General features: G+C 41.9%; 7 pseudogenes; 2 read left to right on the top strand and 5 right to left on the bottom strand.

Annotated features, from left to right (window-relative positions):
• Positions 1-15,229: 15,229 nt before the first annotated feature.
• On the top strand, positions 15,230-15,348 carry LOC127620406 (uncharacterized; annotated as a pseudogene).
• A 629-nt stretch (positions 15,349-15,977) lies between these two features.
• Positions 15,978-16,096, top strand: LOC127620441 (uncharacterized; annotated as a pseudogene).
• A 20,727-nt stretch (positions 16,097-36,823) lies between these two features.
• On the bottom strand, positions 36,824-36,941 carry LOC127620503 (uncharacterized; annotated as a pseudogene).
• A 1,373-nt stretch (positions 36,942-38,314) lies between these two features.
• LOC127620476 (uncharacterized) lies at positions 38,315-38,433 on the bottom strand (annotated as a pseudogene).
• Positions 38,434-47,096: 8,663 nt separating this feature from the next.
• LOC127620452 (uncharacterized) lies at positions 47,097-47,215 on the bottom strand (annotated as a pseudogene).
• Positions 47,216-54,045: 6,830 nt separating this feature from the next.
• Positions 54,046-54,164, bottom strand: LOC127620513 (uncharacterized; annotated as a pseudogene).
• A 577-nt stretch (positions 54,165-54,741) lies between these two features.
• LOC127620408 (uncharacterized) lies at positions 54,742-54,860 on the bottom strand (annotated as a pseudogene).
• Positions 54,861-72,089: the final 17,229 nt, after the last annotated feature.

Genomic DNA, 72,089 nt, shown 5'->3' with positions numbered 1-72,089 from the left:
GATATTGCAACGAAAGTAATGAAAATTCAGACTCTGCTCTCGCACCGTCAGGCGCGGTTCCATTCAGTTGGATATCTCTCTGAATGTGTTACACTCTGTCTCTGATTAAGAGAAAACTAAGGAGTGTTTTTTCTCATAGCCATTAGAGCGCTTACGCATCTGGTTTCTATTAGGCTGCTGCTCAGTTCTTTGTCTGCAAGACTTTGCTATATGTCCGGAGCGGCCGCAACAGTAACATTTAACAGGCTTTGACTTGTGAAGGAACGGACGTTTCTGAGCTGCAGCATCAACCTGTAACATTATCAGAGTTTTCCCTTTGGAGGAAGCAAAGGCTCCAGCAGAGGAAAACTCACATAAACGCTTGCCAAGGTCATCAATCGACATCGTTAAAAAATTATTCGTAGTGATAGCTATAACATCAGCAAAAGGCAACGGATGAACCTTAAATCCTTCTGCAGTTTCCACGAACGGAAATGCAGTCGCAGCTTTCCAATCTGGATACAGTTTATTTTTTACGGGCTCACACGCTAACGGAGCCGGAAGATATTCATAACTCGGAGGAAGAGCAGTGTGTGAGTAAGTGTCCTCTTTTTTCTCAGGCTGTGAGACTGACTGAGGAACACTCAGCACTCTGTTAGACTGTACACTGTGATCAGCTTGCGGGGTAGAAAATTTGCGATCTTTATTTATTCCAGCAGCTTTATCTATGTCAGGTCCGCGATCCCAGTACTTTTTCATCAGTTCCCAAGTTTTATAGGATTGTTTCATATAATCAAATTCCCATTCTGGATCACCCCAATTTCCATAAATCATGTCTTTCGCTGCAGTCATGTCTGTATCTTTAAACGATCCTTGACCAGCCAGCTAAATTTGATAGATAAGGTTCCGTAAAAAAGGCTTGATTATTTCTGTCCATAAAATCTTTCGTAGATTCATTAAATAAAGGTGGATTTATTTTATTTCCCATTTTTTAAACCACACAAAAATGTTCACCTCTAAACCAAATAAACAAAATTCAAATAATCAAATAGAAAACAAAGAAGAAAAATTCTGCAGTGTCAATTGTTAGTAAAGCATTTTAGTCAAGGAAGCAAAGAAAGAAGAAGAATAGAGAAAGAGGGGAAAAAAAATAAAAAAATCAAAATAAACTGTACATTGATTCACTCACAAACCCCCAAAAAAACAACAGAGGTTTTTTATGAAATATCTCGCAACAATCCTTCTTACAAAAGTAAGGAAATCACACAACGAAGAAAATTGATCACGTTTTCTTAACGTTCGTCCCGTAGTTTATCAAAAACTTACGAGGAACTCCACATAACTAAAAAGAGGGGATCCATTTCTCTTTATTTGTTCTTCCCGCATTTCATTAGAAACACGAGGATAACCTTCCCGCATTTATCAAAAATAAGAGGAGACCGTACAACCCCCAACGATAAATAAACTTGATCATATCCTTTATCGCCCTTCCCGCATTAATTAAAACACGAGGAGTCACCAATCTCTGATGACCTATACGGCCTTTCAATAACGCAATACGGCACAATCATAACATTATAATCATATACTTTAAAATTATTTCTCAGCAAACAGTAAGAATCAACCCTGAAAATTAGATTCTTACCGTTTGGAGAGTCCCGATGACGAGCCCCCAATTGTTAGAAATAAAAGTCTTCTAAACGATAGCAGTGCCTTTTCTCTCCATCTTTTATTGAGTCGTGAATGAATCAGTACAAAGCCTCCAACGTTGGGGAGCGAACAAAAATATGCAGCCCAGCTCAACTCTTCCAATATGTGGCATGCACAGATATACTACAATAGTGAAAGGAGTTCACAATTCTAACCAATCAGAGCACACATTACCTCATAGATAACAATTCCATATGGCAAAGGCTCCTATATTCCTTGAGAGCCTTCGGACCTTTGCCATACACACTATTATAATCTACACACAACACAATGTATACACAGAGAAAGAAAAGGAGGGGGCTCCTTACAACTCCAAGTTAATATGAAACAGATGTTTGATAATGCATACAGAAAGGAATGCAGCAACTCAGCATCTCTCTTGGACAGAGCTGAGATGTAGAAATAACATTTCTATTTCTTACACATTCCATACATGGAAATGAATGTTAACGGATTTAAAATGGAATTGCCTGAGTAAACAAGTGTTCTAAGGCAGAGAAATATAAAGAATGTTAACTTATTTTATGTAATATTTTTGTGAATTTGTGAAGATACTTTGTAATGTGAAGATACTTTGTTTTTCTTTGGCCACTGGATTATTATTATGTGTTAAGCATATAATTGTGCAGCTGAGTATGCCCTCTTTTAGCAAACCACATGGAAGCTATGACACAGGTATGCAGAAAAAGGTATTGTGGACAACTCCTGTGAAATTGAATGAATAGAGAGGAGGCACTTACCTTTTCAAAAAAAGAGAAATAAATAAAAATAGACAATGTCTGAGAGGAAATGGCCTGTTGTCTCTTTTTTAGAGCTGCAGTACAAGACATATTTTAATGATGGGAGAGCAGCATAAGGATGCGTGCAGTGCGCTTGCTTTAAATGGCCTGCTGGTAGCCGCAGCACTCGCTTACGGCCATACCACCCTGTGCAGGGCTGGGCCTGGTTAGAACTTGGATGGGAGACTTACTGGAAATACCAGGTGCTGTAAGATTTTGCTTTTCCTTGTTTGTTTTAACTCATACACTCCCCCCTGGCTCAACTGGGATTTATTTATTTATCCTTGGAAATTGGTTGTTTGATTGATTTTCTTTCATTTAGCTTTCTCTGTGGCAAAGGACAGCCTGCTCATTTAACTTGCCTCCTACAGAAAGCAGTAGAGGGTTTTTTTTTTTTGCTCTTTCTTGACTGCAACATACAGAGTAGGAAAGTACAAACAAAGTGCAGTGCTTCCAAAATTTGGTGGACACATCCGAAAGAAAGCGTCCTGAGGTCATTTTTTAAGTAGAGAAGAGTTTTCTTTGGCCACTGGATTATTATTATGTGTTAAGCATATAATTGTGCAGCTCAGTACAAGACATATTTTAATGATGGGAGAGCAGCATAAGGATGCGTGCAATGCGCTTGCTTTAAATGGCCTGCTGGTAGCCGCAGCACTCGCTTACGGCCATACCACCCTGTGCACCCCTGAGGGTTAGACCAGTTGGTACAGTCCAGGAAGTGTTTGGCTGCAGTAGGTGAGAGAGGCTCACCAAACTTTTTTTGTGTTTTTTTTTGCGCTTAAATAAGTCTTAAACTCTATTAGTGGTTAGTTTTTTTTTGTTTAAGTTCTTCCTCCCAGCAGCTTGTGCTGTTGGGGGGGAACTTCAGTATTTTTTTGCGCTTTTTTTTGTGTGTTTTTTTGTCTTTGTTTTCTTTTGTTTATAATGGATGGATCCATGGTGACGGACATGCCAATGGCGGAGGAAATACGGTGTGGGAATGACAATGGACTGGCTAAAAGACAACGAGATGGCAAAGAAAAGGATAATGAAAGAAGAAAAGAGAGTGTAAAAAGAGTGTACTCGAAGGAAGCGACGGTGACAGTGGAAGTAGGACAATTGAAAGATGTGAGGGCGGTAGACATTATTAATGCAGTGGCGGAGCGGATTGGTGAAGGAAGGATATTAGCGGTCAGACCCAAACAAACTAAGGAGTACGAGGTGACGCTGGAACATGAAGAAGACACAGAGATGTTAATGGATGGGCTGACAATTAATGGAATTAACTTAGAGGTAAGGAGACTGCAAAACCAAGATTACATTGTCTCCTTCATGCATCTGCCTGTCTACATGGCTGATGAGGAGATTATTGATAAATTGGAAGGATGGGGAGTCTTCCCAATATCGAAAATAAAAAGACAAGTGTATCCGGGCACCAACATTGAGGATGGAACAAGGTTTGTCAGAACACGTTTCCCAAAAGAAGTTGCCTCCCTCTCATACAGCACAAGAATGGAAACGGCAGAGGGCCCACAATATTTCCGGGTGATGCACAGCCACCAGGTGAAGACCTGTTGGCTGTGCATGAGCCCGGACTATGTGGTGAAGGATTGCCCGGAGTTCAAATGTTTTAAGTGTGAGGAGAGGGGGCACTTTGCGAGAGACTGCAATGCAGTAAGGTGCCCGGATTATAATTTGTTTTTAAATAAGTGTGAGTGTGGGATGAGAAATGAGGAGGAGGAGGAGGATAAACAGCAAGTGGACGAGCAGATGCATGTGCAACGGGAAGAAGAAACAATACAAGAGGGCGAAACAACAGCGACCAAGGACACTGAACAGCATGAAAAAGAACATAATGATCAAGAGGAACAATCACAACAGAACGAGGGAACTTGGACTCAGATGGTTTTAACGGAAAATGTGCAAAGTGCTTTGGAAGATGGGAAACAAAATGATCAAGGGAATAATGGACTGATGGATATACAACAGCATGGATTTGTAATAGATTTCGACGAACAACCGGTTAGAATGGAAAGTGAAGAGGAGGAACAAAAGGAAGACAAACAAGCAAAATCATCGAAAAGAAGAAGGCCAATAAAGGTAACACCAAATTTAGACACTGCAAGGAAAAAAGTAATTAAAAAAGACTCTATGGAGACTGGGAATAAGTTTGATGTGCTAAAGGACTTGAAGGAGATGGACTAAGATGATGGATCTTATCAAAATTCTTATATGTTTTATGCTGTTAAGAATTGTTCATTTTAATGCCAGAGGACTTTTAGATATAAGAAAATTTGAGAAAATGAAGGAAATGTGCAAAAGTGAAGATGTGATTTTATTACAAGAGACTAACTGGAGGGAAAGTTTTATGACTGAAATAATGAAAAGGTGGAATGGAGAGATCTTATATAATAATGGGGATGATAGGTATGGCAGAGGTGTAGCGGTTTTAATAAAGGAAAACAGTGGTGTAACATGTAAGAAAATATACAATGATGAAGAAGGGAAATGCATGGCTGTAGAAATGGTCTTTGAAGGAAAAGCAATAGTTGTGGTTAATGTTCATGCGCCAAATGAAGAGAATGAAAAGAAAGAGTATTTTAGTGTTTTAAGAGAATTTTTAAAGGAATACAGAGAAGTTAATATGATGGGTGATTTTAATACTGTTTTTAGCAAAATTGAAATGGGTAAGGGAATGGTTTTTAGAAATGACAAAGGAAGAAAAAAGTTGGAATTATTAATAGAAGAAAACAACATGATTGATATATGGCGAGAAAGAAATGGAAAAATTTGAGAATATTCAAGGAGGCAATTAGTGGGGAATTTTATGTGCAAAACAAGAATTGATTTTATATTATGTACAAGAAACGTGGAAGGTTTTATTGGTAGTATTAAATATGAGGAATCAAGCTTAAGTGATCACAAACCAATTTTTATACAAATAGACTGGAGTTCTGTGAAAAGAGGGCTGGGAGTTTGGATTTTAAATACAGAGATTTTAAAGAATGAAGGTTATGTTTTGAGTGTTAAAGAAATTATTGAAACGGAAAAGAAGACCGAAATGTACATTGAAGATAAAAGAATATGGTGGGAAAATACTAAATATTTAGTTAAAAAGTTTACAATAAAGTACTGCAAGTTAATACAGAAAAGCAAGAGAAACAAGGAGAGAAAAACAAGGGAAAAATTGAAAAAAGAAGTAAATGAGAATGGGGGAGATATACAAAAAATAAAAGAACTAGAGGGAATATTGAAAGAAATGGAAGAGGAAAAATATGAGGGAGCAAGACTAAGAAGTAAGGCAAAATACACAGTGGAGGGCGAAAAATGTACAAAGTTTTTCTTTAATCTAGAAAAAAGTAGAGGTAAAGCGAAAATGATAAAAGAAATAAGAGGAAATAATGGAGTAGTTGTAGAAACAAACGAGGAAATTCTAAAAGAAATAAAAGCATACTAAGAGAATTTGTTTAGTGCAGAGTGAGTGAAAGAAGAAGAGAAACTGGAGTTATTGAAACAAATAAAAACAACAGTTGGGGAACAAGACAAAAAAGAGTGTGATAGAGAGATAAGTGAAGAAGAGATAAAAAGAGCAATAAGTGATCTAAACAAAAAGAAAAGTCCAGGTATAGATGGTTTGGGGAGTGAATTTTATATAGTTTTAAAAGATTTTTTAGCTAGCATTTTAAAAGAAGTATATGCAGATATTTTTAACAAAGGAGAACTGAACCAAAGAATGGGAATGGGTTTAATGAAATTGATATACAAGCGAAAAGGAGAGAAGATAGATTTGAAGAATTACAGACCAATTACGATGTTGAATACTGATTTAAAGGTTTTGTCGAAAATTTTAGCCAACTGATTGAGGAAAGTAATGCCGAATATAGTAAAAACCAACCAAGTGTATGGAGTGAAAGGAAGAGACATAGCAGATACAACAATAAGTATAAAAGATACGATAAGATACATACATGACAAGAACAAAGAAGGGTATATAATTAGTTTAGATTTCGAAAAAGCGTTTGACAGAGTGGAACATGATTTTTTATTTGGTATTTTAAAAAGTTTTGGTTTTGGAGGAAATTTTATTAAATGGATAAAAATTTTATACAAAGGAGCAGTAACAAAAATTAAATGTAATGGCTTTTTAACACAGTGTTTTAAAGTTACTAGATCAATAAGGCAAGGATGTCCACTCTCAGCTCTTTTATATTCTTTAGTTTCTGAACCACTAGGTCTGGCCATAAAACAAGAAAAGGGAATTAAGGGAATAAGTGTTGAGGGAGAAAAGAACAAAATATTTCAGTATGCAGATGATACTACAGTGATAGTAAAGGATCTAGAGAGTGTTAAAAAAGCAATGAGAATCGTGGAGATGTTTTGTAAGGGATCAGGAGCTAAAGTAAATGGAGAAAAAACAGTGTATATGAGATTTGGAGGGCAAAAGATTTAACAAATAGCTTTGCTTTTAAGGAAACAAAAGAAATAAAGATTTTAGGTGTTTTAATGGGAATGGATGAAAAGAAGGTAGGAGAAACAATGTGGGAAGAATTATTAGGGGGTATTGAAAGAAGGATGAATTTTTGGAAACTGAGAACTTTAACTTTGAAAGGGAAGGTCTTAATTCTGAATGTTTTAATGGTTTCAAAATTATGGTGTGTTTTATATGTGTCACCTATGCCATTGTGGGCAGAAAAAAGGCTGAAAAAATGTTTTTTAGATTTTTTATGGGAAGGGAAGCCAGCAAGAATTGCATACAACACACTAATAGGAGCAGTGGAGAAGGGAGGTTTGGGCTTAATGGATTTTGAACAAAGGTCAAAATCCATTAAACAAAACAGTCTAAGAGTAAAAATAATACAAAAGTACTTAGACGAAGAAAAAAAAACGGCATGGAAAAAGACGATGGAATATTTTTTAAGTAAATGTGGGGTTTTTAGTCTAGGGGATAATATACTATGGATGAGAACAAAGAAATGGATGACAGAGGGGTTGCCAGATTTTTACAAGGAACTGATGAGCGCCTGGGGTAAATTTTTATGTAATGTACATTTTAATCCACAAGGTAGAGAGAACATCTTAAATCAGCCTTTATTCTTAAACAACGGCATATTAAATCAAGGAAAGGAGATATTTTTTAAGAAGTGGTGGGAGCTGGGAATTAAAAAAGTAAGAGATGTGTTATATGAGTTTAAAGAGGGTTTTTTGCCAGTGCAATATATTGTAGATGTAATGGAGGAGGCAAAGGAGGATTTTAGCAGACAGGAGATAATAAACAAATATGAAATAATCCAAAAGGCAATACCCAAAGACTGGATAAAAAGAATTGAAAGCATGGAAGTGGGGAAAAATGGGAAAGAAGTGTATGTGAAGGTGGGAGAAAAATTGTATGGCTTTAAAACATGTACGGTGAGGATGTTTTATGTTTTTTTTAGAGATAGTGCTTTTAAAGAGCCGATTGTAAATGGATACTGGGTGCAGAAATTCAAAGATTTAAGAGAAGAGTGTATATGGAGAAACATGAGGGGGATGTGTGTGGAAACAAAATTGGGATGTTTGGAATATTTTATAAGACATAAAGTGGTTTTTACGGAGGCTATTTTAAACAAAATAGGAATTGAACAAAACGTATCGGTTACCTAAAGTAAACTCGGTTCTCTCTAGATGAGGGAACGAGTATTGCGTAAGCTAGCTTACGCTACGGGAACCCATTGTCAACGCCGTGCGTGCCAAGCATCCACTGTATGAGCCCCAGGGAATTTAGGGGGGACCCGGGGGAGCCCTTATGAGTGGGGAAATAATATTTGGCCGGCAAGAATGCGGGTCATTGATTGTGTAATACATAAGCACATAGTGGGAAGGGAACGACAGAGCCGCGGTGCCGGTCTGTGTGGAATGTGTCCCATCAGTGCAGCTCACCAGGGGAGCTGTAGCGTATTAAACCGCTAGTAGTTTTGCCTGCAGAGCGGGCACTTCCATATTGTAAAATCTGACAAAGGTGGAGGGGGAAGTCCATCCCGCTGCCACACATGTCATGAATGGAAATCCCGCTGGACCATGCCCACGAGGATGCCATGCCTCTAGTGGAGTGAGCCCTAATGCCCAACGGGCATGGCAGGTCTTTTGACGCGTATGCAGCAGCAATAGCGTCCACTATCCATCTAGATAGTGTCTGTTTCGAGGCGGCGAGACCTTTGGTGCGCCCTCCGAACGAAACGAAAAGCTGCTCAGAGCGTCTGAAAGCGGCGGAGCGTGCAGTATACAATCTCAGTGCTCTGACTGGGCAAAGGAGATTGGCGTCGCGTTCGCTATCGGGTGCTGGCAGCGCCGATAGGGAAATGACCTGTGCTCTGAAAGGAGTACCGATCACCTTGGGAACATAGCCGTGTCTAGGCTTTAAAATGACCTTGGAGTCACTTGGTCCAAACTCAAGACACGCAGCGCTGACAGACAGCGCGTGAAGGTCTCCCACACGTTTGACTGATGACAGGGCAGTCAGAAAAACGGTTTTGAGTGAAAGGTATTTCAAATCCACGGATTGAAGTGGTTCGAAAGGGGGGGCTTTCATAGTTTCGAGAACTATAGAAAGATCCCAGATAGGAACCGATGGGGGGCGCGGGGGGGGGTTCATCCTTCTAGCTCCCCTGAGGAAGCGGAAGACCAGCTAGTTTTTACCCCATGACTGGCCGTGCAGGGGTTCAGCGAACGCCGCAACGGCCGCCACATACACTTTGAGCTTGGATGGGGATCTGCCCTTATCCAGCAGCTCTTGTAGAAATACGAGCAGCGACGACACCCCACATGTCCGCGGGTCCAGGTCTCGGTCGGTGCACCATTTTGAGAACACAGACCATTTTGACGCATAGAGTCTTCTCGTGGAAGGGGCTCTAGCGTGTATGATGGTGTTTATTACTCCTTCTGGCAGAGCGACGGGTAGTCGTTGATCACCCACGCATGCAGCGCCCAGCGCTCTGGGTGGGGATGCCAGATTGTGCCGCGAGCTTGAGAGAGGAAATCTGCTCTCACTGGGATGGGCCACGGCGCTGTCAGTGACAGCTGCGTAAGCTCCGGGAACCATGTCTGATTCTCCCAACGCGGGGCTATGAGGAGCACTGAGTGACGCGTTTCCCTGATCCTCTGCATTACCTGTGGCAATAGCGAGACGGGAGGGAAGGCGTAAAGCGGGCGTCTGGGCCAGTCCTGGGCCAGCGCGTCCTCGCTTTTCGAGAAAAATATTGGGCAGTGAGAGTTCTCTTTGGACGCGAAGAGGTCTATCTCCGCTCTGCCGAATAGGTGCCATAACGTCTGGATTGTTTGAGCGTGCAGGGACCATTCCCTGGGGAATATTGTCTCTGGACAGTCTGTCCGGGCCGTCGTTCAGGTGGCCTGGCACGTGCGTCGCCCTCAGCGAGCGCAGGTGGCACTGGGACCAACTCAGTATGCGTTTCGTCAGATGGAAGAGGTTCCTGGATCTGACACCGCCCTGACGGTTTAGGTAGGATACCACAGATCTGTTGTCCGAACGGACCAGGACATGGTGACCCTGAATGACCGGGAGAAAGCGCACGAGCGCGTACTCGACCGCTATCATTTCCAGACAATTTATGTGAAGGAGCTTTTCCTGAACTGACCATAGGCCGAAAACCGGAGAGCCCTCGCAGACCGCGCCCCAACCCGTGTTGGACGCGTCTGTCGAGATGACTTTTCGGCGAGATACAGCTCCCATTGTCACTCCCCGCTGATACCATTCGGCCACTGTCCAGGGCTGCAGAGCTGAAATACAGGTCTGAGTCACCTTGATGGCCTGTGGCCCAAGCCCGGCGAGACGCGCGGGTGTTTAGCCAATGCTGAAGCGGGCGCATGTGCAATAAACCCAGCTGATGTACTGCTGCAGCTGAGGCCATGTAGCCTAGCACTCTCTGAAATTTCTTCAGAGGTGTGAGGCTGTTCATCTGAAATGACGCGCGCGCTGTGTAGATAAGCGAGCCGTCATTGCCACTGAGTCTAGTTCTATTCCAAGGAAGGAAATTGCCTGACTGGGCTGTAGTGAACTCTTGGTCCAATTGACTGCAAGGCCCAAACTGTTCAGATGACTGAGGAGAACTGTCCTGTGAGACAGAAGCTCCGTATGTGATTGTGCCAAAATCAGCCAATCGTCCAAATAGTTCAGAATTCGCAAACCCTGACTCCGCAGGGGTGCGAGCGCCGCGTCCATGCACTTCGTGAAAGTACAGGGTGCTAAGGACAGGCCGAACGGAAGGACGGTGTATTGATAAACCTGGCCGTCGAAGGCGAATCTCAAGAATGGCCTGTGACTGGGATTTATCTGAATCTGAAAGTATGCATTTTTCAGATCGAGAGAAATAAACCAGTCCCCTGGCGCATCATGCGCGAGGAGTTTGCTGGTTGTAAGCATTTTGAGCGGTCTTTTGCAAGCGCTTTGTTCAAAACCCTGAGATCTAATATTGGTCTGAGGCCGCCTTCTTTCTTGGGGACAAGAAAATAACGGCTGTAAAACCCCGACTCAGCTCAGGGAGGCGGCACTCTCTCTATGGCCCTTTTGCACAGAAGGTTTGCTATTTCTGAACGAAGCATGCACGCTGCTTCCGTGTTCAAAGTAGTTTCGAGCCAGCTCTGAAGCAAGGAGGACGGCGATCGAACTGTAGCAAATAGCCCTGTTTTATTGTGCTTAACACCCATTCGGATATCCCTGGAATATCTTCCCACGCTTTGAAGTGTAATGTTAGAGGGTGAATGGCCAAATCGCTCTGATTGCCGCACACAGCAGCTGAACAGAATGTGTGAGCGCGCTTACTGTGCTTATGCTGGACTGCTTCGCAGACAGCATGGACAGGCTGTTCTGTGAGTGACTTCCGATTGAGGTGAATGGGGAAAGAGTCACGTCTGTTAAGTGATGCGCAAGCATAGCCACGAGCACGGGACTTACATACAGAGAAGTGTTTGCTGGCCGTGTGACAGAGCGGGCAGAGAATGGTCGCGCGCACGTATTCGTGAGCGCATTTATTGACTCTAACACTCGAGTGGTTCGTAACCGCTTTTGAGTGTGCTCTGATGGGGACACGGAACGTGTAATGCTTGTGTGTAGAGGTGAACACTAGATTGTGGGCACATTTTCTACACATAAGGCTGGTCATGTGACAGAGCGGCCAGAGAATGGGCAGGCTTACGGATTCGTGGGTGCGTTTATTAACCCTAACACTCGAGCGAGTCGTAACCGCTTTATGTGAGTGTGCTCTGATAGGGACACGGGACGTGTAATGCTTGTGTGTAGGGGTGAACACTGAATCGTGGGCACATTTTCTACACATAAGGCTTTATTTTGGGTCGCCGTGGAAACGGCGTTTGAGTGCAGGCAAGCGGGTAATATCACCGGCTTGTTGGCTGCTGAATCCACCACTGCAGTATCCTGAGAGAAGGGGACTGACAGGGGGAGTACGGGACTTACATACAGCTGGCCGTGTGACAGAGCGGGCAGAGGAGGGGCGTGCGCACGGGCTCGTGGGCGCGTTTATTAACTCTAACACTCCAGCGGGTCGTAACCGCTTATGTGAGTGTGCTCTGATAGGGACACGGGATGTGTAATCCAGTGCTCACCCCTACACACAAGCATTACACATCCCGTGTAATGCTTGTGTAATGCTTGTGTAATGCTTGTGTAATGCTTGTGTAATCCAGTGCTCACCCCTACACACAAGCATTACACAAGCATTACACGGGATGTGTAATGCTTGTGTGTAGGGGTGAGCACTGGATTGTGGGCACATTTTCTACACATAAGGCATGTTTACTCTTTACAAGATTTCTTTGGGTCGCCGTGAAAACGGCGTTTGAGTGCAGAGCAAGCGGGTAGTATCACCGGCTTGTTGGCTGCTGAATCCACCACTGCAGTAGCCTGAGAGAAGGGGACTGACAGGGGGCGAAGCTTTGACGGTGGTCCGGCCGTGGCGGGACTGAGCCGTCGTTTTCTCAACAATGCTAGGAGGACTTCGGTTGCTCAGGTTTCAGTACAATCTTAGGCCGAGGCCCGCAGGAGGCGGCGGTCTCGCGGCGGCTGTCTGAGCGCGATCGAGGGCGGCCGCCCTGTCGACGCTGAGAAGTCTGGCTTGTTGAGCTGGGCGCTGTAAAGAGGCTCGTGCAGGAGGCTGGTCACGTGGGCGGCCTGCAGAGGAGCTAGCGCGACGAGGCAGAAAGAGATTCATGGCTTGGGCTTCAAGAAACGGTCAACAATGCCACTCACCGCGGAACCGAAGAGACCGGCGTGTAGTGCGTTCAGCTTCTCCCAAGTCGGCTAGTCAGATCTGAAACAGCCTCTGTCTTTAAGACGGCCATGGAATGCAGAGCAGATGCGGCTTGGCCGGCGGCGGTATAGGCACGGCCAACACAGGCGGAAGTAGTTCTGCAGGCCTTAGACGGGAGCACCAGCTTAGACCGCCATCTCGCGGAGGGCGGGCAAAGGTGCGGCGTGGAGTCTGTTGGGAGCCTGCTCAGGGGGCGGTGACCACTCGAGCCCGAGGCGGTCGACGGCCTGTGTGAGGAGGCGTTAGTTCCCCTCGACTCGGCGCGGGTCCTGCTGGATTCCTGGGCCGAGGAGGAGGCGTGTGAGCCTGACCACTCCTCGCTGTCGAAGCCATGATGGAACAGCCCTTATCCTCCGCTTCTTCGTCCGAGATGGCAGCAGAGCAGTCGCTCGGCGGCAACTGCGCATCCCGGTGGGCGGGGAGGGTGAAGGCGATGCTCGAGGGAGGGGCTCCGGCGAGGCAATCGCTTCTACCACTGGTTCCGGCAGCCTTTGAGAGAGGCGCTTTTACTGCGCGGCTGAATGGAAGGCGGCGGCGGTCCTGGCGCGAGTCGAGCCGCAGGGTCGACATCGAGCTCTCGCAGAGATCGCATCCGCCTTCAGCGAGGCGAGCTCTGCATGCCCCAGTCCCAGGCAGAGAGCGCAGATGACGTGGCGGTCTCCGGTGCTGAGAGGCGCGCATGAGCGCAAGTGGAGTGAGGCATCTTTAAAAGACGCCGTACTTTTTGTGAAGTTCATAAGAACTAGCTTGCTTTAAAAGGATCGTCGCCGGATGGCGTAGCTCGCAGGACGGCTGAAGGTGGCGAAGACGGCCGGCTTCTTCGAGCGCTGTCCACGCTTGCTTGATGCCCCTCGAACGGCGACGCGGCTTCCAGTTCAGATATGCGAAGAGCTTCGCTGAAGAGATGAAAATCAGGGTTCCAGCCTACGAACTACGCTTATATGCACTCTAGTCACGCCCATTTTGGCGGGCTTTGTTGCAGTGAGCGCGCAGACGCCTCTCATTGGATGCGAGTTCGCCTAAGCTCGTCTATAGGCTGCAGCAGTTGCCGCAGAGCAACCTATGAGCTCGCTAGCTAGCCCGCTCAAGGTCTGCAGCTGCCGCACTGCGTTGACAATGGATACAAAAATTAAGGATAATTTTTTGGCTTCAATATCTCAGAAAAGATGAATCTTTCCCGTAGCGTAAGCTAGCTTACGCAATACGAGAGAACCTCTCGTAAGAGAAAGCTTTGTGTAAAGTGTGCCAGGAAAAGGAAGAGTGGATTTTACATATGTTTTTATATTGTAAAGAATTGGCGTAATTTTTAAGGAAATGTAGTTTTAATTAAAGATTTGACTGAGGAATGGGATGAAAGTGTAATGGAATGGAACAGAGTGGTGATGTTTGGTTGGGAAAAAAAGTGTCAAAACAAAAAATTTATTAATCTGTGTGTAATGTTAATGAAAAGTGCAATATGGGAGAGAAGAACTGTGGCTAAAAAAGAAAAAATCGTATTGGATGTTTGGACTGTGTTTAAAAGGAAAACAGAATTATATATTGAAAGATTGTATGTGCATTTTAAAGATGTTTTTACCCCAAATGTTTGTTGTGTTCTAAAAGATTTAATGTGGAAGCTGCCGGGAAGTGAAAGAGACTTTTAAAACTTTAAAAAAATGAAGATATGATGTAGAGATGTTTGCAGAAGAAAATCTGTTTTTTATTGTATTGTATCTTTTAAATAAAAAAGTAAATAAAAAAAATGCAGGCCCGAACTCGTCTGATCTCGGATGCCAAACAGGGCTGGGCCTGGTTAGTACTTGGATGGGAGACTTCCTGGGAATACCAGATGCTGTAAGATTTTGCTTTTCCTTGTTTTTTTAACTCATACACTCCCCCCTGGCTCAACTGGGATTTATTTATCCTTGGAAATTGGTTGTTTGATTGATTTTCTTTCATTTAGCTTTCTCTGTGGCAAAGGACAGCCTGCTCATTTATCTTGCCTCCTACAGAAAGCAGTAGAGGGTTTGTTTTTTTTGCTCTTTCTTGACTGCAACATACAGAGTAGGAAAGTACAAACAAAGTGCAGTGCTTCCAAAATTTGGTGGACACATCCGAAAGAAAGCGTCCTGAGGTCATTTTTTAAGTAGAGAAGAGTTTTCTTTGGCCACTGGATTATTATTATGTGTTAAGCATATAATTGTGCAGTTAGTATGCCCTCTTTTAGCAAACCACATGGAAGCTATGACACAGGTATGCAAAAAAAGGTATTGTGGACGACTCCTGTGAAATTGAATGAATAGAGAGGAGGCACTTACCTTTTCAAAAAGAGAAATAAATAAAAATAGACAATGTCTGAGAGGAAAGGGCCTGTTGTCTCTTTTTTAGAGCTGCAGTACAAGACATATTTTAATGATGGGAGAGCAGCATAAGGATGCATGCAATGCGCTTGCTTTAAATGGCCTGCTGGTAGCCGCAGCACTCGCTTACGGCCATACCACCCTGTGCAGGCCCAAACTCATTTGATCTCGGGAGCCAAAAAGGGCTGGTCCTGGTTAGTACTTGAATGGGAGACTTCCTGGGAATACCAGGTGCTGTAAGATTTTGCTTTTCCTTGTTTGTTTTAACTCATACACTCCCCCTGGCTCAACTGGGATTTATTTATTTATCCTTGGAAATTAGTTGTTTGATTAATTTTCTTTCATTTAGCTTTCTCTGTGGCAAAGGACAGCCTGCTCATTTATCTTGCCTCCTACAGAAAGCAGTAGAGGGTTTGTTTTTTTTTGCTCTTTCTTGACTGCAACATACAGAGTAGAAAAGTACAAACAAAGTGCAGCGCTTCCAAAATTTGGTGGACACATCCGAAAGAAAGCGTCCTGAGGTCATTTTTTAAGTAGAGAAGAGTTTTCTTTGGCCACTGGATTATTATTATGTGTTAAGCATATAATTGTGCAGCTGAGTATGCCCTCTTTTAGCAAACCACATGGAAGCTATGACACAGGTATGCAGAAAAAGGTATTGTGGACGACTCCTGTGAAATTGAATGAATAGAGAGGAGGCACTTACCTTTTCAAAAAGATAAATAAATAAAAATAGACAATGTCTAAGAGGAAAGGGCCTGTTGTCTCTTTTTTAGAGCTGCAGTACAAGACATATTTTAATGATGGGAGAGCAGCATAAGGATGCATGCAGTGCGCTTGCTTTAAATAGCCTGCTGGTAGCGGCAGCACTCGCTTACGGCCATACCATCCTGTGCAGGCCCGAGCTCGTCTGATCTCGGAAGCCAAACAGGGCTGGGCCTGATTAGTACTTGGATGGGAGACTTCCTGGGAATACCAGGTGCTGTAAGATTTTTCTTTTCCTTGTTTGTTTTAACTCATACACTCCCCCCTGGCTCAACTGGGATTTATTTATTTATCCTTGGAAATTGGTTGTTTGATTGATTTTCTTTCATTTAGCTTTCTCTGTGGCAAAGGACAGCTTGCTCATTTATCTTGCCTCCTACAGAAAGCAGTAGAGGGGTTTTTTTTTTGCTCTTTCTTGACTGCAACATACAGAGTTGGAAAGTACAAACAAAGTGCAGTGCTTCCAAAATTTAGTGGACACATCCGAAAGAAAGCGTCCTGAGGTCATTTTTTAAGTAGAGAAGCGTTTTCTTTGGCCGCTGGATTATTATTATGTGTTAAGCATATAATTGTGCAGCTGAGTATGCCCTCTTTTAGCAAACCACATGGAAGCTGTGACACAGGTATGCAGAAAAAGGTATTGTGGACGACTCCTGTGAAATTGAATGAATAGAGAGGAGGCACTTACCTTTTCAAAAAGAGAAATAAATAAAAATAGACAATGTCTGAGAGGAAAGGGCCTGTTGTCTCTTTTTTTAGAGCTGCAGTACAAGACATATTTTAATGATGGGAGAGCAGCATAAGGATGCGTGCAGTGCGCTTGCTTTAAATGGCCTGCTGGTAGCCGCAGCACTCGCTTACGGCCATACCACCCTGTGCAAGCCTGCTAGTTGGTACGTTCCAGGAAGTGAGTTGACTGCAGTTGGAGAGGAAGGCTCTCCGCCATTTTGTTTACATTTTTATTTATTTTTTTCTAATCACACGTTATAAAGCTTACCTTTGTTTATTTTTTTCCACGGGTTAACCCCAAGCAGTTTTACAACTGTTTGGGGTTGAGTTTTTTATTTTTTTTACTTTTTTGGTATTTGTGGAGAGGTGTACAAACAAGGAAGGACATAATGGATAATGGAACAGGACTGGAAAAGGACAATGAATTGGATGAAGATACTAATCTACCCAAAAGGATAATGCAAGAAACAAATGAAAATCAAAAAGAAGAAACATGGGCAACTGTGGTCTCGAGAAAGAAGAGAAATGGAGTGGAAATGGTGAAAGGAAGGACTGAACAACAGAAGATACAAAGTAAGGAAAAGGCTGATGTAAATGGTGAAAAGAGAAAAGAAGAAAATCAAAAAGATGATATGATAAATAAATTGAGAGGAAAAATGAGATATCAGAGAGAATACAAAAAAGAAACTACGCTGACAATGAATGTGAAAAACCCAGAACAGTTAACGGTTATGATGATAATTAAAGCTGTAGAGGACAAAACTGGAATGGGCAAATTATATGGACTAAGGAAAAAAATGATTGTGAATATGAACTCACATTGGAGAAAGAAGAAGACTGTGAACAATTATTGGATGGAATACAAATAAATGGACAATGTTGTGAAATAAGAAAACTTTGTGCAACGGAAAGGATGGTATCTTTTTTACAATTGCCAAACTACATAAATGATGAGGATGTTTTACAAAAACTGACAAGCTGGGGGGTTACACCAATACTTCCTCTGAGAAGGAGGTATTACCCTGGGACAACTGTGGCGGCTGGAACGAGATTTATAAGAGTTAAATTTCCAAAAGATGTGGTGTCACTACCATATAATACAAGATTTGAAACGGAGGAAGGATCACAGTTTTTCAGGGTGATTCATGATCATCAGGTGAAGACGTGCAGAGTATGTACAAGTCCTGATCATGAAAAGAAGGACCGTCCTCAACTAATATGTAGAGAATGCCTGGAGCAGGGGCATTATGCGTGGGACTGCAAAGCCCCGCGGTGCCAAGGCTGCGGAAAGGCTTTTCTCAGGTGCAGATGTGAAACGTATGAAGAGGAACATGAGGAAATGGAGACAGAGACACGAAATGACGTGGAGAATGTGGAAGAGGCTAATGAAGGAAGTGTACCACAACAAACACGTGGATTAACTATGGATATACAGAGTAGAGAAGAAGAAGGAGAAAGTAAAGACGAACAGGACGGAGAAGAAGAGACAGAAATAATGACAGAACTACAACTATTTGTAGATAAAGTTGAACAGGATGGGATGAAAAACAAAGAAGAAGACAATGATGGAGCAAAGGGCAGTACAAACATAGATAAGGTAAGAGACACTAAGAATAAAACTATTGATTTGAAGGAAAGCGTGAAGAAAAACATTTTGAGCGGGGAGTAAATTGAAAACAACAGGACAAATTAACATTGAGAAGGTGATGGAAAAACAAAGAATAAGAAGAGAATCTAAAGAAAAAAAGAAAAAAAAGCTGAAATGACTGGCTCAGGAGAGGCAGATATGAAAGAGACTTGAACAAAAGTGATGTGTGTTTTTGTTTGTTTCTATGTTTCTTTAATTTTGTATACGAGTCAAGTGAGCATAGTTTCAATCAATGCAAGGGGATTGTCAACTATGACCAAATTTGAAAATATTAATCACTTGACAAAGAAGAATGACATAATATGTATACAAGAGACAGGATGGAATGATGAAAAAATTCATGGTTTGACAAAAATATGGGATGGGGAATTTTTTTACAATAATGATCCTAATAGGAAAAAAGGAGTAGCAATTTTAATTAGAAGGGGTACAATACAAAAAGCAACAGTTATATTCACGGATAATATAGGAAGGACATTGGTGGTTAAGGTTGAAGGAAAAGAAGAAGAAATAACAATATGTAATATTCATGCACCAAATGAAGATATAGAGCGTGTTACCTTTTTAAAGAAATGGATGTTCTAATAGAGGACTATAAAAATGTGATTTTAATTGGTGATTTTAATACTGTTTTAGAAAGAATTGATGTGGAGGATTATATGGTGTATAGAGCAGATGTTGGGAGAAAAGAATTAAAGAAAGTTATGGAAAAACATAGATTTATAGATTCATGGAGGGAAAGAAACAAAGTAAAAAGAGAATATTCAAGACGACAAATGGTAAACAAGGTTTTAAAACAAAGCAGAATTGATTTGGTATTATGTAACAGACAGTTAGGAAGTTTCATTATAAAAGTATTTTACAAAATGTTTAGTGGAAGTGATCACGATTTTTTAAATGTAATTATTGATTATAGTGGTGTTGAGAGAGGACCAGGGGTGTGGGTTTTTAATACGGAACTTTTAAAAAACAACTTTTATAAAATGGAAGTAGAAAATTGCATAATAAATAGCATTAAAAATGTCCTATATGAAGAAGCAAAAAGTGTGTGGTGGGATGATTTAAAAATAGATATAAAAAAATTATCTATTGAATATTCAAGGAAAATGCAAAGAATGAAGAAAAGTAAAGAAAGATTACTAAATAAGGAATGGGAAGAAGAAATGATAAAAGTGTTAGAAGGAAGGATGGATGTGAGTAAAATAGTGATATTAGAAGAGAAACTGAAAAAAAATAGAAGAGGAAAAGTGCATGGGAGCTAAAATAAGAAGTAGAGCGAAAAATACAGTAGAAGGAGAAAGGAGTACAAAATATTTTTATGATTTGGAAAAAACAAGAAAACAAGCAGAAATGATAAAAAGTATAGCAAAAAATGGAAAGGTTGTGAAAGAAAAAGAAGGTATTTTAAATGAAGTGAAGGATTTTTATGCTATTTTATTTAAAAAAGATGTTATAAATGAGGAAGATGAAGAGTTTTTATTGAATCAAATTGGAATAAAAGTAAATGAAGATGATAAGAAAATGTGTGATAAAGAAATAAAAGAAGAAGAAATAAATGAAGCTATAAATCAGTTGAGGAATGGGAAAAGTTCAGGCCTGGATGGTTTACCATCTGAATTTTATAAAGTCTTTAAGAATGTTTTAACACCCATTTTGCATGGTTTATTTATTGATATTTTTAAACAGAAAAAATTAAGTGAAAGTATGAAGAAAGGAATAATCAAGATTATATATAAAAATAAAGGGGAAAGAGAAGAGCTTAAAAATTATAGGCCATTGAGCATGTTAAATACTGATTACAAGATACTGGCCAAGATTCTAGCAAATAGATTGAAAAAAGTGATTCCAAACATTATAAAAACAAATCAAGCATATGGTGTTTTAAATCGAGATATATCGGATATAGTAACAAGTATTAGAGACTTAATGTGGTATATGAAAGAAAAAGGGGAAGAAGGATATTTGATAAGTATAGATCTTGAAAAAGCATTTGATAGAGTAGAGCACAAATATTTATTTGATATACTGGACAAATTTGGTTTTGGGGAAAATTTTATTGCCTGGATGAAATGCTTATATAATGATATTTTAAGTTGTATTAAAGTGAATGGGTTTTTAACAGATTTTATTAGGATATCAAGGTCTATAAGGCAGGGATGTCCATTATCAGCACTACTGTACACTTTAGTTGCTGAACCATTAGGACTTGCAATAAACAAAGAAAAACAGATAAAAGGAATAGTTTTGGAAAAAGAGGATGTGCAGCAGAAAATATTTCAATATGCAGATGATACCACCTTGTTTTTAAAAGATTTTAAGAGTATTGAAAAGGCAATGTTAATATTGGGAAAATATTGTGGTGGAACAGGGGCTAAAGTCAATAATGACAAGACTGAATATATGAGAATGGGAAAGGTAGATACTTTAGGAAGACAATGGAACTTTAAAGAACAGATGAATGAACTAAAGATTTTAGGAATAACACTTGGAAGAGATGAAAATAGGACAAGAAACTTGGTTTGGGAGGAGACAATAGAAAAAATGGAAAAAAGATTAAACTTTTGGAAACAAAGACAATTATTTTTAAAAGGGAAAGTACTGGTTTTAAACTCCTTATTTTTATCTAAGATGTGGTATACTTTAAATGTGGTTAGTCTGCCAATATGGGTGTATAAAAGAATAAAAACCTTTATTTTAAAGTTTTTATGGGATGGTAAACCAGCAAAAATAGCTTATGATACAATAATTGGGGAGGTAGAAAAGGGAGGTTTGGGACTGATAGACCCAATGATAAGAAAGCAAAGTTTGAGAATAAAGACTGTAAAAAGTTTTTGATAAAGGATGATTTAATATGGAAAAAAATAATGAGTTTTTATATAAATAAGTGTGGAAAAATGGGGATGATTTTATATGGATGCAGTTTAAGGACAATATGATAGAGGGATACCGAATTTTATAAAGAAGTTTTAAAAGCATGGAAGGGTTTTAAAGAAAATGTATGTATTGAGTTTAAAGGGAGAGAACAACTATTGAAGCAACCGCTTTTTTAAATCAACATATCAGAAACAACAGTAAAACCTTTTTTACAAGAATTGGTTTTATGCAGGATTAAAACAAGTTAAAGACATTTTATATGAGGTAAAACCAGGCTTTTTACCTTTACAGGCAATCGTAGATACATTAGAAGAAAATGAAGATATAGAAAATAAGCAATTGATAAAGATGCAATATTTGAAAATAAAAGAAGCCATACCAGTAGCATGGATTAAAAGTATTGAAGATAAAGAAAAAGTGAATGAACAACTGGAAGTATATTTAAAAAGAAAAGATGAAAAATTTTCTTTTAATGATTGTATTTTAAAAATGTTTTATGGTTGTATATGTAAGTCTGTATTTGTAAGACCAAAATCAATTGAGTATTGGGAAAAACTATTTTACAATTTTGATGCATCAAACATATGGAAAAATGTGAGAATACATTTTAAGAGTCCTATATTAGAAAATTTTGATTACTTAATAAGACACAATTGCATAAAGACAGACATGATATTGTGTAAAATTGGGCTGATCCAAGATGAAAAATGTAAAGTATGCATGGAAAAAAAAGAAGGTGTGATGCATTTGTTTATAAATTGTAAAAAGTTAAATGGTTTTATGAAAATGTTAAAAAGATGATAGGTGACTTTTTATTTGATAAAAGAATAATTCTAGAAGAATGGGAAACTATGTTTTTATTTGGATTTAATGGTAAAGCAAAAAATAAGTTTGCTCTTAATTTAATGCTAACAGTTGCAAGATTTGCAATATGGAGAAGAATAAATCTAATGAAACAAAAGAAAATAGAACTTCCAATAAGTGTTTTTTATAAGCAGATCTTGAGCGATGAATTGAAAGTATTATATGATTATTTTAATATGAATGAGAAAATAGAAATTTTTGAAGAATGCATAATGAGAAATAATGTATATATTGTTAAAAAAATTAATTGTTTTGAAGTTGTATTGCCTGAAAATGTTTAAAGATTTCTTTCTATTCTTAGATGTATTTTTTTTTTTTTTTTTTGGGGTTAGTTTTAAATGAAAAGTGTTGTTTTTAATTGAAATATTTTTGAATAAATAAATTAAAAAAAAACTCATCTGATCTCGGAAGCCAAACAGGGCTGGGCCTGGTTTGTACTTGGATGGGAGGCTTCCTGGGAATACCAGGTGCTGTAAGATTTAGCTTTTCCTTGTTTGTTTTAACTCATACACTCCCCCCTGGCTCAACAGGGATTTATTTATTTATCCTTGGAAATTGGTTGTTTGATTGATTTTCTTTCATTTAGCTTTCTCTGTGGCAAAGGACAGCCTGCTCATTTAACTTGCCTCCTACAGAAAGCAGTAGAGGATTTGTTTTTTGCTCTTTCTTGACTGCAACATAAAGCGTAGGAAAGTACAAACAAAGTGCAGTGCTTCCAAAATTTGGTGGACACATCCGAAAGAAAGCGTCCTGAGGTCATTTTTTAAGTAGAGAAGAGTTTTCTTTGGCCACTGGATTATTATTATGTGTTAAGCATATAATTGTGCAGCTGAGTATGCCCTCTTTTAGCAAACCACATGGAAGCTATGACACAGGTATGCAGAAAAAGGTGTTGTGGACGACTCCTGTGAAATTGAATGAATAGAGAGGAGGCACTTACCTTTTCAAAAAGAGAAATAAATAAAAATAGACAATGTCTGAGAGGAAAGGGCCTGTTGTCTCTTTTTAGAGCTGCAGTACAAGACATATTTTAATGATGGGAGAGCAGCATAAGGATGCGTGCAGTGCGCTTGCTTTAAATGGCCTGCTGGTAGCCGCGAGCACTAAGCTACGGCCATACCACCCTGTGCACACCTGTGAGTGAGACCAGTTGGTACAATCCAGGAAGTGAGTGGTGGCAGTGGGGAGAGAGAGGCTCTCCTATACTTTTTTGTTTTTTATTGTTTGCTTTGTTAATATATTTTTGATAGTGTTTTCTTATCTTTCAAACCACCTCCCAGCAGCTTGGTGCTGACTGGGGTGGTATTTTTTTCTTTAATATTGGATTAACTGATGGATCTCAAGGAAAAAACATGGAAACGGCTGGAGAAACACGAATGGATTTTGACAAAGGATTGGACAAACGACCACGAGTTGGACAAAGAATAAATGAAGAAGGGAACATAAGCAATGAAAAAAGAAGGAATTATTCTAAAGATGCCACAGTGATTGTTTATTTGGAAGGAGTGCAAGATGGGAAAGCTGAAGATATTATCAAGATGGTGACAGAGAAAATTGGTGGAGGAAATATCTTGGCGGTATGGCCCAGGCAGGGCAAAGAATATGAAATTACTTTAAGAAATGAGGAGATGTGTGACACGCTATTGGATGGAATAACAATCAAAGGAAAGGGTTGTGGAGTAAGAAAACTGCAGTCAAGGGAATATATGGTATCTTTTATGCATCTGCCTGCTTATCTTGAGGACAAAGACATTTGTAATAAATTGCAAGCGTGGGGAGTGTGCCCAACATCACAAATTAAAAGAAGGGTATATCCTGGCACGGAAGTGGAAGATGGAACGCGATTTGTTCGAGTTGGATTCCCAGATCAAGTGGTCTCCCTACCATATAGCACAAAGTTTGAGACGGTGGAGGGAACACAGTTTTTCCGGGTAATTCATGATCGGCAGGTGAAGACCTGTCGAATGTGTATGAATCCGGGACACATCCTTAAGGACTGTCCGGACTTTAAATGTTACCAATGTGAGGAGCAAGGCCACTTTGCAAGGGACTGTGAAGCAGTAAGGTGCCCAGATTGCCACAAAGTTCTTGTCAAATGTGAATGTTGGATGGAAGATGAAGAGGAGGAACCAAATATAGAGGTTGGAACAGAGGAGGAAAGTGAACAAATGCATAAAGAAGCGGAAAAAGCAGAGTCAAACAATGCCAGGGTTGAAGAGTCTGAGGCTGAAGGGGAACTGGAGGAAGGTGGAATACCAGGTGCTGTAAGACTTTTCTTTTCCTTGTTTGTTTTAACTCATGCACTCCCCCCTGGCTCAACTGGGATATATTTATTTATCCTTGGAAATTGGTTGTTTGATTGATTTTCTTTCATTTAGCTTTCTCTGTGGCAAAGGACAGCCTGCTCATTTATCTTGCCTCCTACAGAAAGCAGTAGAGGGTTTTTTTTTTTTGCTCTTCCTTGACTGCAACATACAGAGTAGGAAAGTACAAACAAAGTGCAGTGCTTCCAAAATTTGGTGGACACATCTGAAAGAAAGCATCCTGAGGTCATTTTTTAAGTGGAGAAGAGTTTTCTTTGGCCACTGGATTATTATTATGTGTTAAGCATATAATTGTGCAGCTGAGTATGCCCTCTTTTAGCAAACCACATGGTAGCTATGACACAGGTATGCAGAAAAAGGTATTGTGGACGACTCCTGTGAAATTGAATGAATAGAGAGGAGGCACTTACCTTTTCAAAAAGAGAAATAAATAAAAATAGACAATGTCTGAGAGGAAAGGGCCTGTTGTATCTTTTTTAGAGCTGCAGTACAAGACATATTTTAATGATGGGCGAGCAGCATAAGGATGCGTGCAGTGCGCTTGCTTTAAATGGCCTGCTGGTAGCCGCAGCACTCGCTTACGGCCATACCACCCTGAGCACCCCTGTGGGTTAGACCAGTTGGTACAGTCCAGGAAGTGTTTGGCTGCAGTAGGTGAGAGAGGCTCACCAAACTTTTTTTTTTTTTTTTTTGTGCTTAAATAAGTCTTTATCTCTATTAGTGGTTAGTTTTTTTTGTTTAAGTTCTTCCTCCCAGCAGCTTGCGCTGTTGGGGGGGAACTTCAGTATTTTTTTGCGCTTTTTTTGTGTTTTTTTATTTGTCTTTGTTTTCTATTGTTTATAATGGATGGATCCACGGTGACGGACATGGCAATGGCGGAGGAAATACGGCGTTGGAATGACAATGGACTGGCTAAAAGACAACGAGATGGCAAAGATTAGGATAATGAAAGAAGAAAAGAGAGTGTGAAAAGAGTGTACTCGAAGGAAGCGACGGTGACAGTGGAAGTAGGACAATTGAAAGATGTGAGGGCGGTAGACATTATTAATGCAGTGGCGGAGCGGATTGGTGAAGGAAGGATACTAGCGGTCAGACCCAAACAAACTGTTAGGGGTATAACAGTTATGGCCCGGACCAGATATGGAGAAAGAAAACCAGGAGTCGAGAAATTCAATTAAAGAATCAAAATTTACTGAAGAATAGTTTGCAGTGAAATTGGTAGAGCCAGAGACAAAGTCTCACGAGGAGATCGAATGCTAACTCGTACCTTACACAAAATCTTACATCAATTATACCATTTGCAAGGACATACATTCCATTATTTTACTCCTGATTGGCTAAAAGAACATAAAGTCACAACATATAGATAGTTAAATGGCCTATCAACATTAATCAGCGCACTTGTCGTCCGCGCCCGAGATTTACGTCTGAAGTGACCTCGCAGATGGTCGCGGGGCGTCTTCGAGTCGGCCTGGTGTGCATCCCTGGTTCAAAACCTAGGTAGAAGGTCAAACGCACACACAAAACACTGACGAACGACAGTCCTTCTCTGGGCACAAGACAGCTAGAGCACACATTATCAGGCCATTTAAACCAAAACAGAGAGATAAAATATTCACTCCTCGGGCAGAGGAGAGGGTTGAAATAACATACATTTCTTCCCTAAAGAAATAATAATAGAAAATCACACTTCTACTATTCAGGTAGTATTGCATAGGACATTAAACCATATACTTAATCATAGAAAAGTAACGATCAAACACAGAACATATGTTTAACATTCTCCCTGCCCCTCTCATCACAGCTAAGCTTATCCCCAAAGGACCTTCAGACTATGGGCAGGACAGAGAGAAAGACTCTGGAATGTTCCTTAAAAGACACTAGTTAACATTCCAACACACATAAGATTCAAAGTATATTTTAGTTATGCATAAGAAAATAGAATTGATTATGTGATCATGCATATAGTTAATTCATCATTTTATTAAAGAAGTTAAGCAACAGAATATAGATAGATATTGATATAAAAGGATATATATATGTATTGATATATCTGAAGAGACAAGGGATTTTTGACCCTCACCCTTCAGTCCCGCGTTTTAGACCAATGTGGGGTCCAATACCGCCACGTCTGGTCTACCAAGTGAGGTCACTACGGAAGGTGGAGTGGTAACGCATGCTTCCCTGACGGGTCACACTTGTCTCTTCGCCTCATTGCGGACATGCTGGATACTAAATATTCCCAGTCCCCACGCAAAGGCTCTCTCACCTTCCACTCACAACAGGGCCTGGATGTTATCCTTCTTAAGTTTCTCTTCCAAGCGTGTCGCCAGTTTTCTCAGTCGGTTCTCCTCCTCGGAAGGGTTCAAGTTACTGCAAGCAGACCTGCATACATAAGAAAAACAGAAACGAACACACATCCACACAGACAGAGGACACCCATTCCCAAAAGCGCTCCAAAAGCATATAACACATAGTTAACAGCTCCCATGACCAAATCCTCTGATGCAGCCACAAACTCCTCCCAAGCTTCCTCCACATATTCCTCCACTGTTTCCGTCATGTCAGTAAATATTGCTCCTACCGAAAAAGCCAAAACCAATGCTACTGCTATAGCAGACGGAGGTTCCGAATCAGTATACCATGGAGTGCCCTTAGATTTAAGCCATACAGAATTCAAATACTCATAACCTGCAAATGGATCATTAGTTTTTATCTGTTCCAGAAATGCAGTGATAAATTTCTGCCGAGCTGTTTGCCCCTTCAACCGAGGAAAGTATTCAGTCTCCTGCTTCAACTCTGCAACACAAAGAGACAGCTCTGCTTCGTTAGCTTTCTTACTCTTATCAACTGGACGCCATGCAGGACCCATGGGGTGTGTCAACCTGTGTTTAGCACAGTCCTCTGATGGAGTCTTAGACTCTAGATCTCTGATTTCCTGTACTGAAGGAATTGGACTCAGAAATTGTCTAAATTGTTTTGCCCTGTCAAACCACTCATCTCCAATAGCTACATCGGACAACTGAGGCCACATCCTCACCTGAAATGATTTATAATTGTCCCACAACAGCTCCTCATACTTTAAAGGTACCAGACTAGTCTTTGCTCGAGTGTACATCATTTCAATATTCAGTTTAAACACTTGCAAATGCATCCATGCTGTCACATTATAAGCCATCGATGTAGGATTATAACATTTATCTTCAAGGTAATCATGCACTCATGTTTTCACGAGCTATGTGGTCAGGGATCCAGCTCATTGAACTGAAATCTCCTTCAAACAGGTCAACGCCTCCACTCCTCATCCACCGACCTTTTTGCATAATGAGGGTAGTATCGGGATAATTTGGGGAGTGACCAAGCCAATAGGTCACTGTCTCATTTCCGTCCAGACGATAACAACGATCATTTACCTTTTGGTACATAGTCGAATTAAATTTAGACCCTCAGTTGAATTTAGACATGGGTATTGTACCCATGATGGACGATTATCGATCTCCTCACAATCCCAATGAGTTGAAAACGCATGGAATCTCCCTGTCCAAATTGAAATTTGAATCCACATCAAAAATGATAAAGCGATCAGAATTAAAAAATACCAACGAGAGCGGAAGTACCAATCGGATGAAAGCTCGTTTCACTTTCAGTCGTCTCTCACTACGCACTTCTTCTTGAAGAATTAGCAGCTTCAGTATGTCGTCAGATTCAGCCATCTGTAATGATAAAACATTTGTTCTAGAATTCTAGAATTTTAACATACACGACAGACATTTAATGATCCCGAGGTAGTAAGTTGTTACACTTTTCAAGTGGTTTCACCTGTGACCAATGTCTCCATACGGTACCCAAAACCCCCCTGTCCAGTAGAACAGAGGTGTTAGTGGTCAATACCACCTGATAAAGCCCATCAAATTTTGGACCTAAGGGGGAAACCATCTCTCGCTGTAACATCACATTGTCACCTATTTCAGGCAAAGCAGGCATGTCTTTTTGCTCAACATTATCTCGATCTGCTTGTCGTGTGCTAACACTAACCCGTGTGTCTCGCAGACTGTCATCCAAAGCTTTCAGATAATTTTGTAAAGCGTCTTTCAAAGGCCGGATGGTCCCTCATGTTGCAAGGGGCATCCCAGGGCAGCCGCATGTAGCGACCTGTCATTACCTCAAAAGGGCTGAGCTGTGTAGTCTTGTTAGGGCTGGCTCTCATGCTTAACAAAATCGCTGGGACAGCCGCATGCCACCCTTTCCCCACTCCAACAATCTCTTTCTCAATGAAGTTTTAAGCGTACGATTAGTGCGTTCAATAGATCTGCTAGATTGGGGCCTAAATGGAATGTGAAAGTGTTGCCTCACCCCCATCAACTTCATGACATTTTTCATCACCTTCCCAGTAAAATGTGTACCCTGATCTGAATCAATTTGTAAGGGCAAACCCCATCTTGGGAAAACTTCATTCAACATAATCTTGGCGGTTGCATCTGCGGTGCAGTTTCTCAGTGGAAATGCCTCAACCCGCCTGGAAAACAGATCAACAATCATTAGAATGTATGTAAAACCTCCACTAGGGGGCAGTGGACCTATGAAATCAATTTGGAGGTGTGTCCACGGCCCTTGAGGTCGAGGGGCATGTCCTAAGGGAATTTTCAGCTTAGAAGAAGAATTAACCTTAAGGTATACTAGAGATCTCTTACAAAAATCATTGCAAGAAGCCCTCAGTCGGGGCCACCACCAGGTTTTGGAAATCACTGCATGTAGTTTTTCAGGACCCGCATGTGCCAAACCATGATACAAAGACATAAGTTCAGTTCTAGCAGAAACAGGACAAACAAAACGCTCATTAAATTTCCACAGTCCTTCTGCATTTTTCTGAGCTCCTAATTTTGTCCATTGTTCTATCTCTTCAGGGTCATCCTCATCATAGAGTTTAAAAAGGTCTCTGGGGGTCTCACTCTCCTGAGGAGCAAGAGCCATAACACTCACGCAAGACTCAGTCCGTGTTGCAGCCTCTCTGGCAGCTGTGTCAGCAGCTCGGTTTCCTGGGGCCTCAGGAGATTTGTCCGTTGCATGTCCAGTGACTGATAACTGCTCCTGTTGCAGGAAGATCACAGGCATTCATAAGTTCTTTTACCTGCTGTTGATGAGAGATCGGCAGACCGGCAGTGGTTAGAAATCCTCTGCGTCTCCACACAGGGCCGAAGTCATGAACAGCACCATATGCATAACGGCTGTCAGTGTAAACATTGACTCGTTTCCCCTGGCCATACTGCAATGCTCGTGTCAATGCAACCAGCTCGGCCACTTGAGCCCCTCCTCCTGAAAGAGAACCACAGTCAACAGTTTCACCATGTTCATATACAACAGCCCAGCCAGTGAAGCGTTTTCCCTGTTCATGAAAGCTGGAACCATCCACGAACAGCTTCATGGCATCAGAAAGTGGTTCAGATTGAAGAGGGCTCTGGCTGTCCGTCTCGATCAGTCGGGCACAGTTGTGTGCAGTTCCTTCTTCTGGAAGCAAGGAGGCAGGGTTGATAGCAGTTTCAATGTCAATATTTATATCCACATTTTTACTCAAGAGAGTGGCCTCCCATTAGCTCGTCTTTGATTAGAGATAGAGCCTAAACGAGTGTTTGTTAACAGTTTCAGAATCTGGTGTCTAGTGTGCAGTATCACCTTCTGATGAGTCACAATGTCCTCTGTAACCTTTACAGCCCACTCTGCACAGTCGCATATCAACAGGCACGGATGCTGTCCTGCCAATGAAACAGGAATAGGGGCAGAATAATATCCTACCATCCCATAGAAGTTTCTTCCTGGAACCCTTTGATCCAGGGCTGCTGAATAGGATCGAGTTCCCACCCACGTCCATAGATGGAACGGCCTGCTGGCATCGGCCACCAGAGGGTGCATTTTCTCAGACACTGAATTCAGAGAAGTGTAATCAATAGTCAAACGCCAGCTCCCATCTGGCTTTTTGACAGGCCACATGGGAGAGTTAGTGGGAGAGGCACAGGGAATCACAATCCCCCGTTTGCATAGTTCATCAACAACCGTGTCAGCCCCCTGTCGAGCTTCATTTTTCAAAGGATATTGTCTTTTGGCTTCATGCAAAGGACCTGGGATGCTCAGTGGCTGAATCTGTGCTAAACCACAATCATATTTATCTTTTGCCCATACATCAGGAAATTTGGAAATTATAAACTTCCACTCAGGGCGAGTTTCAGTTAACCTAGCAGGTTCAGCCACTGCACATCTCTGCTCATGGTGGGGGCCACTCCGAGATAAGCGAATTGTTTCATTGCAGCCAAGCACTAACTTATCTTGAGAAAGCAAAACATCAGCTTCGAGTTCTTTCAGAATGTCAACACCGATTAGAGTCCCTACAGTATTTCTCCCTACCCAAAATTCAGTCCAATAGACTTTTTCAGAGTTAGAAATGGTTAGAGGGATAGGAACAGATTTATGATATACATTTGTGCCATTTAGACCTTCTATGTACAAAGTTTCAGAAGTGATCTCAAGATTGAGATCTGTAATTGATACAGTCGCGCCCGTGTCAATCAAAATAAGGCATCCTTCACACTCATCATCGGCTAGCTGGAATACTAAATGAAATGTTAAGAAGATTTCTAGAGACTGATCACCTCAGACCACATTCATCTTCATTGTGTTTTTTTTTTTTCAATGAAAGTGAATGGTGACTGAGACTGAACGCTCTTTGGCCTGGATCACTGATAAAGTGTCTCAGTGTTCCCTGCTATCAAAATAGAACTGCATTTGTTTTTCTGTCAGGCAAGCTGAGAGCACACACACACACTTTTTCCCAGAAAATCTTATCACATTTCACAGTCTCATTTTTCACAGTATTTTCTGCTTTTTCACTAACAGCCTCGAAACCCTTACTCAAACTACACAGATCACAGCCGACTTCCTGCCCAATAATTTTTGCCACTCTATCACACTGGGCAATCAAACTAGACCATCCGTCCATCATATTTGGAATTGCCTTTTCATGGCTTAAAGGTATACCACCCAGTTTACAAATCCATGAATAGGCAAACACGGATAGATATTTGGCCCTATCAGCGTCTTTTTTGTTCTGCAGCCAGTCAATCTGCTGCATGACGTTCCAATCAGAATCAAACCCCTGACTGACCATTTTCTTAATGAGCTGTGCACATTTCTTTGATTTGAGCTCGTCAGAGCAGAGCTGTTTACAGCGTGTGCCCTCCTCGTTTTGGTCAGAACTACTCAGAAAATTCCCTTTATCAGACATTTTTCTTGGTCACAGTTGAAAATCACTACCGAAAAGATTTTAGCAGCAAATATTTTACGCGGATAAATGAACTATAGCAGCAACAATACTGGATTTCTACCAATTTCACCACAAAGTATTCTTCACAAACATCCTGGTCACATATACTGATCCATACCAATTCGGGTCACAATTTATTTATTTACTTGGGACCGCTCCTGATGCATCCCTGGCAAAACAATCCCTATTGTATTTTATTTTATTTTATAACTAATATCTGAATACCCCTATCTGAGGTGGAAGAGATTGAGCAGGTTTACGGTGCCACTGGACCTCCCGTCCAGGGACGCACTCTGCCGGGGTGGTGCTACACCAATGCCCACCTGGGCACCCCACAGAGCACGTTTCACTTGCGCTGTTTGCTGTTTTAACCCTTAACAGCTCTCTCAGCGACTTCTTATACTCTCAATAGTATCATTAAATTACTCTTCACTCGCCTCGTCTGAGTGAAGCTATCCCGCTCCCCTTCAAAATCTCTTCCAGTCAGACAACCCTAACAATTAATAAAAGCTTCCTACCTTGTTTGCTGATTTGCCAGAGATGTCACCACGGAGTGATTGCCCGCCGAATCCTCCACCAAACTGTTAGGGGTATAACAGTTATGGCCCGGACCAGATATGGAGAAAGAAAACCAGGAGTCGAGAAATTCAATTAAAGAATCAAAATTTACTGAAGAATAGTTTGCAGTGAAATTGGTAGAGCCAGAGACAAAGTCTCACGAGGAGATCGAAAGCTAACTCGTACCTTACACAAAATCTTACATCAATTATACCATTTGCAAGGACGTACATTCCATTATTTTACTCCTGATTGGCTAAAAGAACATAAAGTCACAACATATAGATAGTTAAATGGCCTATCAACATTAATCAGCGCACTTGTCGTCCGCACCCGAGATTTACGTCTGAAGTGACCTCGCAGATGGTCGCGGGACGTCTTCGAGTCAGCCTGGTGTGCATCCCTGGTTCAAAACCTAGGTAGAATGTCAAACGCACACACAAAACACTGACGAACGACAGTCCTTCTCTGGGCACAAGACAGCTAGAGCACACATTATCAGGCCATTTAAACCAAAACAGAGAGATAAAATATTCACTCCTCGGGCAGAGGAGAGGGTTGAAATAACATACATTTCTTCCCTAAAGAAATAATAATAGAAAATCACACTTCTACTATTCAGGTAGTATTGCATAGGACTTTAAACCATATACTTGATCATAGAAAAGTAACGATCAAACACAGAACATATGTTTAACATTCTCCCTGCCCCCTCTCATCACAGCTAAGCTTATCCCCAAAGGACCTTCAGACTATGGGCAGAACAGAGAGAAAGACTCTGGAATGTTCCTTAAAAGACACTAGTTAACATTCCAACACACACAAGATTCAAAGTATATTTCAGTTATGCATAAGAAAATAGAATTGATTATGTGATCATGCATATAGTTAATTCATCATTTTATTAAAGAAGTTAAGCAACAGAATATAGATAGATATTGATATAAAAGGATATATATATGTATTGATATATCTGAAGAGACAAGGGATTTTTGACCCTCACCCTTCAAAACTAAAGAGTACGAGGTGACGCTGGAACATGAAGAAGACACAGAGATGTTAATGGATGGGCTGACAATTAATGGAATTAACTTAGAGGTAAGGAGACTGCAAAACCGAGAGTACATTGTCTCCTTCATGCATCTGCCTGTCTACATGGCTGATGAGGAGATTATTGATAAATTGGAAGGATGGGGAGTCTTCCCAATATCGAAAATAAAAAGACGAGTGTATCCGGGCACCAACATTGAGGATGGAACAAGGTTTGTCAGAACACGTTTCCCAAAAGAAGTTGCCCTATACAGTACAAGAATGGAAACGGCAGAGGGCCCACAATATATCCGGGTGATGCACAGCCACCAGGTGAAGACCTGTCGGCTGTGCATGAGCCCAGACCATGTGGTGAAGGATTGCCCGGAGTTCAAATGTTTTACGTGTGAGGAGAGGGTGCACTTTGCGAGAGACTCCCATCTCCCCCATTGTCATTTAATTCTTTTTTTAATTTTTCCCTTATTTCTCTCTCCTTGTTTCTCTTGCTTTTCTGTATTAACTTGCAGTACTTTATTGTAAACTTTTTAACTAAATATTTAGTATTTTCCCACCATATTCTTTTATCTTCAATGTACATTTCGTTCTTCTTTTCCGTTTCAATAATTTCTTTAACACTCAAAACATAACCTTCATTCTTTAAAATCTCTGTATTTAAAATCCAAACTCCCGGCCCTCTTTTCACAGAACTCCAGTCTACTTGCATAAAAATTGGTTTGTGATCACTTAAGCTTGATTCCTCATATTTAATACTACCAATAAAACCTTCCACATTCCTTGTACATAATATAAAATCAATTCTTGTTTTGCACATAAAATTCCCCACTAATTGCCTCCTTGAATATTCTCTAATTTGTCCATTTCTTTCTCGCCATATATCAATCATATTGTTTTCTTCTATTAATAATTCCAACTCTTTTCTTCCTTTGTCATTTCTAAAAACCATTCCCTCACCCATTTCAATTTTGCTAAAAACAGTATTAAAATCACCCATCATAATAACTTCTTTGTATTCCTTTAAAAATTCTCTTAAAACACTAAAAAACTCTTTCTTTTCATTCTCTTCGTTTGGCGCATGAACATTAACCACAACTATTGCTTTTCCTTCAAAGACCATTTCTACAGCCATACATTTCCCTTCTTTATCATTGTATATTTTCTTACATGTTACACCACTGTTTTCCTTTATTAAAACCGCTACACCTCTGCCATACCTATCATCCCCATTATTATATAAGATCTCTCCATTCCACCTTTTCATTATTTCTGTCATAAAACTTTCCCTCCAGTTAGTCTCTTGTAATAAAATCACATCTTCACTTTTGCACATTTCCTTCATTTTCTCAAATTTTCTTATATCTAAAAGTCCTCTGGCATTAAAATGAACAATTCTTAACAGCATAAAACATATAAGAATGTTGATAAGATCCATCATCTTAGTCCATCTCCTTCAAGTCCTTTAGCACATCAAACTTGTTCCCAGTCTCAATAGAGTCTTTTTTAATTACTTTTTTCCTGGCAGTGACTTAATTTGGTGTTACCTTTATTGGCCTTCTTCTTTTCGATGATTTCGCTTGTTTGTCTTCCTTTTGTTCCTCCTCTTCTCAATCCATTCCAACCGCTTGTTCGTCGAAATCTATTACAAATCCATCCTGTTGTATATCCATCAGTCCATTATTCCCTTGATCATTTTATTCCCCATCTTCCAAAGCACTTTGCACATTTTCCGTTAAACCCATCTGAGTCCAAGTTCTGTTGTGATTGTTCCTCTTGATCATTATGTTCTTTTTCATGCTGTTCAGTGTCCTTGGTCGCTGTTGTTTCGCCCTCTTGTATTGTTTCTTCTTCCCGTTGCACATTGTCTCGTTCATGCATCTGCTCGTCCACTTGCTGTTTATCCTCCTCCTCCTCATTTCCCATCCCACACTCACACTTATTTAAAACTAAATTACAATCCGGGCACCTTACTGCATTGCAGTCTCTCGCGAAGTGCCCCCTCTCCTCACACTTAAAACATTTGAACTCCGGGCAATCCTGCACCACATGGTCCGGGCTCATGCACAGCCGACAGGTCTTCACCTGGTGGCTGTGCATCACCCGGAAATATTGTGGGCCCTCTGCCGTTTCCATTCTTGTACTGTATGGGAGGGAGGCAACTTCTTTTGGGAAACGTGTTCTGACAAACCTTGTTCCATCCTCAATGTTGGTGCCCGGATACACTCGTCTTTTTATTTTCGATATTGGGGAAACTCCCCATCCTTCCAATTTATCAATAATCTCCTCATCAGCCATGTAGGCAGGCAGATGCATGAAGGAGACAATGTAATCTCGGTTTTGCAGTCTCCTTACCTCTAAGTTAGTTCCATTAATTGTCAGCCCATCCATTAACATCTCTGTGTCTTCTTCATGTTCCAGCGTCACCTCGTACTCCTTAGTTTGTTTGGGTCTGACCGCTAGTATCCTTCCTTCACCAATCCGCTCCGTCACTGCATTAATAATGTCTACCGCCCTCACATCTTTCAATTGTCCTACTTCCACTGTCACCGTCGCTTCCTTCAAGTACACTCTTTTCACACTCTCTTTTCTTCTTTCATTATGCTTTTCTTTGCCATCTCGTTGTCTTTTAGCCAGTCCATTGTCATTCCCACGCCGTATTTCCTCCGCCATTGCCATGTCCGTCACCGTGGATCCATCCATTATAAACAAAAGGATCAAAAACAAAAAAAAACACAAAAAAAGCGCAAAAATATACTGAAGTTCCCCCCCAACAGCGCAAGCTGCAGGGAGGAAGAAACTAAACAAAAGAAAAAACTAACCACTAATAGAAATAAAGACTTATTTAAACGCAAAAAACACACAAAAAAAGGTTTGGTGAGCCTCTCTCACCTACTGTAGCCAAACACTTCCTGGACTGTACCAACTGGTCTAACCCACAGGGGTGCTCAGGGTGGTATGGCCGTAAGCGAGTGCTGTGGCTACCAGCAGGCCGTTTAAAGCAAAAGCATTGCACGCATCCTTATGCTGCTCTCCCATCATTAAAATATGTCTTGTACTGCAGCTCTAAAAAAAGAGACAACAGGCCCTTTCCTCTCAGACATTGTCTATTTTTATTTATTTCTCTTTTTGAATAGGTAAGTGCCTCCTCTCTATTCATTCAATTTCACAGGAGTCGTCCACAATACCTTTTTCTGCATACCTGTGTCATAGCTTCCATGTGGTTTGCTAACAGAGGGCATACTCAGCTGCACAATTATATGGTTAACACATAATAATAATCCAGTGGCCAAAGAAAACTCTTCTCTACTTAAAAAATGACCTCAGGACGCTTTCTTTCGGATGTGTCCTCCAAATTTTGGAAGCACTGCACTTTGTTTGTACTTTCCTACTCTGTATGTTGCAGTCAAGAAAGAGCAAAAAAAAAAAAAAACCCTCTACTGCTTTCTGTAGGAGGCAAGATAAATGAGCAGGCTGTCCTTTGCCACAGAGAAAGCTAAATGAAAGAAAATCAATCAAACAACCAATTTCCAAGGATAAATAAATAAATCCCAGTTGAGCCAGGGGGGAGTGTATGAGTTAAAACAAACAAGGAAAAGCAAAATCTTACAGCACCTGGTATTCCAGGGAGGCTCCCATCCAAGTACTAACCAGGCCCAGCCCTGTTTGGCTTCCGAGAACAGACGAGTTTGGGCCTGCACAGGGTGGTATGGCCGTAAGCGAGTGCTGCGGCTACCAGAGGGCCAATTAAAGCAAGCGCACTGCACGCATCCTTATGCTGCTCTCCCATCATTAAAATATGTCTTGTACTGCAGCTCTAAAAAAGAGTCAACAGACCCTTTCCTCTCAGACATTGTCTATTTTTATTTATTTCTCTTTTTGAAAAGGTAAGTGCCTCCTCTATATTCATTCAATTTCACAGGAGTCGTCCACAATACCTTTTTCTGCATACCTGTGTCATAGCTTCCATGTGGTTTGCTAAAAGAGGGCATACTCAGCTGCACAATTATATGCTTAACACATAATAATAATCCAGTGGCCAAAGAAAACTCTTCTCTACTTAAAAAAATGACCTCAGGACGCTTTCTTTCGGATGTGTCCACCAAATTTTCGAAGCACTGCACTTTGTACTTTCCTACTCTGTATGTTGCAGTCAAGAACGAGCAAAAAAAAACCCCTCTAATGCTTTCTGTAGCAGGCAAGATAAATGAGCAGGCTATCCTTTGCCACAGTGAAAGCTAAATGAAAGAAAATCAATCAATCAAACAACCAATTTCCAAGGATAAATAAATAAATCCCAGTTGAGCCAGGGGGAGTGTATGAGTTAAAACAAACAAGGAAAAGCAAAATCTTACAGCACCTGGTAATCCCAGGAAGTCTCCCATCCAAGTACTAACCAGACCCAGCCCTGTTTGGTTTCGGAGATCAGACGAGCTCGGGCCTGCACAGAGTGGTGTGGCCATAAGCAAGTGCTACGCCTACCAGCAGGCCATTTAAAGCAAGCGCACTGCACGCATCTTTATGCTGCTCTCCCATCATTACAATATGTCTTGTGCTGCAGCTCTAAAAAAGAGACAACAGGCCCTTTCCTCTCAGACATTGTCTATTTTTATTTATTTCTCTTTTTGAAAAGGTAAGTGCCTCCTCTCTATTCATTCAATTTCACAGGAGTCGTCCACAATACCTTTTTCTGCATACCTGTGTCATAGCTTCCATGTGGTTTGCTAAAAGAGGGCATACTCAGCTGCACAATTATATGCTTAACACATAATAATAATCCAGTGGCCAAAGAAAACTCTTCTCTAATTAAAAAATGACCTCAGGACGCTATCTTTCGGATGTGTCCACCAAATTTTGGAAGCACTGCACTTTGTTTGTACTTTCCAACTCTGTATGTTGCAGTCAAGAAAGAGCAAAAAAAAAACCCTCTACTGCTTTCTGTAGGAGGCAAGATAAATGAGCAGGCTGTCCTTTGCCACAGAGAAAGCTAAATGAAAGAAAATCAATCAAACAACCAATTTTCAAGGATAAATAAATATATCCCAGTTGAGCCAGGGGGGAGTGTATGTGTTAAAACAAACAAGGAAAAGAAAAATCTTACAGCACCTGGTATTCCCAGGAAGTCTCCCATCCAAGTACTAACCAGGACCAGCCCTGTTTGACTTCCAAGATCAGATGAGCTCGGGCCTGCACAGGGTGGTATGGCCGTAAGCAAGGGCTGCGGCTACCAGCAGGCCATTTAAAGCAAGCGCACTGTAGGGTATGGACGGAGAATCATGAAGTCATTGATTCTGAATGCAATGCACACATTCTTGCGAAGGGTCATAAAACCCCCACTCATGTGACTCGCCCCGCACCCCCCTCCTTAGATGAGTAAGGAATGTGAAAAGTTGAGAGACACACACGTTTCTCACATTTAAAGCCCAGAAGGGCTTATGTTTAAGGAAATATGTTTTTATCCCCGTAGGCTTTGGTATTTCTGCTGTATATCAAACTAGTAAGACTGTTTAGTTGTGTAGTAAAACTCTGAGGATATATATATATAGGGTCTAAGAGTGTATATTCACTTTTAAGTGTACCAAATACACGTTTCTTGATATCAAATTAAACCTTACGACTTGCCCTAACTGAATATAAATATATGGTTACGTTAAAAATGTATTCTGCTATGTTTTTACTGTTTTTTGAGTGATTAAACCCAAAATCCTGACCCAGTCATAAATTATGCAAATGACATGTAAATGAGCCTTGACAGGATAAAGAAACAATCTCGCGCCCAAAACGGAGGAGTCTCATTGGGCCAGTCCTCCCAGAGGAGGTGTGACCTCCCTGCCTTAAAAGTTAGGCTCCGGCATTGAATCTCTCTCTTGGCTTCTTCCCTCGTATCTCTTCAAGCTTTCTTTACTTTTCTTTTGTGTTACTTTCGTCAGACATGTCTTTTATTTTATTTGCCGTTTATCTCAGTCTTTTATTTGTCTTCGGACAAAGCTCAACACTTTACATTTCTAGAGCAATCCGATACCCTCCGGTGAAAGGACTCTCTCTCAGCAACAACAACCGTTCCTCCTAAGATGCTTTGAACTCCCCATGAGCGACCTACGCTCGGGGAACACCTAACAGAAATCCTCCATCTCACGGACGCTAACGAGGGCACAATAAACACGCAGTCTTGTTCAGCCACAGAAAGGTCCATTGTGCAAGTATTATTTCATCTAAATTCAAATGCGTTAAAGTGTGTAACTTCCGTAATGGCTCTTAAGGTTTAACTGTTGTAACAAGTTTGCTACCCCTCTCTTTACTTTCCTTACCGTTTTTACTTTGTTTATTTTATGTTTGTTCTATGTTAAATGTTTGTTTGTTAAGTGTAGTGATATATCCTAGTTCCTTGTATTAAACTCAATTATACGCGTGATTGCCTGTGTGTGTTGGTTACAAAACAAAGCCTCTTTAATGTGCGATTTTAAGCTACGAGCTGATATTATCAAAGTAAGTTAACGTGCTTTTGATGAGTAAGCTTATAACTAGGAATAACCCTTCTGGAGAATTGGATAAAGTAGGTTCCAAATAAAGTTGTTTGGCGGACGAACTGACTGGTTGCGGTAGCCTACGGTCAATTCCATTACGGGGTTATTAAAATTAATATAGCCTGTCTGCATAAAGTATATATTCCTAATTAATTATAATTCGTTGTGTTTAATTATCTATATATTCTTGAAGCAGAATAAAGGACTATATAAGCCTTCCTTTTAAGGTTTAAGGCGTTTTTACATGTATGGGTGTTCGGGTCACATTGTATGATTAATCATTGATTTCGATCAGTAATATTAATTGTACATTCCCCAAACCTGACCTGTTCACACGCTACATTATTAATGGTGGAGAATGCGGGCACATTTTAAGCTTTGTTTTGTGAACTAATGCATTGTCAATTTTGTGTATTTTTGTTGTTAATACTGTATGCGAGCGCGCCGAACTGAAAGGCACAAAGCCGATTCTCAGTTCAGCATTTAACAGCGGCTAAATATATGTCTAAACATTTATTTAAAAGCCACTGTTGATTGCCAAAATAAACTGCAGTCCATAATACTAAATTGCTCCGGTAAAGACGAAGAAATCTCTTTGCTGTGAGGACATTTTATTTTAGTATTATCGAAATCACCTGTCTAGAACGAGTCTCTTCTTTCAGCGTGATCTAAAACTGTTATGGGCGAGTTTCCCCAAACAGGTAAAGGCCTTATTTGTGTCGTTAAGAGTGAACGTGGTTATTTCGGTAGCCTAATAATCGACTACAACGACTACTCCCTAAAAGTTAAAGTCAGCCTAGCTAACTGATGCAAACTTTTTGCAGACCTAATCAGAAAACGCGTCTAGCCAGTATCTGATTGGGAATCGTATACGGGAGTCTTTGAACCTTGATCAAGTGATAAAACAACGGCGAAGAAACCCTGTTGTGGATATATTTATTTATTGTGTCCTGCCACACACACTTGTATGCAGGAAACTGGCACAAACGAATCCACCGAGATTTAAAACTTCATTTGTGCTGGTGCAGAAAATCAAGGCGTAACACGCGCCCAGATTTGAATCACACTGAAATATAGGGTGTAATACCGCTGACCAACACTAGAGGGCAGCCTGTAAGTGCTTGATTAGTTCTCAAGTTACTCCCACCCCATGACGTCATCTTGCGCTTGCGCAAGTACGCCATCGTGTGGACATTAGCAGACAGGGCATATATATTTATTTAATTTAGTTCTCAAATTACTCCCACCCATGACGTCATTGTGCGCGAGCACAAGTACGCCATCGTGTGGACATTCATTGTAGGTCATCTTTTTTTTTTTCTCAAACCCTTTCTCCCTGTGGAGATTTACAGGGCGGTTTTGACTGTCAATCCATGTTTGCAGTTACAACCTTTGCTTGTGCTAATATTATTGGATGTTAAACAATTCTTCTACCTCCGACTGTTACATTTAATTGGTTTCAAACAAAACTTGAATTAAAATTTAAAGTTAAGTCTCAGTCCAGTTGGTTTTATTTCAGACACCATCTTACAGCAATCTGATTATCATCGGACACAATTCTGATCTCTAACTTTTCTTACACTTATTCAGATTTGGTTTGAAACAAACAAATTTCGAATGTAAATCTGAATTAAGTCTCTCATGTCAATAATTAATAATTAATATGATTAATTATTATTAATTATTATTGATATAAAAAAAATTTTTCCAAATATTTTTTTTTTTTTTTCCTTTTTCCCCTCCCTCTTTGATACTTTATTACGACTGTATCCTTACTATCTTAGATGCTACTCGACATCTCTTTACAAGCTTATTTAAATTGAGTTTAACAAGTTGAATTCAATTTAAATTAAGTTTGTCTGTTAACCCTGCCTTGTATACTTCTGTCTTGTCTTGTGGTCAAATTGTTTGATAATTAACATCATTATCAAACTTCTCGATTTATCATCAATTGGTAAAGCTTTGCCTGTTATTTCTACACACATAATTACTCAATTTGGTTTAAACAAGAAAGCCTTGATTCACTTTAAGACTTTCACTTGCTAAATCCTGTTCTGTATTTGTATGTAGAATTCCCTAGTGTGCTGTGGTGATTCGACCGTCATCTCTGGTTGGTTCCCAGCAAACTGGTTTGTCCGACCGGCGGTACCGACGCTGGCTGTATGTGAATCTCGGACCCTTCTGTCTCTTTTCATTGGTGCGACGCGCACGACATCAGCAATTTGGCACTCCAAAGAGAGTCAACCCCGTCAGTCGACACACCACGGCAAGTTTGGAATAATTACCTAAACCAGGGCCTAAAGAGGGGCCACTCTCACGAGGGTTCTAGGGAAAATCCAAATCTTGTTGTGCCGTCTGACAGTTGACACCTTGGTGTTGCCGGTTGTGTTTAAAGTCAAGTTGTTTGAGAGGGCGCACCGTGATAGTAGCAGAGGGCCCCGGGGACACTGCTGCCCAGTGTTCGGGGCCGTTGGAAAGATTGACCACGCGCTGGTCCCCAGCAGAGTGACATCGATTCACCCCAGGCAAACTAAAAGAAGGTAAAATCCATCCACCAGTATAGGCCACATAATACTAGACATTCCCCTGGTCATTTAAGCATTTGACCCACTTCTTTTCTTTCTCTCCCCTAAGCCACACCATCTTCCTAGGGTTTATACCTCGATAGCGCCCCACCCTGTTGGTCCTATCATAAACCCTAGCAGTGGTGGTAGACTTAGGCCTTTTTTCTCCTGCCTATCTATTCCCAACATTAATTGTGGTCTATTTTATTCTGCTGTTCTGTCCTGTCGTAGTGTGTACTTCCAGTTCACAGTAAGACAGAGCCTACAAGAGCCATCAAGGAAAACTGAATAAAGAGACAAACAGGCAGCCCGCATCCTCAGATAACCCTGGTGGGCTGCCGCCTTGTCAAAGTCTTTATTTAGACCTGCACTGAGACGCGAAATTCGGCCCACTAACCGTCTAACTGTCAACCCCAGTTAGTCAAAATTACGGCTTATAATAGCCACCTCATTGTAGCTCGCTAACCCTACGCGTACTTGCATTGGCCTCTTTGTGTGTGCTGTTCTGTTCTCTCGCCTACAGTAAGCCAGTATGTCCCGTTCATCCAGTCCCGCAGCCCACTGGGATCACCTTGAGGCCTGGTTGAGCGCAATGACGGACACCGTCCTACCCAAGGACGCCAGGGACCTACAGCCCCTAGGTCAAGAGCAACTGGACGCCGAATTGGACAGCCTAATGGCCCACAATCCAACACAGAGCTACAACCACAAAGAATGGACCAAGATCATCAGAAGTCTTGCCCACAATCTCGTCGCCCAGGCATGGATAAAGGAGAAAAGCAATCTCGACCTGGAGCAAGAGGCCGCAGCACTAAAACTCCAAGCTGAGGAGGCCCGTAGGAACCAAGCAAAAACTCAGAGTCATCTAGATCAGCTACGCCTCGAAACCAAGGAACAGCGGAAGGAAGAGGATGAAACGGACCCAGAACAGAAAATGGAAGTAGAAAGACTTCAAAATGCCCTGGAAAATCTTCTCCTAGACACAGACCAAAGAGAACAGTCGGAGAAGAAAACCAGAGAGGAACTCAAAGAAAAGCTGCAACAAGGCGAGTCTCTCCTTGTAAGAGCAGAGATTGCATTTAAGGAAAGAGACGCTAAAGGAAAAGCCTGTGAAAAGCACCTGAACACGGCCCGAGCTGAAATCCATGAACTGACTCAGCACAGAGATCTCAATTATGAACTTGACACTGTTCACAGAGAACTGAAACATTCTCATAGACCGCAAAGTGAACAGAAAGGGGAAACGCACACCACAGAGTTTCCCCTGACCAGTGGGTCCAAGCTTTTCAGCCAAGAGCTCAGAGCTGGAAAGGGGGGTGAAAGCCCACTGTTCAACATGTCACCAGCCAGCCTCCAAGAACCCCCGTCGGCAACAAAAGGGTGGGAGCCCGCCCACAAAATCCTGGTCACCAACCACGGCATGGCTCCCAAACAACTTGACAAGCTGGCCAGAAACATCCCTACTTTCACCCCAAAACCTGCAGGAGGCCACGACGTGCACGCCTACCTGCAAGAAAAAAAATGGCTTTAAGACTTCGAACAGCAAGCTTGTCAAACACCAACACCTGTTCCAAGAATGGGACGACATCACAAAAAAATCCAACCCACCCACCCACCTTTAACGTTGCAGTGATAACCCGTAGCAAACGAACTTTTCCTGCAACAGTGCCACCCTCACAGTCTCTAACGCTGGCTCCGCAGATTTCCAACAACGACATAGCGGACATGCAAGCCTCTGACACATCCATACAGACTTTCCTGAACCACCTCTCAGACCCCACCAACCACCCTCTAGCACCGTCTGACCTCACTGACCAACCGTGCCTCAGACGACTGCATGACATACAGCACATGCTGCGTGTGATACAAACATTTTCTGGTATGCACCGGATGACATCACAGCACCAAGGCTTGTGGTGCCACAGTGCCTAAGGGGGGAGTCAGGCTAAGTTATGCCCACAACGCGCCATGTGCCGGATACCACGGCCAACCAGCCAGTGCCTGTAACCTCAAACGTCAGCGAGCCAGCGCCTGTAACCTCAAACGTCAGAGAGCCAGCGCTTTTAGCCTCGACCGTCCCTGAGCCAGCGCCTGTAGCCATGACCGTCCAAGGGCCAGCGCCAGTAGCCATGACCGTCCAAGAGCCAGCGCCCCTCGAGCTTTCCAGAGCTCCGTCTCTTAAGCCTCTCGAATCGGCCAGGAGACTCCAGCCTCGTCACAGCCTGCACCACTAACCAGTACCTCGACGAGCTACACTGGCACCTGAAAGCAACATTTGCTTTCGCCCAACAACAGCTAAAAGAGCAACTCACCCCACAGAGTGCATCCCTGCAGACCATCGGCAAGACCTTGAGAGGAACGTTGGTAATTCTCAAACACTCACAGCGTTCTACTGAACCAGACAGTGAACTCCATGAAACAGCTGTTTACTGTCTTCCAGAACGACTTTGCTCAAACGCAGCTGGTCACAGCCCTAATAACCACCTGCTACAAAATCCTCATGATTCACCTGCCATCCATCATTGTGATGATTGTCGTCCGATGATGTCTCCAACAGGGACTTCATCTGACGAAAAGGGGGACTGTAGGGTATGGACGGAGAATCATGAAGTCATTGATTCTGAATGCAATGCACACATTCTTGCGAAGGGTCATAAAACCCCCACTCATGTGACTCAGCCCGCACCCCCTCCTTAGATGAGTAAGGCATGTGAAAAGTTGAGAGACACACACGTTTCTCACATTTAAAGCCCAGAAGGGCTTATGTTTAAGGAAATATGTTTTTATCCCCGTAGGCTTTGGTATTTCTGCTGTATATCAAACTAGTAAGACTGTTTAGTTGTGTAGTAAAACTCTGAGGATATATATATAGAGTCTAAGAGTGTATATTCACTTTTAAGTGTACCAAATACACGTTTCTTGGTATCAAATTAAACCTTACGACTTGCCCTAGCTGAATATAAATATATGGTTACGTTAAAAATGTGTTCTGCTATGTTTTTACTGTCTTTTGAGTGATTAAACCCAAAATCCTGACCCGGTCATAAATTATGCAAATGACATGTAAATGAGCCTTGACAGGACAAAGAAACAATCTCGCGCCCAAAACGGAGGAGTCTCATTGGGCCAGTCCTCCCAGAGGAGGTGTGACCTCCCTGCCTTAACAGTTAGGCTCCGGCATTGAATCTCTCTCTTGGCTTCTTCCCTCGTATCTCTTCAAGCTTTCTTTACTTTTCTTTTGTGTTACTTTCGTCAGACATGTCTTTTATTTTATTTGCCGTTTATCTCAGTCTTTTATTTGTCTTCGGACAAAGCTCAACACTTTACATTTCTAGAGCAATCCGATACCCTCCGGGTGAAAGGACTCTCTCTCAGCAACAACAACCGTTCCTCCTAAGATGCTTTGAACTCCCATAGCGACCTACGCTCGGGAACACCCAACAGAAATCCTCCATCTCCACGGACGCTAACGAGGGCACAATCAACACGCAGTCTTGTTCAGCCACAGAAAGGTCCATTGTGCAAGTATTATTTCATCTAAATTCAAATGCGTTAAAGTGTGTAACTTCCGTAATGGCTCTTAAGGTTTAACTGTTGTAACAAGTTTGCTACCCCTCTCTTTACTTTCCTTACCGTTTTTACTTTGTTTATTTTATGTTTGTTCTATGTTAAATGTTTGTTTGTTAAGTGTAGTGATATATCCTAGTTCCTTGTATTAAACTCAATTATACAGCGTGATTGCCTGTGTGTGTTGGTTACAAAACAAAGCCTCTTTAATGTGCGATTTTAAGCTACGAGCTGATATTATCAAAGTAAGTTAACGTGCTTTTGATGAGTAAGCTTATAACTAGGAATAACCCCTCTGGAGAATTGGATAAAGTAGGTTCCAAATAAAGTTGTTCGGTGGACGAACTGACTGGTTCGTGGTAGCCTACGGTCAATTCCATTACGGGGTTATTAAAATTAATATAGCCTGTCTGCATAAAGTATATATTCCTAATTAATTATAATTCGTTGTGTTTAATTATCTATATATTCTTGAAGCAGAATAAAGGACTATATAAGCCTTCCTTTTAAGGTTTAAGGCGTTTTTACATGTATGGGTGTTCGGGTCACACTGTATGATTAATCATTGATTTCGATCAGTAATATTAATTGTACATTCCCCAAACCTGACCTGTTCACACGCTACAGCACTGCACACATCCTTATGCTGCTCTCCCATCATTAAAATATGTCTTGTACTGCAGCTCTAAAAAAAGAGACAATAGGCCCTTTCCTCTCAGACATTGTCTATTTTTATTTATTTCTCTTTTTGAAAAGGTAAGTGCCTCCTCTCTATTCATTCAATTTCACAGGAGTCGTCCACAATACCTTTTTCTGCATACCTGTGTCACAGCTTCCATGTGGTTTGCTAAAAGAGGGCATACTCAGCTGCACAATTATATGCTTAACACATAATAATAATCCAGTGGCCAAAGAAAACTCTTCTCTACTTAAAAAATGACCTCAGGACGCTTTCTTTCGGATGTGTCTACCAAATTTTGGAAGCACTGCACTTTGTTTGTACTTTCCAACTCTGTATATTGCAGTCACGAAAGAGCAAAAAAAAAACCCTCTACTGCTTTCTGTAGGAGGCAAGATAAATGAGCAAGCTGTCCTTTGCCACAGAGAAAGCTAAATGAAAGAAAATCAATCAATCAAACAACCAATTTCCAAGGATAAATAAATAAATCCCAGTTGAGCCTGAGGGGAGTGTATGAGTTAAAACAAACAAGGAAATGAAAAATCTTACAGCACCTGGTATTCCCAGGAAGTCTCCCATCCAAGTACTAACCAGGCCCAGCCCTGTTTGGCTTCCGAGATCAGACTAGTTCGGGCCTGCACAGGGTGGTATGGCCGTAAGCGAGGGCTGCGGCTACCAGCAGGCCATTTAAAGCAAGCGCACTGCACACATCCTTATGCTGCTCTCCCATCATTAAAATATGTCTTGTACTGCAGCTCTAAAAAAGAGACAACAGGCCCTTTCCTCTCAGACATTGTCTATTTTTATTTATTTCTCTTTTTGAAAAGGTGAGTGCCTCTCTATTTATTCAATTTCACAGGAGACGTCCACAATACCTTTTTCTGCATACCTGTGTCACAGCTTCCATGTGGTTTGCTAAAAGAGGGCATACTCAGCTGCACAATTATATGCTTAACACATAATAATAATCCAGTGGCCAAAGAAAACTCTTCTCTACTTAAAAAAATGACCTCAGGACGCTTTCTTTCGGATGTGTCCACCAAATTTTGGAAGCACTGCACTTTGTTTGTACTTTCCAACTCTGTATGTTGCAGTCAAGAAAGAGCAAAAAAAAAAAAAACCCTCTACTGCTTTCTGTAGGAGGCAAGATAAATGAGCAGGCTGTCCTTTGCCACAGAGAAAGCTAAATGAAAGAAAATCAATCAATCATACAACCAATTTCCAAGGATAAATAAATATATCCCAGTTGAGCCAGGGGGGAGTGTATGAGTTAAAACAAACAAGGAAAAGAAAAATCTTACAGCACCTGGTACTCCCAGGAAGTCTCCCATCCAAGTACTAACCAAGCCCAGCCCTGTTTGGCTTCCAAGATCAGACGAGTTCGGGCCTGCATTTTTTTATTTATTTTTTTTTTATTTCTCTTCACATATACATTTGATTACATTAACAACATCAATTACATGTTAAAAGTGCAATGTGGACAAAATACATATGTATCATTGGTAATTGCTTCCATGTTTAAGTTCTTGAAGCTTTTCTCATATTTACAAAACCAGTTCATCCTCTTTTGGCAGGTACAATTGCTTTTGTTTAAAAACACACATGACATTTTTGGTAAAAATTTTGTAAAATTCCCCCATCTTGTTCTCCAATTTAAAATAATTATACAACATTTTCACATAATCTTCTACCATCTGTTTAAAAAGCATCCATAGATTTAGAGTAAAATCTCTGTTTCTTGCTACATTCCTTCTTTTCCATATTGCTTTTTTCGCCAGGATTAAAAACAAATTCACAAGCTTCCTATTTTCTTTGTTCTCTGTCATTCCCAGCATAAAAAATCTATTCCATTCAGTGACATCTTCATTTTCTCTTAATTCTTTGACAATTTCTTTCAGTTCATTAAAAAATGGGTTTAGCTTTTCACAGAATAAAAACAAATGTAAAATCCCTCCATCTTCTTTTTTGCAGACTTTACACTGGGCATTTATTTCTTTCTGCATTAAACACAATCTCATTTCTGTATAAATCACATTTTGTCTAATAAAATAATCTAAACATTCTAAATCCACATCCAACCATTTCCATGTTCTATTCTTCCAGATGTCTTTCTCTTCTATTCCATTAAAGTTCCTTAGCCAGACCTGGTTGGCCACAGGTTCTTTAAAAACTCTGTTTATAAAAAACTCATAAAACATTTTTACAGTGCACAAATTAAAATCCACCTTCTTATCTTTACATTTTAAAAACACCGTTATTTTCTTTTCTTTTTCCTCTTTCTTGTTAATCTCATCTAGCCATTGCCTTGGGATTGCTTTCTTGACATCTTCATACTGTTTTCTTAAAACCATCACATTAAAATCCTCCTTCTCCTCCTCCATCGCATCCATAATCACTTGGCAAAAATCCCTCTTTCAACTCCCATAAAACATCTCTCACTTTTACAATCCCCACTTGTAGCCACTTCTTAAAATAGATATCTCGCTCATGTATCTTTATTTTGTCATTTAAAAACAGAGGCTGATTTAAAATCCCTTCCCTCCCCTCTGGATTATAATCCACCTCTGTTAAAAAAAGCCTCCAAGCATTTAAAACCTCTTTATAAAACTGTGGAATCACTTCTATCATCCAACTTTTCAACTTCATCCATAAAATGTTTTCCCCAAGGTTAAAATTCCCACATTTATTTAAATAAAAACCCATCAATTTCTTCCATTCAGCTCTATTCTTGTCCTCCAAATATTTCCTAACCACTTTTACTCTCATGCTTTTCATCTTTTGTTCCACATCAACTAAACCCATCCCTCCCTCTTCTGGTTTCCCTATCAGCGTATAATACGCTATCCTTGGAGGCTTTTTTCCCCATAAAAATTCCAAAATACTCTTTTTTATTCTCTTAAAAACCCAGTTTGGTACTGACATCACATGTAACTTGTACCACATCTTTGATAACATTAACATGTTTACAGTTAAAATTTTCCCTTTCAAACTTAAAAACCTATTTCTCCAAAAGATCAGTCTTCTTTCCATCCCTCCCAGCGTCTCTTCCCACATATTATCAACAGCTTCTTTCTCTTTCTTTGCTAAAATTGCTCCTAAAATCTTCATCTCTTGTACCTCTATGAACTTAACAACCCCCGTTAAAGCCTCTGTCCTTCCAAACTTCATGTATACTGTTTTTTCTTCATTTATTTTTGCACCTGAGCCCTCGCAATAGCATTTAATTTTTCCCATCACTTCTTTAACACTTTCTCTATTTTCTACCACAATTGTCGTATCATCGGCATATTGGAATATTTTCATTAATTCTTCTTTTTCTCCGAATTGTATCCCCTTTATTCCATTTTCTCTGTTTATTAAAAGCCCTAGGGGTTCCGCCACCAAAGAATATAACTGAGCTGACAGTGGACACCCCTGTCTTATGGATCTTAAAACTTTAAAAGGTTGTGTTAAAAAACCATTACATTTTACTTTTGTTGACACATCGCTGTATAAAGCTGAGATCCATTTTATAAAATTCCCTCCAAAACCAAATTGTTTTAAAACTCCCAATAAAAACCCCTGTTCCACTCTGTCAAAAGCCTTCTCAAAATCCATGCCTATTAGGTATGCGCTCTTTCCTTTTTCTTTTATGTATCCCACTATATCTCTTATGCTGCTTGTGATGTCTGCTATGTCCCTCCCCTTTACTCCATAAGCCTGGTTAGTTTCTATTATGTTTGGCATGACATTTTTTAATCTGTTTGCTAAAACTTTGGCTAGAATTTTTAAATCTGTGTTTAACATTGTGATGGGCCTAAAATTCTTCAGTTCCTTTTTGTCTCCTTTTTTCTTATAGGTTATTTTCATTAAGCCTAGGCCCATTCTTGGATGTGCCCTTTCTTTTTTGAAAACTTCTTCATAGATTTCTTTTAAAATTGTGCTTACTTTTTCTTTAAAAACCTTGCAAAACTCACTTCCAATACCATCTATTCCTGGGCTTTTCTTCACTCCTAACTGATTGATGGCCAGCATCATTTCTTCTGTTGATATTTCCCTTTCACAATCCTTTTTATCACTCTCACTGACTTTTCTTGTTATCTGTTGTAATAAAATATTTATTTTTCCCTCATCTCCTCCTTCTGAGTTAAAGAGTTCTTCATAAAACGTGCTTATTTCCTTTAAAATCCCTTCTGTGCTTAAAATAACTTGGCCTTCTTTATTCTTAAGTTCTTTAATTCTTTCCGCCCTCCCCCTGCTTTTCTCAAAGTAAAAAAAAAATCTGTTACATTTTTCCCCTTCCACCATATATTTTGCTTTACTTCTTAACATCGCCCTTTTATATTTCTCTTCTTCTATTTTCTTTAACTTTTCTTCCACTTCGATTACTCTTTGCACGTTTACTTCATTTTTATTTAGCTCCTCTCTTAACGTTCTTCTTATTTGTTCCTCCTTTGTTCTCTTCACCTTTTGCAACAATTTACAGTGGTTCATTGTATATTTCTTTATGTCATATTTCATGTTTTCCCACCATTGTCTTTTATCTTCTATGTACATCATGTCTTTTTTCCTTTCATCTAATATGTTTTCTATCTTTTCTTTAAAATGCTGGTCTTTTAAAACCTCAGTGTTTAATATCCATACCCCTGGTCCCTTCATTTCTTTTTTAAAATCCATTCTCATTAATACCATTTTGTGATCACTTAAAGTCGTTTCTTTATAAAACACTCCCTCAATAAAACATTCCACATTCCTGGTGCTTAAAAAATAGTCTATTCTAGTTTGACACATAAAATTCCCCACCAGCTGTCTTCTTGAATATTCCTTCTTTTTTCCATTTCTCTCCCTCCACACATCAATCATGTTTTTCTCCTCCATCAATGACCTTAACTCCTTTCTACCCACATCCGATTTAAAAAACATTCCATTTGCCATGTCCATTTTACTAAAAACAGTGTTAAAATCCCCCGCAATCATTACCCTCTTCCATTTTTCCATTACTCCAGCTATAACATTAAAATATCTCTTCTTTTCTATTTGTTCATTTGGAGCATGTATGTTTACTAAAATAAAATTCTCTTCTTCCATCTTAATTTCTATAGCCATGCATTTCCCTTTTGTGTCATTATACATTAGTTTTGCCTTGATACCTCTGTCTTTTCTTATTAACACTGCCACTCCTCCTCCTATTTTCTCCTCTCCATTATTATAAAATAATTCCCCTTCCCATCGTCTTTTAAGATCCTCCATTGCATTTTCTTTCCAGTTTGTCTCTTGCAATAAAATCACATCTTCATCTCTGCACAGTTCCTTCACTTGTTCAAATTTCACATCATTCATTAACCCTCTAGCATTAAAAGTCACAATTTTCAGCACCATAAAATAAAGGATAAAAAAAGAGCTTACAATCCCCATTTTATCAGTCTATGCCCTCGTCTTCCTTTTCACTTCCTCCACAGTCCTGTTTCTCCTCAGAGTTTTTTTTCCACACTTTATTTATAGCTTTCTCTAAATTTGGTATTACCTTGTCTTTTCTTCTTCTTTTGTTGGTTGTTCCCATAGTGTCGCCTTTGTCAATGTTTTCATTTTCTTTGTCCCTTCTGTCCTCCTCACCAGTCTGTTCTTCCTCCTCTGGTTCTTCCATTTCCATTTGCCTAGTCTCGTTTATCTCCATCTGTTCCTCCATTCCCTCGCTGTGCTGTGTTAGCTCAGTCTTTTCGATCTCGTTGTCATTGCCTGTGCTTTCATTGTCCTCTCTTTGTGTCACTCCAGCGTCCTCACTTTGCTCCTCTTTGTTGTCTGTCTCATGCATCTGCCTGCTCTCCCGCACTTCCTCCTGTTGTTGGTTGCTGTACCAGCATTCACACTTGTCCAGTGCAAGCTTGCAGTCCGGACACCTCACCACCTTGCAGTCCCTCGCGAAGTGGCCTGTTTCCTCACATTTAAAGCATTTGAAGTCCGGGCAGTCCTTCATCACATGCTCGGGGCTCATGCACAATCTGCAGGTTCTCACTTGTTGGCTATGAATCACCCTGAAGGATTGCAGACCCTCTCCCGTCTCGATCCTAGTGCTGTAGGGTAAGGAGACCACTTCTTTCGGGAACCGCACCTTCAGGAACCTCGTTCCATCCTCTATGTGGGTGCCGTTGTAAACTCTTCGCCTTATTTGAGAGATGGGAGTTACCCCCCATCCCTCCAGCTTCTGTAAAATTTCTCCATCGTCCAGGTATGCGGGCAGATGCATGAAAGATACAACAAATTCTTTGTTATTTAGCTTTTTAATTTCACACATTTTTCCTTTAATCATCAATCCTTCCTCCAGCTTTTCAATATCTTCTTCCTTTTCAAATGTGATCTCATATTCTTTCATAATTTTGGGTCTTACCGCTAATATGCTTGTCATGTCCATATTGTCTTTCAATGCTTGAATTATATCCTCTGCTTTACCTTCTTGCACCGCTGCCAAATCCACAACAACCGTTGCTTCTTTAGTGTAGGATCTTTTGAATCTCTTTTCAGGACCATCCTTTTCTCTTTGTTTTATTTCCAATCCTGTTTCCAGTTGACGCCATGTTCCTCTTGCCAAGTCCATGTCTGTTGCCATTAATCCGTCCATTTTTAAACAAAAATGGTAGAATAAACACAAAAAAAAAAACACACAATAACAGTGTTTCAACTCCCCCCAAACAGCATGTGCTGCTGGGAGGAATTACACAAACAAAAAAAGACTAAACACTGATTAAAATAAAACCTGATTTAAACACAAAACAAAAATAAACACACTGAGTGTTTGGTGAGCCTCTCTCACCAACTGCTCACTCCAAACTGCCAACTCACTTCCTGTTTGCTCTATAGCGCCCTCAGGGTGGTATGGCCGTAAGCGAGTGCTGAGGCTACCAGCAGGCCATTTAAAGCAAGCGCACTGCACGCATCCTTATGCTGCTCTCCCATCATTAAAATATGTCTTGTACTGCAACTCTAAAAAAGAGACAACAGGCCCTTTCCTCTCAGACATTGTCTATTTTTATTTATTTCTCTTTTTGAAAAGGTAAGTGCCTCCTCTCTGTTCATTCAATTTCACAGGAGTCGTCCACAATACCTTTTTCTGCATACCTGTGTCATAGCTTCCATGTGGTTTGCTAAAAGAGGGCATACTCAGCTGCACAATTATACGCTTAACACATAATAATAATCCAGTGGCCAAAGAAAACTCTTCTCTAATTAAAAAATGACCTCAGGACGCTATCTTTCGGATGTGTCCACCAAATTTTGGAAGCACTGCACTTTGTTTGTACTTTCCTACTCTGTATGTTGCAGTCAAGAAAGAGCAAAAAAAAAAAAACCCTCCAATGCTTTCTGTAGGAGGCAAGATAAATGAGCAGGCTGTCCTTTGCCACAGAGAAAGCTAAATGAAAGAAAATCAATCAAACAACCAATTTCCAAGGATAAATAAATAAATCCCAGTTGAGCCAGGGGGGAGTGTATGAGTTAAAACAAACAAGGAAAAGCAAAATCTTACAGCACCTGGTATTCCCAGGAAGTCTACCATCCAAGTACTAACCAGACCCAGCACTGTTTGGTTTCCGAGGTCAGACGAGTTCGGGCCTGCACAGGGTGGTATGGCCATATGCAAGTGCTGCGGCTACCAGCAGGCCATTTAAAGCAAGCGCACTGCACGCATCCTTATGCTGCTCTCCCATCATTACAATATGTCTTGTACTGCAGCTCCAAAAAAGAGACAACAGGCCCTTTCCTCTCAGACATTGTCTATTTTTATTTATTTCTCTTTTTGAAAAGGTAAGTGCCTCCTCTCTATTCATTCAATTTCACAGGAGTCGTCCACAATACCTTTTTCTGCATACCTGTGTCATAGCTTCCATGTGGTTTAATAAAAGAGGGCATACTCAGCTGCACAATTATATGCTTAACACATAATAATAATCCAGTGGCCAAAGAAAACTCTTCTCTACTTAAAATATGACCTCAGGACGCTTTCTTTCGGATGTGTCCACCAAATTTTGGAAGCACTGCACTTTGTTTGTACTTTCCTACTCTGTATGTTGCAAGATAAATGAGCAGGCTGTCCTTTGCACAGAGAAAGCTAAATGAAAGAAAATCAATCAAACAACCAATTTCCAAGGATAAATAAATAAATCCCAGTTGAGCCAGGGGGGAGTATATGAGTTAAAACAAACAAGTAAAAGCAAAATCTTACAGCACCTGGTATTCCCAGGAAGTCTCCCATCCAAGTACTAACCAGGCCCAGCCCTGTTTGGCTTCCGAGATCAGACGAGTTCGGGCCTGCACAGGGTGGTATGGCCGTAAGCGAGTGCTGCGGCTACCAGCAGGCCATTTAAAGCAAGCACACTGCACGCATCCTTATGCTGCTCTCCCATAATTAAAATATGTCTTGTACTGCAGCTCTAAAAAAGATACAACAGGCCCTTTCCTCTCAGACATTGTCTATTTTTATTTATTTCTCTTTTTGAAAAGGTAAGTTCCTCCTCTCTATTCATTCAATTTCACAGGAGTCAAGTCAAGTCAAGTCAAGTGGTTTTTATTGTCGTTTCAACCATATACAGTTAGTACAGTACACAGCAAAACGAGACAACGTTCCTCCAGGACCATGGTGCTACATAAATACAACAAAGGAGCAACACAGGACCACATGAGACAACACAACGAAATAAAATACCTATATAAAAAGCCTATATAGACCTATATATAGAGTGCACGTGCAAACATGTGCAAAAAGTACGGGACAGTACAACAAATTTCTGACAATGAACAGGACAATAGACAGTGCAGCGCCGACCAGTACTCAGTAGTGCAAAAAGATGACAGTTTCTAAAAATGTAAACATAACATACTATGAGATAGTGTTTTATGCACATAGCAGTTATTGAGGTAGCAGACAGTTATAAAGTGACAGTAATTAAAGTGCAACTCGGGACACGTGTGTGTCAAACCAGTCTCTGAGTATTGAGGAGTCTGATGGCTTGGGGGAAGAAGCTGTTACACACTCTGGCCGTGAGGGCCCGAATGCTTCGGTACCTCTTGCCAGACGGGAGGAGGGTAAAGAGTTTGTGTGAGGGGTGTGTGGGGTCGTCCACAATGCTGGTTGCTTTGCGGATACAGTGATTTTTGTAAATGTCTTTGATGGAGGGAAGAGAGACCCCAATGATCTTCTCAGCTGTCCTCACTATCCTCTGCAGGGCTTTGCGGAAACGGTGCAAGTCCCAAACCAGGCAGTGATGCAGCTGCTCAGGATGCTCTCAATAGTCCCTCTATAGAATGTAGTGAGGATGGGGGTTGGGAGATGTGCTTTCCTCAGCCTTCGAAGAAAGTAGAGACGCTGCTGGGCTTTCTTGGTGATAGAGCTGGTGTTGAGGGACCAGGTGAGGTTCTCCGCCAAGTGAACACCAAGGAATTTGGTGCTTTGACGATCTCCACAGAGGAGCCGTCGATGTTCAGCGGAGTGTGTTCACCTTGTGCTCTCCTAAAGTCAACAACCATCTCTTTTGTTCTGTCGACATTCAGGGACAGGTTGTTGGCTCTACACCAGTTCGTCAGCCGCTGCACCTCCTCTCTGTATGCTGACTCGTCGTTCTTGCTGATGAGACCCACCACGGTCGTGTCATCGGCGAACTTGATGTGATTCGAGCTGTGCATTGCTGCACAGTCGTGAGTCAGCAGAGTGAACAGCAGTGGACTGAGCACACAGCCCTGGGGGGCCCCAGTGCTCAGTGTGGTGGTGGTGGAGATGCTGTTCCCGATCCGGACAGACTGAGGTCTCCCAGTCAGGAAGTCCAGGATCCAGTTGCAGAGGGAGGTGTCCAGGCCCAGCAGGTTCATCTTTCCAATCAGGTGCTGGGGAATGATTGTGTTGAATGCTGAGCTGAAATCTATGAACAGCATTCGAACGTATGAGTCCTTATTGTCTAGGTGGGTGAGGGCCAGATGAAGGGTTGTGGTGATGGCATCGTCCGTTGAACGGTTTGAACGATACGCAAACTGCAGTAGGTCTAGTGAGGGGGGCAGCTGGGTCTTAATCTGCCTCATGACGAGCCTCTCGAAGCACTTCATGATGATGGGTGTAAGTGCGATGGGACGGTAGTCGTTGAGGCAGGACACTGATTTAAATGGCCTTTTTCTGCATACCTGTGTCATAGCTTCCATGTGGTTTGCTAAAAGAGGGCATACTCAGCTGCACAATTATATGCTTAACACATAATAATAATCCAGTGGCCAAAGAAAATACTTAAAAATGACCTCAGGACGCTTTCTTTCGGATGTGTCCACCAAATTTTGGAAGCGCTGCACTTTGTTTGTACTTTCTTACTCTATATTGCAGTCAAGAAAGAGCAAAAAAAAAAACTACTGCTTTCTACTGCTTTCTGTAGGAGGCAAGATAAATGAGCAGGCTGTCCTTTGCCACAGAGAAAGCTAAATGAAAGAAAATCAATCAAACAACCAATTTCCAAGGATAAATAAATAAATCCCAGTTGAGCCAGAGGGGAGTGTATGAGTTAAAACAAACAAGGAAAAGCAAAATCTTACAGCACCTGGTATTCCCAGGAAGTCTCCCATCCAAGTACTAACCAGGTCCAGCCCTATTTGGCTTCCGAGATCAGACGAGTTCGGGCCTGCACTTTTTTTTTTTTTTATCTTTTTATTTAGTCTTTCAATTCACAAATTTACATTTTCATTATTCATTATAACATTTACATACAGAACAGATACTTTTCAACCATTTTTACATCCTAGAACAAAAAAATCATTCCATTTCATATTTACATATGACCTTTGACCTTTCCTTAACCCATAGAGTGCAATTTTCCAAAAAATCTCATTTATACCTCCAAACATTATCACATCGTCTTTTACAGTAAAACAAAAAATGTAAACCTTCAGTTGTTTACCAGTTAAAGCAGATTCCTCCTGCCTCCCCTTCATAGATAAACTTATTCCTGCTTACTAAGAATTCTTTTACCTCCTTCCCTCCGTATTTACAGATCAATTCAACATCTCTCTTCATTATTGCTTTAAATAGCACTTTTATTTTTACTGCCCTCCCTTCAAAATGTGCAAAGTTCCTTCTGAGAACGACCGCAAGTCTGGCATGGCTTAAGACAAAATTAATTAAACAAAATTTAACTTTTTCTTTTTTTTCAAACCAACCAAACAAAAACATTTTCTTCCATCCTTCCTCTGAATCAACCTCCACATCCCAGTTTTCTTTTAATAGCTGTTTCAGAAAATTTTAAAAATCCACTAAAGCATCACATTCCAAAAAGTAATGTAAAAAACTCTCATGGCCATGACTACAAACATCACACATCACATTTACATCCTTGTTTATTTTATTTAGTACCACATTTGTATAAATTCTGTTATGCCTAATTAAGAAATCATTATTCTCGCATTCTATGCTGTTATATTTTACATTTAAATTGGACCATATTTTCTTTATTTCTATATCTTCAAACACTCTGCACCACACATTTTCTGCTGCTGGCTTTTTTTAGCACATCAACTATTAGCCATCTATACACTTTTCTCACACTCATATCCTTTATTTTACATTTCTCTTCATCTTCCATCACGTAAACCTCAGGCATACATTGTTCTTTTTATTTACACATTGTCTTTTAATGATAGTAGCCCATTTCACAGGTATACTTGATTTAATTCTTTCGTATATTTTATTTACCTTCTCTTTATTTTCCATCCCCTCAAATTCACTTACGGATTCATATATGCAATTCTCTCTTAGAAATCCTGGAATTACCTCATAAATAATGTCTTTTACTTGCTTTATACCACCTTTTATGAATTTGGGTTCATATAAAGTTTTGTTGTTATATTTGAACTTTTCATTTAGAAACAGAGGTAGGTTTACAAACATTTGTATTCCATCACACTCATAATCTACCTTAGGTAGAAAGCGCCTCCATGCCTCTAAAACCTCCCTATAAATTTCTGGTATCCCTATTGTCACTGACTGTTTAAAGCCCATGTACCAGCCATAATCACCTATTCCTCCTACATCATCAATGTATTTCCTTAAAAATTCCTTCCACCCATAGTTCCACTTCCCTACCATATATTTTTGTACAGTTTTTATTCTCATTGCTGTCTTTTTTATTTCCAGATCCATCAGGTTTAAACCACCTTCCCAGCTCCTCCCCACCAGTGTTTTCTGTGCGATTTTTACCCCCTTCCCTTCCCATATAAAATCACACACAATTTTGTTTAACTCATTCATTACCCACTCTGGCATTTCAATAACACTCATCACATACACACATACTGATAACAAAAGACTGTTAACGACAGTTATTTTCCCTTTTATCCTTAACTTCCTCCCTCTCCACGCTGTACATACCATTCGTATCTTATTTATCACCCCTGCCCATGTCACATCCCTTGCCTCCTTACTTTCCACCCCTAAGTGCACTCCTAACACCTTCATATACATTTCTTCTACTCTAAATCCCACGTCTATTTTCTCTACTTCTCCTACATACATTAATTCTGATTTGTCTTTATTTATTTTAGCCCCGGATGCCCTCCCATACTTCCCAACTAACTCTAAAACCCTAAGCACACTTCCACCCTCCCTCACTGTGATTGTTGTGTCATCTGCATATTGGTTTATTACACATCTCCCTCCATATGGCAATTCAATCCCTACTACCCTTTTGTCTCTTTTTGCTTAGTGTGGCCAGGGGTTCCACTACAATAGCATACAATAATGCAGATAGTGGACACCCTTGCCTTATCGACCTCCCCACCTTAAATCTGTCTGTTAATACTCCGTTTACTTTAACACAACTCTGTGCACTTCCATATAGTCTCTTCACCCATCCCACCATTCTCTGCCCAAAACCAAACTTCTCTAATGTCCTATACAAAAATGTGTGCTCTACTCTATCGAAGGCCTTGTTCCAATCTATCCCTATCACTATTCCCCCTATCTTGTCTTGCTTCATATACTCAATCACATCCCTAACTGTCCCTATTGTATCTGCTATGTCCCTACCTGGTATGCTATAACTCTGCATTGGTTGAACTATGTCCCCTATCACTCTTTTTATCCTATTTGCTAATAATTTAGTAAGTATTTTATAATCGACATTTAATAAGCTGATTGGCCTATAATTCTCTAAATCTAATTTGTTCCCCTTCTTATACACTAATGTTATCACCCTTCTACCATCCTATCCTGCACTGTCCCTGTTCTTTCCATCCCCTAAATACCTCCACTAGTATTGGTGCTATCTCTTTTTTATATACTTTATACCACTCTATTCCTATCCCATCACTTCCCGGGCTCTTCCCACTTCTTAATCCGTCTATTGCTTCTATCACTTCTTCCTCATCTATTTTCCTTTCACACCACCTTTTATCTTCTTCACTCAACTCACTTTCCACACTTTCTAGGACTTCATCTATACTTTTCTCCTCCACTCCTCCCCTCTTGTATAACTCACCGTAAAACTCCTGGACCCTCTCTAATATATCCACATAATCTTTTATTGCCACTCCCTCCTTTGTGTTTATTTCATTTATGTATGTCCTGTTCTGCCTCCTTTTCTCCAGTCCCAGGAAGTACCCTGTGCACTTTTCACCCTCCAGCGCATACTTTGCCTTACTTCTCAGGATTGCTCCTTTACATTTCTCTCTCTCATACTTCTCTAATTCCATCTTCACCTCTACATATTTTTCCATACTGTATCCCTCCTCATCTTCAGCTCTGCTCAACTCTGCCTTCAACTTTTCTCTCAATAACCTCTCTTCCTTCCTCATCTTTTCTCTTCTTTTCTTGCTATGCCTAATACTAACTAGTTTTACTTTTTTCTTTATCTCCTCCCATCTTTCCCCTATACTATCATCTATCATATCTCTCTCCTTATATTCCTCTATCCTTTCGTTTTCCTTATCTAAAATGTCCCTAATCTGTTGCTCATATTCTTCCTCCTCAATATACCCTGCATTCATAATCCATATTCCTCCACCAACCTCCTCACTCCCTACTTTAATTTTAAACCTAACCCCATCATGATCACTTAAACTATTTTCCTGGTGTCTTATTCCATCTATATATCTAATTATTTCCCCCTGCACTAACACTAAATCTATTCTACTCTGTTTTAAAATTCCATTCCTCATCTGTCTCCTAGTGAATTCTCTCTTCTCTGGGTTCTCATACCTCCACACATCTATCAGTCCTTTATCTCTCATCACCTCCATCAACATCATCCTCGATTTCTCCCATCTAAATTGTACCCCTTCCCTACATCAAGCCTACTACATTTTATATTGAAGTCTCCTACTACAATACAACTCCCCTCAATTAACACTTTTAACACCTCTAAAATTTCTCTCCTTTCTATTTCTATGTTTGGGACATATATATTGATTAATCTAAATTCTATCTGCTTATATTTGAACTCAATTACTATTATTCTCCCTATCTGATCCTTGTACACCTCCTTTATATCTTCTACACTGTCTTTTTTAATCATTATTGCTACGCCCCTTGCATTCCTTGCCCCATTATTATAATATATGTCTCCCTTCCACTCCTCTCTCACCTCTCTCACCTTATCCTCATCCCAATTAGTTTCTTGTAAACAAATAATATTGCTTCGAAAAGTAAACAAGCACTCCTTCATCTTCTTTCTTTCTCTTAAACCATTCACATTAATTGAAGTTACAGTGGCCATGAGCGCAAACAAACAAAGAAAACTGTTCAAAAACATTCAACTAAAACACACATCACATACCAGATTGCTGTTCTTTAATCTGTTCCGCTCTTTCTCTGTCCTTCTCCATCTTTCTCTTAGCACTCATTCTCTTGGTTGTCATCTTCACTTTTCTCAAACCCACTCCTCTCTTCTCCTCCCTCCTTACTCCTCCTCTGCTTGTTCTTGGGTCTTGAACTATTTCTTTTCCGCCACTCCATCTCTCTCCTTCTTGTCCGCTTCTTCTTCCTCCTCGCTTTCTCCGGTCTGCTCCATTTCCTCTTCATCGTTGTCATTCTCGCTCGTACTTTCAGCCCTATGTCTCCATTCCATTTTATCTCCACCTTCGCTAGCTTCACCTTCACCCTTCATCTAACTCTCCACGTCATCGCCAATCTCTTTGTTCTGCTCTTCCGTCGACTCATTTTCTCTCTTCTCACCATTATCTTCTTGTACACTTTCCTCCACTCTCTCTTCTCCCCTTCGATCATCACACTCTCTTGCATAGTGTCCCTCCTTATTACATCTGAAGCATTTAAACTCAGGGCACTCTCTGAATATGTGGCCTGGTTTAATACTGTGTATCTTTTGGGGCGGCAGAGCAGGCAGAAAGGGGGTACTGCCAGGAAACAGCAGGTATTTTTTCGAGGTCATAAAACGATACTTTACGCAAACTTTCATACCGGTGCCCCCTTCCTTGCGGGCAATATCAAGCGTACATTTTATATGTAAGTCAGAAAGCCCGTAGGCATTTTTTACCATGGTTTTAACCTCCTAACATAAGTACTGGAGGGGCTAGGACCACTAAACTGTACTGTCTTGCCATGGCGCCGACATTGCTTGTAATATTTGGTGTTATTGGCATGTTCCTGGACGACGTTGCAGCCTCAAATGTACTCTTTTCACTGACAGGTGACCTCTGTGACCTTTGACCTGCTCTTTATTTTTCAATGTGTCTTCTGACTTGCTTGGGACACAAAATCTTGATCAATTTTCCCTCTAATGGTCTTGGGGCCCCCGGGGACTGGCAGATCTGAAATCGGTGCCAAGGGGTGGTTGGGAACCAGGCGGGAACGGCCCTCGACCTTGGCAGGGTGGTATATTGCCATGGGAGGCTCAGGAGGCGGCGCCGAGGGAGGTAGAACCATGGAAAGCTCTGGAGGCTCAGGAGGAGCCCTGGGAGGCTCAAGAGACTCGGGAGGCGGAGCCCTGGAAGGCTCGAGAGGCTCGAGAGGCGGAGCCCTGGGAGGCTCGAGAGACTTGAGAGGTGGAGCCCTGGGAGGCTCGAGAGGCGGAGCCCTGGGAGGCTCGAGAGACTTGAGAGACAGAGCCCTGGGAGGCTCGAGAGGCTTGAGAGGCGGAGCCCTGGGAGGCTTGAGAGGCGGAGCCCTGGGAGGCTCGAGAGGCTTGAGAGGCAGAGCCCTGGGAGGCTCAAGAGTAGGAGCCCTGGGAGGCTCGAGAGTAGGAGCCCTGGAAGGCTCAAGAGGCGGAGTCCTGGAAGGCTCGAGGGGCACTGGCTCTTGGATGGTCATGGCTACTGGCGCTGGCTCTGGGACGGTCGAGGCTACAGGCGCTGGATCACTGACGTCGGAGGCTACAGGCGCTGGCTCACTGACGTCGGAGGCTACAGGCGCTGGCTCACTGACGTCGGAGGCTACAGGCGCTGGCTCGCTGACATCGGAGGCTACAGGCATAGGCTGGTTGGCCGTGGTTGGCGGAGGCTGGAGAGCAGAGGCCTTTCTTCTCCTCCTCCAGGCAGACGAAGTTGGCAGCGCTGGCTCACTGACGATAGGGGCTGCAGGCGCTGGCTCGCTGATCACAGCAGGCGTGGGGGTTGATTCACTCACCGTGGCTGGCGTGGAAAGCCCAGAGGCGGGAGCCGGGATCAAGAGAGGTGGTTCCCCGGCAGCGAATTCCTCCACGACGAGTCCCACATACTCTTGCCAGGTGTAGTCTCCGGTAACTCCCACCATCGATGTCTGGGTATGCCGAAACGGTACGCCTTCTTCAGGGTATCATCATCCCAGCCGGTGTAACTGGCCACGCTGGCGAAGAAGTGGGTGAACTCCCGAACAGACAAGTCCGCCTCTGTCAGCTTTCTGAGGAACACTGCTAGATCCATTTTGGGTCAATCATTCTGTTACAATGAGCAGGAAGGCAGACGAGGGGCGAGGATCTAATAGCAGATTCTTTTATTAAATGGACAAGAAAACAGAATAAAACAAAACACTGGGAACAACCAAAACATCCACGAGGGGATAACAAAAATGTAAACATAAGAAACAAAAACACGGAGAAATACACAGGGAAACCGGCAAAACACGCATCCATAAACATCGACGATTGACAAGGGAATGGAGAACAAACAGGATTTATATACACTGGAGACATAATGATGACAAACTACAATCAGGTGAGCACAATGACACAGGGCTGGCAGTGATGAGGGCCAGGGATCCTGGGAAGTGTAGTTTTGACAAAGAAAAGTGAAACCAGGGCAGACAACAAGGGAATCGTGACAGAATTAATGACTCGAGTCCAAGTCACGTGACTCGAGTCCACACCTCTGATGTTTGGCATGACATTTTTTAATCTGTTTGCTAAAACTTCGGCTAAAATGTAAAAATCTGTTTTTAACATTGTAATGGGCCTAAAATTCTTCAGTTCCGTTTTGTCTCCTTTTTTCTTATAGGTTATTTTCATTAAGCCTAGGCCCATTCTTGGATGTACTCTTTCTTTTTTGAAAACTTCATAGATTTCTTTTAAAATTGTGCTTACTTTTTCTTTTAAAAACCTTGTAAAACTCACTTCCAATTCCATCTATTCCTGGGCTTTTCTTCACTCCTACCTGATTTATGGCCAGTATAATTTATTCTGTTGCTATTTGCCTTTCACAATCCTTTTTATCACTCTCACTGACTTTTCTTTTTATCTGTTCCTTTAAAACCTCAGTGTTTAAAATCCATACCCCTGGTCCCTTCATTTCTCTTTTAAAATCCATTCTCGTTAACAACATTTTGTGATCACTTAATGTCGTTTCTTTATAAAACACTCCATCAATAAAACATTCCAAATTCCTGGTGCTTAAAAAGTAGTCTATTCTAGTTTGACACATAAAATTCCCCACCAGCTGTCTTCTTGGTCAGAGCCTCGGGGCTCATGCACAATCTGCAGGTTCTCACCTGTTGGCTATGTATCACACTGAAGTATTGCGGACCCTCTCCCGTCTCGATCCTAGTGCTGTAGGGTAAGGAGGCCACTTCTTTCAGGAACCACACCTTCAGGAACCTAGTTCCATCCTCTATGTGGGTGCCGTGGTAAAGTCTTCGCCTTATCCGAGAGATGGGAGTTACCCACATCCCTCCAGCTTCTGTAGAATCTCTCCGTCGTCCAGGTATGCGGGCAGATGCATGAAAGGTACAACAAATTCTTTGTTATTCAGCTTTTTAATTTCACACATCTTTCCTTTAATCATCAATCCTTCATCCAGCTTTTCAATGTTTTCCTTTTCGAATGTGATTTCGTATTCTTTCATCATTTTGGGTCTTACTGCTAATATGCTTGTCACGTCCATCTTGTCTTTCAATGCTTGAATTATATCCTCTGCTTTTCCTTCTTGCACCGCTGCCAAATCAACTACCACCATTGCTTCTTTAGTGTAGGATCTTTTGTATCTCTTTTCAGGGCCATCCTTTTCTCTTTGTTTTTTTCCAGTCCAGTTTCCGTTTGCTGACATGTTCCTCTTGCCAAGTCCATGTCTGTTGCCATTAATCCATCCATTTTTAAACAAAAACAAAAACAACACACAAAAACAGTGTTTAAACTCCCCCAAACAGCATGTGCTGCTGGGAGGAATTAAACAAACAAAACAAAAAAATAAATAAATAAAGACTAAACACTGATAAAAAATAAAAACTGATTTAAACACAAAACAAAAATAAACACACTGAGTGTTTGGTGAGCCTCTCTCACCCACTATAGCCAAATCACTTCCTATATGACTCTCTAGCGCCCTCAGGGTGGTATGGCAATAAGCGAGAGTTGCTGCTACCAGCAGGCTATTTAAAGCAAGCGCACTGCACACTTCCTTACGCTGCTCTCCCATCATTGACACATGTCTTGTACTGCAGCTCTAAAAAAGGAAAAACAGACCCTTTCCTCTCAGACATTGTCTATTTGTATTTATTTTTCTTGTTGAAAAGGTAAGTGCCTCCTCTCTCCTCATTCAATTTCACAGGAGTCGTCCACAATACCTTTTTCTAAATACCTGTGTCATAGCATCCATGTGGTTTGCTAAAAGAGGGCATACTCAGCTGCATAATGAAATGCTTAACACGTAATAATAAGCCAGCGGCCAAAGAAAACTCTTCTCTACTTAACGCACTTTACGCACTTTGTTTGCACTTTCCTGCTCTGTATGTTGCTGTCAAGAAAGAGCAAAAAAAAAATAAAAAAGCCTCTACTGCTTTCTGGAGGAGGCAAGATAAAGGAGCATATTCTCCTTTGCCACAGAGAAAGCTAAATGAAAGAAAATCAATCAAACAATCAATTTCCAAGGATAAATAAATAAATCCCAGTTCAGCCGGGGGGAGTGCATGAGTTAAAAAAAACAAGGAAAAGCAACAGCACAAGTCATCGACACAATGTCGAGTGAGTGACAGACGGGGAACGTCTCAGTTACGGACGTAAACTCCGTTCCCAGATGGAGGGGACGAGACGTTGTGTCGATGAGTTGACACTAGGGCTCGCTCCTGTGGAGCCCGGACATCTCTGATTTTGAGAAAAATCCAATGAGAATTGGCGTGTGGAATTTGCATGCCACTCCCCCGGACATACGGTTTTAAAAGGAGTGACGCTGCAAATACTTATCAGGTATCGCACTGAGGAGCTGAGCCAAAGACCTGGCACTTTCAGCGGATGGTTCAGTATTGTGGCTAGCGGGACACATCAGGGATCGGAGGTTAAGTCAGTAACCGAGACGTTCCCCGTCTGTCACTCACTCGACATTGTGTCGATGACCGCGGAGACCACACCCAGCCCCGAAAAGGGGGGGGGTGGTTTAGGTGGAATACACACACGGTCTTACCGTTTAGCAGCGGAAGCACATCGTGTGGAACGGCGTCGTGGTAGACCCTACCCAAAGGTGGGGAGGGGTTACTAAAAACACGGCAACCCAGGGCAGAGGGCCCTCTGTCCAAGGAAGATGCGGTTTACGGGTAGGGAAACCATTTTGCGGGACATACATCAGACGGGGTTGCCGAAGGGGACAATCAGCACATGTGGAGCACTTACCTCAGTATGGGGGTTTAGTGACGCCCATACCGGGGCGGCAGCGAGCCTCTCCGAAGACTAGGCTAGGGAGGAAGAACGTCCAGGGTTCACACTTCCTGCGAACACAACTGGGAAAAGAGCGCACGTCTTCACCTCTAGGGAGGGGAAAGGCGCTATGCACAAGCGATACACCCAGCCAGCTGACCCGAACGTACCTGTTTTTGTCACCTGATAACACACGGGACGAAACTGGCTCAACCCTGAGGTTATAGAACCTCTCAAAGGTGTTAGGTGTTGCCCAACCCGCGGCTCTACATATGTCTGCTAGAGAGGCGCCATGGGACAACGGCCATTATGCCGCAATGCCCCTTGTAGAACGGGCTCGTAGGCCGGCAGGGGGCGGCACGTGCTGGGCGTGATATGCCATCGTGATGGCATTGACAACCCAGTGTGCGATCCTCTGTTTGGAGACAGCGCTTCCCTTCCGCTGTCCGCCGAAGCAAACAAAGAGCAGCTCGGAGCTGCTAAAGCTCTGCGTGCGGTCCAAGTAGATGCGAAGAGCACGCACCGGACACAGCAACGCCAAGGTTGGGTCTGCCTCCTCCTGGGGCAGCGCTTGCAGGTTCACCACTTGATCCCTAAAAGGGGTCTTGGTAACCTTGGGCACGTAGCCCGGTCAGGGTCTCAGGATGACGTGAGAGTAAGCTGGACCGAACTCTAGGCACAGTTCGCTAACCGAGAACGCCTGCAGGTCCCCTACCCTCTTGATGGAGGTGAGCGCCTTCAGGAGGGCGGTCTTCAGAGAGAGCACCTTTAGCTCTGCTGACTCAAGGGGGTCGAAGGCAGCTCCCCGAAGGACCACGGAGAGGTCCCATGAGGGAACGAGGCGCGGCCTGGAGGGGTTTAACCTCCTCCTTGCACCTCTCACCTGATCAAATCATGCTTCCCTAAATACTTACCTTCCACTGCATCGTGATGTGCCGATATAGCGGCTACATACACCTTCAAGGTGGAGGGGGACAGCCGTCCCTCCAAATTTTCCTGCAGAAACGAAAGCACTGATCCAACTGCGCATCTCTGGGGGTCTTCACCACGGGAAGAAAACCAGTGAGCAAACAGATGCCACTTCAGGCCGTAAAGACGCCTCGTTGAGGGGGCTCTCACCTGAATGATCGTGTCTACCACCACGGGTGGTGTAGTAGTTTCTGCCAATTTTGTGAAAAATCACTCAACATCTTTGGGGTTTTGATTTCAGAAGAATAGACTTTATTATTATACCATAAAGCCGAGTTGCCTGCACAACAACAACAACAACAACAACTGAAGCATCTCTGGGTTTGGTTTTACTTAAACACATCTCCTCAAACAAGGTGGGGCTTACACTTTTTTAAACATGCCTCTTCTGTGACTCTGGTCTGACCATATTAAGAAGTAACAGAACCACCTTTGGAAGAGATCAATTCTCCCAGCGGTCATGCGAGCCCCCCAAGTAATGCTATTCCTGTTTTTGCACATACCTTCAAATGTCACACATTTGATCTGTCCATCCAAGATGGCGGCGCGGTAGCACGCAGCGGCCACTCCGGATCCACAATGGTGCTATTTTTGTTAAAAAAGCCCGACTTTTGCAACACATGGACATCGGAGCAACCGGTGTTTGTGTCTACCATCGCCAGACACTACTGAAATATAAGACTCATGCAAAAACCAAGCTGCATGATGACTTGCAGGAGGCGCTACGCGTACTTGGCTTGCTGCGGAGACCAGGCCTCCAGCCCTCGGCGTCGCCTGATGCCGGTGGCCGGGGGAGAGGACGTCGTAAGAGGTGTGCGAGAAAGCGGAAGTGCGGAAAGAGGGCGGGGGTCCATGCTAGGCTAAAAACAAACCCTAGCCGGCCGGCTCTCCCGTCTATCCTTCTCTCGAATGTTTGCTCCCTGGACAATAAACTGGACTATATCCGACTCCAGCAGGCTACTCAGCATGAGTTTAGAGACTGCTGCGTCTTTGTTTTCACGGAGACGTGGCTCAGCGACAGAGTTCCGGATGCCGCCATTCAGCTAGACGGGCTCGCCTCGTTTCGTGCCGACAGAAATACACCTCTCTGCGGTAAGACTCGCGGTGGTGGCTTGTGTGTTTACATCAACACGGAATGGTGCAAGAACTCTATGCTAGTCTCTAGTTACTGTTCATCGCTGTTGGAGCTTGTGACTGTTAGATGCAGACCTTTTTATCTACCACGGGAATTCACCACTGTTTGCATAACCGAGTTTACATTCCCCCAGCGTAACGCTAAGGAAGCGCTCTGTGAACTGTATGGGGCTATGAGCGAACTGCAGAACGCTCACCCCGACGGACTGTTTATTGTCGCCGGAGATTTCAACCATGCAAATCTCAAGACAGTGCTCCCTAAATTTCATCAGTATGTGGACTTTGCAACGAGAGGGGCTAACGGCTTGATCTTGTTTACACAAACATCCCAGGCGCGTGCGGACGGAGCCCCGCCCACACCTCGGCTACTCAGACCACATCTCTGTTATGTTAATTCCAGCATACAGACTGCTCGTCAGACGCACAAAACCGCTTCAGAAGTAGGTGAAAACCTGGCCAGCAGGAGCCATCTCTGCTCTTCAGGACTGTTTTGAGTGTACTGACTGGCACATGTTCAGGGAGGTTGCAACATATGGCGATTCTACCAACTTGGAGGAATACACAGCATCAGTGACCAGCTACATCAGCAAGTGCATTGATGATGTCACTTTCTCCAAGACCATCACCACACGCTCCAACCAGAAGCCGTGGATGACTGCGGAGGTGCGCACGCTGCTGAGGTCCCGAGACTCCGCCTTCAGAGCAGGCGATAAGGCAGCCCTAAGAACAGCTAGGGCCAAACTGTCACGGGTAATCAGAGAGGCAAAGCGCGCACACGCCCAGAGAATCCACAGTCACTTCCAGGACAGCGGTGACACGCGGCGCATGTGGCAGGGCATCCAGGCCATCACCAACTACAGGACAACATCAGTTGCCTGTGACAAAGATGCCTCCCTTCCAGATGCGCTGAACGACTTCTACGCTCGGTTTGAAGTGCAGAACGACGTGATGGCGAGGAAGTCCCCCCTCCTCCCAACGACCAGGTGCTCTGTCTTACCACGGCAGATGTGAGGAAAACTCTACGTAGAGTCAACCCACGGAAGGCTGCTGGACCAGACAACATTCCTGGCAGAGTGCTCAGAGGATGTGCAGACCAGCTAGCAGATGTTCTTACCGACATCTTCAACATCTCTCTGAGCAGCGCCGTCGTTCCAACGTGCTTCAAGGCCACCACCATCATCCCCATGCCAAAGAATCTTCAGTGTCCTGCCTCAATGACTACCGTCCCGTCGCACTTACACCCATCATCATGAAGTGCTTCGAGAGGCTCGTCATGAGGCAGATTAAGACCCAGCTGCCCCCCTCACTAGACCCACTGCAGTTTGCGTATCGTTCAAACCGTTCAACGGACGATGCCATCACCACAACCCTCCATCTGGCCCTCACCCACCTAGACAATAAGGACTCATACGTTCGAATGCTGTTCATAGATTTCAGCTCAGCATTCAACACAATCATTCCCCAGCACCTGATTGGAAAGCTGAACCTGCTGGGCCTGGACACCTCCCTCTGCAACTGGATCCTGGACTTCCTGACTGGGAGACCTCAGTCAGTCCGGATTGGGAACAGCATCTCCACCACCACCACACTGAGCACTGGGGCCCCCCATGGCTGTGTGCTCAGTCCACTGCTGTTCACTCTGCTGACTCACGACTGTGCAGCAATGCACAGCTCGAATCACATCATCAAGTTCGCCGATGACACGACCGTGGTGGGTCTCATCAGCAAGAACGACGAGTCAGCATACAGAGAGGAGGTGCAGCGGCTGACGAACTGGTGTAGAGCCAACAACCTGTCCCTGAATGTCGACAAAACAAAAGAGATGGTTGTTGACTTTAGGAGAGCACAAGGTGAACACACTCCGCTGAACATCGACGGCTCCTCTGTGGAGATCGTCAAAGCACCAAATTCCTTGGTGTTCACTTGGCGGAGAACCTCACCTGGTCCCTCAACACCAGCTCTATCACCAAGAAAGCCAAGCAGCGTCTCTACTTTCTTCGAAGGCTGAGGAAAGCACGTCTCCCAACCCCCATCCTCACTACATTCTATAGAGGGACTATTGAGAGCATCCTGAGCAGCTGCATCACTGCCTGGTTTGGGACTTGCACCGTTTCGGACCGCAAAGCCCTGCAGAGTATAGTGAGGACAGCTGAGAAGATCATTGGGGTCTCTCTTCCCTCCATCAAAGACATTTACAAAAAACACTGTATCCGCAAAGCAACCAGCATTGTGGACGACCCCACACACCCCTCACACAAACTCTTTACCCTCCTCCCGTCTGGCAAGAGGTACCGAAGCATTCGGGCCCTCACGGCCAGACTGTGTAACAGCTTCTTCCCCCAAGCCATCAGACTCCTCAATACTCAGAGACTGGTTTGACAAACACGTATCCTGAGTTGCACTTTAATTACTGTCACTTTATAACTGTCTGCTACCTCAATAACTGCTATGTGCATAGTGTTCTCATAGTATGTTATGTTTACATTTTTAGAAACTGTCATCTTTTTGCACTACTGAGTACTGGTCGGCGCTGCACTGTCTATTGTCCTGTTCATTGTCAGAAATTTGTTGTACTGTCCCGTACTTTTTGCACATGTTTGCGCGTGCACTTTATATAGGTATATATAGGTTTTTTATATAGGTATTTTATTTCGTTGTGTTGTCTCATGTGGTCCTGTGTTGGTCCTTTGTTGTTTTTATGTAGCACCATGGTCCTGGAGGAACGTTGTCTCATTTTGCTGTGTACTGCACTAACTGTATATGGTTGAAACGACAATAAAAACCACTTGACTTGACTTGACATATGTTGAGCACACATTCTATTACGACCACAGGCCTTCATGCACACACAGCAAACTGTATATTTGCCTGTCAGATATAACTGTGGTACACATCAACAATTTTTACATTGATTACACCTGATTAATGTATACTTAACTTGATAAAAATATACTACATATTCCCTCCTCTGTGACTTTATAGTCACAAATTAACATATTTAAGCATGTGCATGCTCCTGGTTCGGTCTTGTATTTGGTTGTCACAGTTATGTAGAGTGTATCAAACAAAATATTCATACTAATTTTAAGAGTTCTTGCTTGTAGTGTAGATGTCTTCAACCCAGATACTTTGCGCCCTTTGGGGAGAGGTTAGCCAGCACTTACACCCAGGGCGTGGTTCTTCATATATTCTTATATATTCATTGAAGGAATCAATTTCCTCCCAATTTGGTCTTTCTGTCCATTCAGGGTAGTTGCCATTGCATTGGGCCATTCACATTGATCAATGTCATCTGCTTCACTATTGCTTGAATAAATAATGTTTTTACCAATGGTAACACACAACAGAATATTATTCCTTCCACAATGCAGTTATTCCAAATATTAT

This window comes from Xyrauchen texanus, chromosome 26 (assembly GCF_025860055.1).
Source record: "Xyrauchen texanus isolate HMW12.3.18 chromosome 26, RBS_HiC_50CHRs, whole genome shotgun sequence".
NCBI lineage: Eukaryota > Metazoa > Chordata > Actinopteri > Cypriniformes > Catostomidae > Xyrauchen > Xyrauchen texanus.
This window is presented reverse-complemented; position numbering and strand designations above follow the sequence as displayed.